Source organism: Podarcis gaigeae (assembly GCF_964106915.1).
Source record: "Podarcis gaigeae genome assembly, chromosome: 10".
Classification (NCBI taxonomy): domain Eukaryota; kingdom Metazoa; phylum Chordata; class Lepidosauria; order Squamata; family Lacertidae; genus Podarcis; species Podarcis gaigeae.
This window is the reverse complement of record NC_139686.1, coordinates 36182484-36253506: the sequence shown is the minus strand read 5'-3', so window position 1 is coordinate 36253506 and position 71023 is coordinate 36182484. Positions and strand designations below refer to the sequence as shown.

Below are 71023 nucleotides of genomic sequence, written 5' to 3'. Positions count from 1 at the left end.
GCTCCCACCTGAAGAGCCACAAAGATAAGTTCACCTCTCCCCAACACATACCTGGACAGCAGAATGATGATGCATTTTTAGAAGCCATTTCTCAGATTTACAAACCGTAGCTTTACAAACAAACAAACAAATAAGGGGGGAACCCACAAGGTAAGAATCAGGCCAAAGCAATTAAAGATGTACTGTTCAGCAAGCTTCTAGTTTATGTTCTCTTTAAAGCTCTACAGTGGATTATTTCACTAATATCTGGTTTCACTTACAGCGATACAAAACAAGCTTTAATTGCATGCACCTCAGTAGAGAAAGGAAGCGTCAACTGATCCAGAAATCCTCATTCTCACAGTAATCGGGTAACTGCCTTTGGAAATGGTACAATTTCTGCTGGCCAGGCTTCAGTTTTCACCTGAGAGGGGAAAGGCCTTTTGCAAGCAGTTTTTTAAACACACTTGAGTGACCTTCTGTGTATGCGGGTTTAATACTCTGTCCTTTAAGTTGTCAATTTGCTTTCCACTCAAGATATTGAGACTGCGGAGCCTTGAGACAAAATTTCCCAACAGTCACTGCTGTGGCCTTTATCTCTGACCTAAGGTGCTTTCCAGATGGCATGGCTGACCCTACCATTAGGCAGAGTGAGGCAATTGCCTTAGGTAGCAGCAGGGGCAGACATGCCACCTCCCCAAAGGCAGGAATGGGGGGCATCAGGCTTTGGGAAGGTGGTACAAGGCTCTGGCAGAATCCTAGAGCCCCCTACCTCCTTCCCAAAGGTGGGCAAGTGCTAACTAGGGTTTGGGAAGTAGGTGGGAAGGTGGCCCTTTGCCCCTTGTGCCTTGCCCCCCCCCCCTGTGCTGCCCTAAATCCACCTCCGGTAGCAGAAGGAGGGTGGGGCAGCAGGGGCAGCCTCCCACCCCTAGCTATTCCCCTCTGTTGGAGATGAGAGCTGGATGTGTGCCACAGACCTCTTCTGGCCTCATTTCTGATTGAGGAGCAGCCATAGCTCAGTACCTCTGGTTAAGAACTTAATTTGTTCTGGAGGTCCATTCTTAACCTGAAACTGTTCATAACCTGAAGCACCACTTTAGCTAATGGGGGCCTTGCGCTGCTACCGCGCCGCCAGAGCACGATTTCTGTTCTCCTCCTGAAGCAAAGTTCTTAACCTGAGATACTATTTCTGGGTTAGCGGAGTCTGTAACCTGAAACATCTGTAACCTGAAGCGTATGTAAGCCGAGTTACCACTGTGTTTCATGCACTTAACTTGCAGGGGGTCTGTGGTTCCATCCTTGGCATCTTCAGACAATGGAACTCAGGTAGCAAGTGATGTGAAACACACAGTAAAGAAGCTGCCTTATAGGAGTCAATCCATCAGTCCCTCTAACTCAGTATTGTCGACACTGACTGGCAGCAGCTCCCTAGAATTTCAGACAAGGGACAGTCCCAGCCCTACTTGGAATTGCTGAACATTGAACTTGGGACCTTCTGCATACTAAGCAGATACTATCCCACTAAGCTATGGCTCTTCATCATTAGAGTCTGAGGCTGCAGCTGACAGGAACAGGGCACTGGGGGTGAAGCTAGCTTGTGTGGCCTCCCTCTGTGCATTCTTGGCAAACATCTGAACAGAGCTAGAAACGCATTCCAAAGTATAGCGGAGATTATTTGAACACATATCTTCTGCATTCTGGTGTCCTTGTTTTCAGAGCAGAAGGAGTGTGCTGGGGGAACCCAGCTAGATGGGCGGGGTATATATTATTATTATTATTATTATTATTATTATTATTATTATTATTAATTTTATTTTTTTCAATTGGGGTTTAAACCACTTGTTACATTAAGTGAGTGAAATCAATTAACATGTGACAGCACCCCTGATTTTTGCATTTCAATACATTAGTTGCTTCCATGCAATTAACTTGCTATGTGAGAACATGATGATTCTCTGTCCTTCACTCATCTTTGCTGGTCCAAGCTGGTCCCCCAAAGAAATATGCAGCTAACCACTCTTGTTTCAGCTGCAACCCTTTGAGTTCAGTGAGGTTGTCTGGTATAATTGAGATGGGAGTTTGGTCCAAATAATCTCCATTCTACTATCACGGGCTTCAACATACTCAGCATTGCAACAGGATCTGCTCAAAGGGCAGAGTGCATGGAGTGCAAATTTTGTCCCTGCCAGATAAGCAGTCGTGAAATCAAGCCACCGCTTACTCAACAACTGTGAGAACAGTAGGAGAAAGCAGCTTAGGAAACTCTAGCCTTTCCTGCGATGATAACAGGGAACAGGTAATTCTCATTCTGCAAATGTGACTTTAGGGGCTCCAATAGTGGAACCTCAGTTTTCAATCGTCTCGGTAGTTGAACGTTTCAGCTTTCAAATGCTGAAAACCCAGAAGTAACTGCTCTGGTTTTCGAACGATTTTCAGAAGCCGAACGTGCAAAACAGCTTCCATATTGAGTTTCCCTATTGCAGTGGTGTCCAAACTTTTTTCAAAGAGGACCAGATTTGATGAAGTGAACATGCGTGAGAGCCGGCCTATACATAAATCCGGCACTGGGTCAAGAAAGCAGCTGCCCCTCTGCCATCGCCATCGCTGCAGCATCAACATCCCGAATGTGTACTGTAGTATTTATTTATTTAGCCACGCCCCCCGGCCAACCAGATTGTTCAACCCAAGGAGTGATGCAGCCGGGGACTCCCTAATGGCGCAGGGGCTAGCCGCGCCCCCTGCGCAGAGGGGAGAACTCATGACGAGCCCGCAAAAAGGAAATGGCTTTGGTGGGCAGGCACTCGGGGGCTGCAAGAGATTGCTTTTTCAAAATTGCCTGGGGGGCTATTTGAAACCAGCCCGGGGCCACAACTGGCCCCCTGGCTGGACTTTGGACATGCCTGCCCTATTGTCTTGAGGCTTCCGTACTGAGTTTTCGGTTTTCCAACATTTCAGAAAGCAAACTATCTACTGGAACAGATTACGTTTGAAAACCGAGGTTCAACTGTATTTCTCAAAGGAGATAATTTTTTTTTTTTAGCCTTGGATACACTACATGCAGAAGATCTAAAGGCATTTTCACAAGTGTCATTCATAAGTATCCACAATGCACAAAAGCAGCAGGGACTGCAGGTAAACCGAGAGGAATCCCATCCCCTGCAATTCTAAGGTGTATCGTTAACTGAGAGCCTCATGTCCCTTTAACAATGTTTCATCAATTAACTATTGCAAGAGTTGTGCCATATTGCTCCACAGGGACAAAAGTAAATGTAACCCATGTGTAATTGCTGCAAGAAAACTTGCACCTTCATTGTCTTAGTAGAAAACCAAATTGAACAGGGAGTAGGAGGTAGAGCAGTAACCAAAGGCACCTGAAGGCTGCAATCCTACACTCACAACCCTGGGACGATATTTGAGTAGACCCATGCAGGATTGAACTAGAAACCACAATTAGTATGCTGGCACATACTGAGGAGCATATAATGGATTGAATGTTATTTATTTCATTGGTAATGCTGGTTACTTTTAATTATTGATCATTTATTACGTTTCTATCGTGTCTTCAACCACAAAACTCAAGGTGACACACATGGTATTCCCAGGTGGTCTCCCATCCAGAAATTGACCAAAGCCAGGTTACAGCAAGGTACTTACTCATGTTATCTTCAGGCAATATATATATACTCAATTCAGGCATCCCAGTTGTTGGTGAGTGCTTGTGCTTGAGGCAAGGTTCGTGCTAAGGTTCTGGGAGGAGAAAGTCTTGGCACATGCTCACGTTCCTGTGTCTCCTCAGAAGAACCATTTTATATTTATGAATTTGTTTCTTAATACATGTATATCCCACCTATCCCTCAAGGAGCCTGATGTAGCAATAGCATGTGTGGTTCTCTCCCCCTTATGTTCTCCTCATAAGTGAGGAGGCAGGTTGTGCTGAGAGTCACCCAGTGAGCTTTGTGGCAGAATGAGGATTTGAACCCTGATCTTCCATGCCCTGGTTAGACATGCTAACCACATACCGCTCATTGGTTTTGCAAACGCTTTGTAAAGTGCTTCTCTGTAGCACAAACCACCCCTTCTCCATTTCCTATCAAGGGAGTCCACCTGAGAGTGCCATTATTATATACCTTTAGGCACCAGGCCAAAACTTTCCTTTATGACCAGGCCTTTGGCCTTTAACTGTCTGAGACATTTTAGAAGTGGGTGGGGTGTTTTTAATAATGTGTTTCTCTTTCCTCTTGGTTTTAATATATCTGACTGGGGTTTATTGTCTGTTTGGTTCTAAGTTGCTTTGGGTGGCCCCGGGCAAGATAAAGTGAATGAGAAATTCAATTTAAAAAAAAAAATCAAATAAATAAATGTGCCAGGGCTGAGGTGTTTTGGTCACAGGCTGTAAGAGTGTGGAATGACTGCTGTTGCACACATATCCCATTTGTGGGCTTCCTACAGGCATCTGCTTGGCCACTGTGAGAACAGGTTGCTGGACTAGATAAACCTATGGCCTGATCCAACAAGGTTTCTGTGATGTTAATGTGGCATTTGCGCTGTTTCTCTGCCCATGACTCTACCCTGTCAGTTTTTCTGCTGGCAGGGTGTTCCAGCAGTATATTTGGTTTAAAGGCACCACCAGGGGTGCAGTGTGTGTGTGTGTGTGTGTGTGTGTGTGTGTGTGTGTGTGTGTGTAAACTATTGTTGTGTATTCTAACATCAGAATAATCTACAAGCAAAACATCCAGTTCTTTGCAATGAAAACCCACCTCAGGGGAAACTGAACACCACTCAGCACAGGCAGAGTCTTGTTTTAAAGGCATATTGTCTCTGGAATGTATTCCTACAAGACCTTGCCCTGGAAAAACAACAGGTTTGAAGCAGAAAATCTTGTTCTTGCAAAGACAAATGCTTAACATGGTGATGATAGCCATGCTGTGAGGTGCTGGCATCTCGTAGAGATAGTGTCTACCAATAACACTTTTTTGGGGGTGAGGGGGAATAACACCTCAGGGTGTTTTGACAAGCAAACACAGCTCAGGGGATAGGGTTACACCCCTGTTTTCCATAAACAGTCCCATTCCAGATGGGGAGACAGACTTATTTATTTTTTAGAAATAGAAAGAGATGTGGACAGTCCTAATCATGCTGCAGTATAAACATTAAACATAATTTGGTCTCAACAAAGAAGAAGGCTGAATAGTATTTTAATGTTTTCCAGGATGGAAAAAAAGAGTGAATAAGATTCAGCACCATGATGTTTCTACTACATGCCCTTTCTGCACACTAGGATTTCTGTAGTCCATTCCTATCTTCTTAATGCTTGTCACACCATCACTTCCGTAGCCAGAAGCAGATTCCATATCTGATCAGGTATTGGTTGTGAAAGTGGGAAGCTGCTACCTGATACGTTGAATGAATTCTGTGTTTTACCATCATGGTGTAGTTTTCAGATGAAAGTGACCATAACTGTTTCGTACAATGATGCAGAATAATTACATAACAGGGAAGTTTGGTAAATTGTCTCTATTTCTAATTTATTATATTAAAACTAATGGCTTGGAAACCCAGCCAGATGGGTGGGGTATAAATTATTATTATTATTATTATTATTATGCTTGGGAGTAGACACATTTTAATTTATGTGTCTTGCCAATGGGCTGCAGCATACACTGTTACTTAGCTTTAATGTAATTGGAAAAAATACATTTAGCATGCAAAGGAAACTTATGGTAAACATAAGTGTGACAAAAAATAGACAAGAATATGTGAAACGCACAATAAGCATAAAATGGCTGTGTGAAATTGATTTGTTGATCTCTGTTACTTGATGGATTCTAAACCAGCAGAAACAGTCCTGAGAATATTAAATATAGTTCTCTTTGCAAGAAACTGCTTTCATTTTCTCTCTCTCTCATTACAACTTTAACTTTGCAGGCAGGGGTCTAGTGAACTGATGCTGATTCTAAACACTTGGCACAGAATTTATGAGTCCTTGAAAATGAGCCGGACTCCCAAGTGGTATGTTTCAGAGTGAAGTGCCACAAACCAACTGTACTTGAGACCTAAAATTGACAGCAAACTTCAGCTTCAGTTTTGACACACCAGAAGCAAACATTTTCCTATGAAAGTCCATGTTTTTAGAATTAAACTCATTGCCTTCTATGATCTGCCACATTTTTGCTGCCATTCAACAAGTATTGCATAGGTAATCTTGTAAAGAGGGCTTAAGACATGCACCTGTGGATTCAATCCTAATGACATTTAACAAGGAGTTAACTCCACGATATTCAGTAGGACTTACTTTTGGGTAGGCAAGCTTAGGATTGCAGCATCTGTTAACTCGTAAGGCATAAAATGAACATTTTGTGTGTACTGTATTCTGAATTGATTATTGCTTGGAATCCAGGCACTGGATAAATTTCAAGAATAGCATATGACAGAAATGCAAGGTCAAAGGCAGAAAAGGTGCCACGGAGATGTTACTGCATATCCAAAACATGGACTGTTTATTATACAGAAGTTGCACCACATTCTATTTTACATCACTTGGAGTATGGACAAACAGCCTGGGATCTAGTTTCTGTCACTGGAGAACATTTACATGTACATTCATCACTGTCAGGACAGGAGATGACTGGACGCTACAACCTCATGGCAGTCATACATACATAATGAAAGTTAGGGTACCAGGATTTCAAACCAGGACGACCCAGGACAACCCATATATATATATATACATACATACATATATATATATATGCCCTACAGGTTAGGTTTCCAGTACACTTGAAGAAGCAAGCTAATCTATCTGCACATTAAAACTTTTAACAAATGCAACAACTTCGCTTATCCTTAGCTCTCTCTTGCACACAAATATGCAACGAATTGCTTGGCTAAGAGCCAAAAAAGCATGGTTGCTTCTTGTTTTGAAATGACAGCAAAATTAGATTTGCAGCATAAGTCTTGGCTCCAGTACAAATGTGCCTAGGAGAACCATCCATGGGGGTGGGGAGAGAGAGAACCATAAGAGAGATGCTAACATCTGTCATGGAGCACTGAAAACAGTAGTATTTGTCTTCAGTTTGTAAAAGTTATTGCCATTGCATGCATCTGAAACATGCCCAGAGAGGGACTTTCCCAGGTTCCTAGAAGAATGCAGGGAGCTGTAATAGGAGAGACAAAAGGAACTGCTGCTTTTTAGGATCTTCCCTCCAGACAGTTATCCTTTTTATCTGCTACTTTCATCATTCCTACTTGCTCCTGCTAGCCAAAACAGACATTCTGGACAAGCCTCAGATATAGGAATGATTTCCAAAGACGCCTTTGGCTGGTGTGGCATTATTACTCCGGTGCCAGGAAGGGCAATGTGATCATATAACGGGAAATGCAATATAAAAAGTTAAAACAGAAAGGTAGAGGTAAACTCAGTCTTCATAGGACATTCCTGCACACACTTCAGTGGGGACCTCCATTTATGACCACTGTCTGAGCAGATCATATTCTGAAAGTTTTGCTCTGATTAATTCTGTAGGGATGTGGGTCAGGATGTAAGAGTAATCAGACATCCCTTTTGTTTGGTTACTATTTATCTTGTGTTGCAACTCAAACACAGAATATTCCATTTCTATTAATCACATAGGCTACCTCCAATAGAGCTAGTTAATAGTGCATTAATAAACTGTATTTAGTTATGCTGCTTCTCTTTCATGGATCACTACCTTGCCATGGTGAAGGGGCTTGAATAACTCAGAGACACTATGAGCTATGCCGTGCAGGGCCACCCAAGATGGACAGGTCATAGTGGAGAGTTTTGACCAAATGTGATCCACCTGGAGCAGGAACCGGCAAGCCACTCCAGTATCCCTGCCAAGAAAACTCCATGGACAAAGGCAACAGGTATATAAAAGTTATGACACTGGAAGATGAGCCCCTCAGGTCGGAAAGCGTCCAACATGCTACTGAGGAAGAGCGGAGGACAAGTACAAGTAGATCCAGAGCTGATGAAGCGGATGGGCCAAAGCCGAAAGGACACTCAGTTGCGGATATGCCTGGAAGCGAAAGGAAAGTCCAATGCTGTAAAGAAAAATATTGCATAGGAACCTGGAATGTAAGAACCATGAACCTGGATAAGTTGGATGTGGTCAAAAATGAGATGGCAAGAATAAATATTGACATCCTGGGCATCAGTGAACTAAAATGGACGGGAATGGGCGAATTCAGTTTGGATGACCATCATATCTACTACTGTGGGCAAGAATCCCGTAAAAGAAATGGAGTGGCCCTCATAGTCAACAAAAGAGTGGTGAAAGCTGTACTGGGATGCAATCTCAAAAATGATAGAATGATCTCAATACGAATCCAAGGCAGACCTTTTAACATCACAGTAATCCAAGTTTATGCACCAACCACTGGTGCTGAAGAAACTGAAATTGACCAATTCTATGAAGACTTACAACACCTTATAGAAATGACACCAAAGAAGGATGTTCTTCTCATTATAGGGGATTGGAATGCTAAAGTAGGGAGTCAAGAGATAAAAGGAACAACTGGCAAGTTTGGCCTTGGAATTCAAAACGAAGCAGGGCAAAGGCTAATAGAGTTCTGCCAAGAGAACAAGCTGGTCATCACAAACACTCTTTTCCAACAACACAAGAGACGACTCTACACATGGACATCACCAGATGGGCAGCATCAAAACCAGATTGATTATATTCTCTGCAGCCAAAGATGGAGAAGCTCTATACAGTCAGCAAAAACAAGACCTGGAGCTGACTGTGGCTCAGATCATCAGCTTCTTATAGCAAAATTCAAGCTTAAACTGAAGAAAGTAGGAAAAACCACTGGGCCGGTAAGATACAATCTAAGTCAAATCCCTTATGAATATAAGGTGGAAGTGAGGAACAGGTTTAAGGATTTAGATTTGGTGGACAGAGTGCCTGAAGAACTATGGATGGAGGCTCGTAACATTATACAGGAGGCAGCAACTAAAACCATCCCAGTGAAAAGGAAATGCAAGAAAGCAAAGTGGCTGTCCAACGAGGCCTTACAAATAGCGGGAGAGAGAAGGCAAGCAAAATGTGAGGGAGATAGTGAAAGATACAGGAAATGGAATGCAGAATTCCAAAAAATAGCAAGAAGAGACAAGAAGGCCTTCTTAAACGAGCAATGCAAAGAAATAGAGGAAAACAATAGAATGGGAAAAACCAGACATCTGTTCAAGAAAATTGGAGATATGAAAGGAACATTTCGTACAAAGATTACCATAATAAAAGACAAAAGTGGAAAGGACCTAACAGAAGCAGAAGACATCAAGAAGAGGTGGCAAGAATACACAGAGGAGTTATACCAGAAAGAAATGGATGTCTCGTACACCCCAGGTAGTGTGGTTGCTGACCTTGAGCCAGACATCCTGGAGAGTGAAGTCAAATGGGCCTTAGAAAGCACTGCTAATAACAAGGCCAGTGGAAGTGATGATATTCCAGCTGAACTATTTAAAATTTTAAACGATGATGCTGTCAAGGTGCTACACTCAATATGCCAGCAAATTTGGAAAATGCAGCAGTGGCCAGAGGATTGGAGAAGATCAGTCTACATCCCAATCCCTAAGAAGGGCAGTGCCAAAGAATGCTCCAACTACCGCACAATTGCACTTATTTCACATGCTAGCAAGGTTATGCTTAAAATTCTACAAGGCAGGCTTAAGCAGTATGTGGACCAAGAACTCCCAGAAGTGCAAGCTGGATTTCGAAGGGGCAGAGGAACCAGAGACCAAATTGCAAACATGCGCTGGATTATGGAGAAAGCTAGAGAGTTCCAGAAAGACATCTACTTCTGCTTCATTGACTATGCAAAAGCCTTTGACTGTGTCGACCACAGCAAACTATGGCAAGTTCTTAAAGAAATGGGAGTGCCTGATCACCTCATCTGTCTCCTGAGAAATCTCTATGTGGGACAAGAAGCTAGTTAGAACTGGATATGGAACAACTGATTGGTTCAAAATTGGGAAAGGAGTACGACAAGGCTGTATATTGTCTCCCTGGTTATTTAACTTACTGTACATGCAGAATTCATCATGCGAAAGGCTGGGCTGGATGAATCCCAAGCCGGAATTAAGATCGCTGAAAGAAATATCAACAACCTCAGATATGCAGATGACACAACCTTGATGGCAGAAAGTGAGGAGGAATTAAAGAACCTTTTAATGAGGGTGAAAGAGGAGAGCGCAAAATATGGTCTGAAGCTCAACATCAAAAAAACGAAGATCATAGCCACTGGTCCTATCACCTCCTGGCAAATAGAAGGGGAAGAAATGGAGGCAGTGAGAGATTTTACTTTTTTGGGCTCCATGATAACTGCAGATGGAGACAGCAGTCACGAAATTAAAAGACGCCTGCTCCTTGGCAGAAAGGCGATGGCAAACCTAGACAGCATCTTAAAAAGCAGAGACATCACCTTTCCAACAAAGGTCCGTATAGTTAAAGCCATGGTTTTCCCAGTAGTGATGTATGGAAGGGAGAGCTGGACCATCAAGAAGGCTGATCGCTGAAGAATTGATGCTTTTGAATTATGGTGCTGGAGGAGACTCTTGAGAGTACCATGGGCTGCAAGAAGATCAAACGTATCCATTCTTAAGGAAATCAGCCCTGAGTGCTCACTGGAAGGACAGATCGTGAAGTTGAGGCTCCAATACTTTGGCCACCTCATGAGGAGAGAAGACTCCCTGGAAAAGACCCTGATGTTGGGAAAGATGGAGGGCACAAGGAGAAGGGGACGACAGAGGACGAGATGGTTGGACAGTGTTCTCAAAGCTACAAACATGAGCCTGACCAAACTGGAAGGCAGTGGAAGACAGGAGTGCCTGGCATGCTCTGGTCCATGGGGTCATGAAGAGTCGGACACGACTAAACGACTAAACAACAACAAGTTATGCTGCTTATTCCATCAGTGATGCAGCAATAACGTGAAATACATGCTAAACACCATGGGCTGTATGTAATGCTAGCCCTCAGAGCAGGCCTATTAATATTAAAGGACATGACTTAGATCTATTAATTTCAATTCTGAGTAAAACTTATTTGGAGACAACCTTGTATTTCTTTAGGTGACCACTTAAGATAAGGCAAGATTTTTTAAAAAAAGAAATACATCTGTAAATGTTTAATCTTCGTATCTTCAGACTCTATTGGGGTGGGGGGAAAGGCAGCCTGTTGATAGTACACTCAGATAAATGTTGCTTCACTTGTAATCTTAGCTAAAACTTGCAGGCTATCGATATTTGTTTTGACCATAAAGGCTTTTGAACCCTCATGACATCATAATTCCAGTATGGAAATACTGGGCTATGTGTATTACTTCAAAATATAATGGAACCATGTCCAGAATTTATCAGGCATTTATTGGGAGAACCCAAGGGCTAAGTGTACTTTTGCACTCCACTGCTGCTGTGTTCCATGTGAAGTTCAGGGTTGGTATATTAATGCGAGATCTTTGGTAGGAGTCCCCATATCCTAGTTTTGCTTGACTGCAACGGTCCAGAATTTCACATTGCAGTTCAGCCTTGAAATTTTCAACTATTTTGCATCACCAGCTCAGAAACCAGTCTAGTACACTGCGGGTGTAGCACTAATATTCAGGGGGATACTCCCAGCGCCTGGGCACCTGTTTTCTCCCTCTTGCTCAACTGACACAATGAGGCACTCGGAGTACCGAGTGGATCTAAGGAAATGGAGGCCACTCATATTCCTTGGAGTTTCCATTCATTGAGAAACTGAAGGATCCGATATGGGAGATGCGCACCACTCTGTAATCCTATACCTAAAGGAAGAGCCCTCCTGAGAGGTGCCTGTACACAGCTCGGGCGGCTGCCATCTGGAGTGAACTGGATCGAGCCTTGTCCGTGCGCACTCCCTAAACTATGAAATTCTTGTCAATGCTTGCGCGAGTTTAAACTAGTCATCACTACAAATATGGCATGTTGGGGGGGGGCAACTCTCACTGAAAAGAAAGGGAGGCGCTTTTCCCGCTTCCAAATTGCAAATTGCAGGAGATTCTAGCTATTGCGCGAGGGAAGTAAGGCAGCCAGCCGCCCCGGGACCAGCTAGGCCCTCCTCCTTTCACGTCAGGCTGAGGGGATCGGGGCCGAGGAGGCTGCCTCGCCTTAGGGCACCCCCCTCCCCCCCAAGATCAGCCCATGGAGCCTCCTCGCTTCGCCCCGCCCCTCCCTCGCCAAGCCCTCCTCCGAGGCGGGCCCTGCGCCTGCGTAGTGAGCGGCGGAGGCCGGGCCGCTGCGGGCGGGTGGAGGAATGCGCGTTACAGTTAAATAGTGGGTACAGCGGCCGCAGAAGCGGCGAGTGGCGGCGCTTCAGGGGGCCGGATGAGGGCGGCTGACTGAGGCGGGCGGGGCGCGAAGAGATAGCGCAGCGCTTCTTCCAGCAGCTCCGGGACAGAGGCGCCGGCGGGAAGGCGGCAGCGGGCCAGCAGCGGAGCGTCTCCATGGCGCGGCGTGGACTCCTCCTGGGCGGCCGCGGCACCGGCAGCGCCTCCGCTCCTCGCGGCGCTCGGTCCCCCTGAGAGGAAAAGCGCGTCGTCGTCTCCTCCTCCTCCCTCGCTCGCTCGCTCCCTCCCTCCCTTGACGACGGGACTCACTCTCGCCCCGCCGCCGCCGCCCCTCGGAGCGGGCCGGAGAACGAAGCGGGAGAGCGCCGGGGCCTCAGCCGTCGCCGCGACTGGAATAGGCGCAGTGCCGGGGATCGGAGGAAGAGGCGGCGGCGGCATTATTATTTCTGCCTCTATGATGAAGTTCAAGCCCAACCAGACGCGGACCTACGACCGGGAGGGCTTCAAGAAGCGGGCGGCGTGCTTGTGCTTCCGCAGCGAGCGGGAGGACGAGGTGAGGGCGGTTGGGGGGGTTGGGGTCGGGCCGCGTCTCCCTCTCCCGGCGGCGGCGGCGGTGATGGTGCCGCGCCCAGTTTCCGCCTCCCTCGCTGCCCACCCCGCCATCCCTTCCTTCCCGCTGACTGGGACCCCCTTTGTGTGCGGAGCTTTGCGGAGCAGGCCGGGCTTGTCGCCCTCTCGCGATCCTCGAGGGTTCCTGCCCGCTTTCCACGTCCCTTCTCCGGGGCTGGGCTTTGGCGCGGGATGCGTGGTCGCCAGGGCGCAGAGACCCACTTTTCTTTCCACCCCCCCCCCCTGAGGCAGGCCTAGTCGGAGGGCCCGAGGAGGGGGCCGAGCCCGCTTCTGTAAGGCAAGGGAGATGGGGCGACCCAAGGTCGGGTTATTTAGGTGACTTGGTTGTGGCTGGAACGTGGGGGGAGTGGAGCTGAAACTGCCGCCGGTCTTAAAACGTGGTGTGCTTTTGTGTGTGTGTGTGTGTGTGAGAGAGAGAGAGAGAGAGAGAGAGAGAGAGAGAGAGAGAGAGGAGGGAGGGGGATAAAGCCGGCTGTACTTTTAGCCCGCCAGTGGCTACTTAACAGAAATGAAAGGGTTGCACACTGTGCCTTGAGCATTGCGCATCTTTAATACATTTGACACTAGCCGGACAGATCTGGCTGCCTCCGAAAACAGCATGGCTTGAGTTCAATGACCTCTTCTGCCACAGCGGGGAGATCGAGTTGCTTTTGTGACTGTCAGTTTTTACAGACACCCCCCCTCCGCCCCCGCGCACACACAGAGCAGAGCAGACAGGTAGGCGGCACTAGTTCCTATTTATGCAACAACAATCTGCATAACCAGCTCCTGTACATGACTTTTCTTTTCTTTTTTTACTCTATCTCTTTGTGATGCGTTCAGAGTAAATAGCTAATATCTGAGTAGTTGTCTACTGTTCAGTTGCTACCCAGGGAGCTCAGACATAGTGATGTGGTTTTGAAGCATGTTTATAATGGCTCATTAGGGGTGACCACTTGAATAAAAGAGGGGATGGTGCACACACACACCATTTGAATGGCAATGCCCATCAACTTTGGGGGGGTCCCCTCGAATATTGGGGGGCCTTGGCCCCTAGGAGTTGGCTGCTATGTGGGTGATATTTAATACTGGACATGCTCAGAGTAGCCCCACTGAAATCAGTGCATTTAAGTTACAACGGGTCTACTCTGATTGTGACTGATTGGATATCTCCCAGCGTGCTTGGATGAATGTGTGTTTCAAACCTGTTTGTAAGGCAAACAGCATGTATAAATCAGACATGCAGTTTCACTTTTGCAACAGGCTAAATGTGCATATTTCTGCATACAGTATAATAGAATCTAGTAAGACTGAATAGGCTTTGAAATGCCACACTACCTCTGGTTTCAAATATATGGATATTGGGATGGATATACATATGCATGAACAGTGATTTCTACTGTAGTTGTTATAGAGGTCTGCACTGAAAAACAAGGCTCACCCCCCTTGAAATCTACTTTTGCTACCTTCTAGCCATATATAGTTTTATAACAGCATTACATTTTGCTGTTTTTCTTGCACTTCAAAGTAAGATAGCAAATGTGACTATGCATTAATGTAGCAGATGGTAAGTTAAAGGCAGTCAAGATTTTTTTTATATTTTGGGGACATATCAAGCCATTACTAAGTCTTCTAGAGCCTCTTTAAATAATTTTTCAAATAACCTGTTGTCACTGCCTGGCTGTGCTGCTTCCTTTCTGTGTTGCTGTCCATAAGGATATGTGAGAGAACTGAAAATATAAGACGAAGGATACACTCCTGTATATACATAATTGGGGTTAGTTACCATTTAGCTCGGTGATCTGTTTGAATAAGAATTGGGCTGCAGGTTAGTGTAGCTTTTCAGCTGCTTTTTCTCCAGTTTCTTGAAAGGGAGATTATGGTCTCATTTATCATTTTAAATTGGGCTGTTCACATAAAATGTAAGCAGCAGATTTTTAAAAGCCAAGTATTATACTGTGGACCTTTATTGGGAAGTACAGAATATTATTGTTCTATCCTTTGATTATATCATTTACCAGAAAAAAATATTAAACATGCCCGAGAAGTACCAAGAGCCATTTGCCATCTTGAGAGGCAGTGTAGTTGTAGGGAGAAACTGTGAAGCATTCCTGACTTCATAATACAGTCTCTACAGATCTACCTTTGCCAACACTAGTACACAATGGTTCTGTCACACAACCTAGAGGCAGTTCTGCCAAAAGTAGGCTTGGCTGTATCAGCTGTTAGGAAAAAGCTTTCCATATTCTGTGATGCAATTATACAATTCCCTGGTACAGTTGGATCTTGCTTCTGGAAGTATATGCTAGATGGGAAGTACAACTGAGACATAGCATGATTAAAGCTGAAGTGGGTGGGGACTGCTAACATAGGGCAAAAAACCCAACCAAACAAAATGCATTTCAACCAGAAATATTGTGCCCCTGGTAACCAGAAATATTGCCTAGGCACAACTACTACTTTTAGCTATTTTGTCTAAAAAGTTATTTTTGTGTAAACTTCTGTAGAGCAGTCTAAGCAAGTACGAATAGTTTCTGTAATTGTATTGTTTGAAACTTTACATTGCTGTGCTGGGCTACTAACAATGTAATTGAATGAGTCCAAATTTAAAGCAAAAGTACTGCTTTAAGTCTGTTGGCACACCTGAATTGTTTTGCTAAATATTGCCAGTATAAGCTTCCAATAGGCTTCTTGCACAGTATTGGGGCTGTAGAGGGAGCTCCAGCTATACTAAAAAGTGAGATACTCAGCATCTTTTAATTGTTATTTTAGGTTTAAGTAACATATATTCAAAGAATGAGAAAGTAACTGTATTGTGGCAACTACTTGTCCGTAATGTTTAGCAGCTTTGGGTGAGTGGCTTGAGAGATCCACTGCTCAAAATTCCACAAACACATATGGACAAAAACTGTCCATTTTTGTGTGTGAACTAGTTGACCTCTTGTGTGTACTGGGGTCCTCCAGTGGTGGAGATAAAACTTAATTCATCAGAGTTTCAGCAATAGCAGTAGGTAATTTATGTCTCTTAGTATTATCTTGAAACAATCCTGGCTTATTCCTCTTTTTGCATTCTCAATAGGATATTGTGTTTCAGAAAATTCTGCAAAGAATTTCTGTTCAGAATTCTTGTAAAGACTCTTGGGTACAGTTTTGGTGTTTGCAAAGCAAGGAGTTTTACTAGTCATCATGAAAGCACAGAGATTGCAGGTGTTTCGGTAAAATGAAACTAAGTGTTCTGTTAACAAAGGACAAGATTTGCAGTAATCCTGTCTTTTACAAGTGCCTGTTACGTGTTCATTTCTGTGTAACAGTTTATGCTTATATACTAGCATGCCGTTATACTGTCAGTTGGTAGAGACTGTGACTTTCAATTAGCCTCTGCAGGGTTTTAATTGCTTCCAGTAATGAAGAGAGAGTTGGCATCTTGGTACATTTAATACAATTCAAATAGCTTTTTTCTTCTTGAAGTGGGGCTTTTCTGGTCTGTAAGTTCTCTTGATGAAAGTTAGTCCTCGCACAGAAGTTGTAATGGCTAAAAATCTATTTCCTATATAATAAAAAATGCTTAATATAGAAAAAGGAGTACTCACAACTTAACTCTCAGCTGAAATGGGACAAAACCATGTGGTAAGCTGGCAGCCTCTGGGGTTCTTCCTTCATATTTCAAGTTACAACATAGTACTCTTTATTGTCCAGAGGGAGAATGGTGCTGAAAAATTGCCTTTTTCATTCCTGTCTACAAACATATGAGAGCCAACATTGGTAAAAGCAGTGTAAATGACCTTTCTGCACTGTCCTTGCCTTGGCTGAAAAAATGGAACATTTTGACAGTGGATACATGCAACTCAAAATAGTTTCTTAACATTTAGCTTACAAAGGTGAGTCTGTCAGTCACACAGTCCACTTTGGTTCAAGACCAGTCAGGTGGACTCTGGCTCAAGTGAATACCTAATGACTTGCACACTGAAACGGGTGAAAAAATGTGTTTTGTGGGGGAGTAACCCTGCAGTCAGTCAGTTGCTTTGGCATCCTTGTTATAGTTACTGAAACCTCTCCAGCAACATTTAGTAGCTGCAGAAAGAACAACTTGTTGGTCTGTCAGCTGCCCAGCAAAGTTAAGAGGGACTGCACTGTTCATAAGAGAGACCTGAACAGCCTTAAGCTACCAACGCTATTAGCTGTCTCTTTTCTAATTTCCTTCTTTAACGTCTTCCTTCACTTTAGGACTTTTTCTTGTTAGAAGTGAGCATGATCAGTGCAGACCTGCTAAACGTCAATAAACTAAAGACATGATTTTTGCCCTGGAGTAGTCACACTTTGTTTACTTATTTTTATGGGAAGTATACATTGTGCCATCAAATCACTGTTCTTTAGAAAGGGTAAAACAGTTGCTCCAACTTCTTTCACACAAAGGTGAGCTTTGTGTGTCAAAAGGCTTGCCTGCACATCTTCATAATTCTGCCAGCACCATTTTATTGGTATGTTCTTAATATTTAATTTAGTCTAGAATGCCATTTTTTCTCACACACCATATGTGTATGTGTATAAATAAATAAATGTGCAGTAGAACATGTGATAGTGTTTAAATACTGAGCAAGGAAATGACTCTTCCAAGACATTATCAGGCATGGGTGATGCTGCTTAGAATTTGCCTGGCTGGACAAGTTGGCTGCTCAAGAGAGAATGAAGCAAGGAATGGTTTGAGCACTCCAGAACTTTGGAGGAACATATTGTGGGATCTGCTGCTGGAAGTTGCCTCCCATTTTAAAACAATCTTGACAGTTGTGCAAGGAGTAGATTATATATTTTATGTTTTTGCTCTGTTGTGAGTTGTCTTGGGGGATTTTCATAGCCAAATGTGAGGTTGAAATGCCTAAATAAACTAAAAAGCACTTTAGCACCCAAACAGAAATGTGCTTTCTCTTAGCTGTTGTCAGGGAACTGCCATCGGAGGGACAGGTGGTGGAGAGGCTCCAGGAGAATAGGAGAGACTCTACAGCAGAAGAAGGAACCAGTAGGGGGAGAGCAGGAGTTCCAGCGGAAAGGGAATCGGGGGAGAGGCTCTGGGATACTTCTAGTGAGAACAGTGAGGAGGTAACAAGACCCCCTTTAGCAACCCCCACCCCTCGCCAGAAGCTGTCACGCAGAGAGTCCAGGAGGCGCATGTCCGTCAAACAACTTTTATGTTGGAGTAAGTTCCGTAGACACCCACTGTCGGATTCTACCAGCGACTGACGGAGTCATGCTTTGGGAGGCTCCGTTAGTGCCTAGGTTTGGGTGACCAGCCAAACCCCAGAGGGATCAAGCTTTTACACACAAGCAGCTCATTATCCCATCATAGCTGTGTTATGCTTTCTAGTGTGAATGGAACACACCACTTTTTATGTGCAGACATCCTGCTTCCACCCTGAGGTGTGGGAAAGTGTTCTTTGATGTAATCTGCATGCAGAATTGCCATGTTTGATCAGCACTAGGAACGATCAGTTTGGAAGAACCCAGTGCTGTGGCTGCTGTTTGCTCCCAAGCAATAGCAAACAGGTTTCTTGACATTTTCATTAAGCCTTGAAAGAAATCTGGAGTTTTGATAAAAGCATTGGGCGCATCTGCCAAGGTTGTTTGTTGATGCACAAGGTAGAATACAATAGATTGGTATCTGTGAGTATGGCAAAAGAATGCAGGTGGACAGGAATAGCGCTGTTCAATGCATCAGTACACATAGCACTATTCCTACTTTATTTCCTCTGGGCATACCTTCTTGCTTGTAAATCTAAGACTGGGGTGAGGAATTAGATCTGGATGGAGGGTCCAGATTTGACCCATCTTCTCTGAGGCATTTGACAGGTGGGCAGGGCACTGACCTGTCAACCCCTTGAGTCATATGATGTCAGGTGAATCAAAATTCAAACAGCAGCTCCAAAGGAAGATTTTTCTTTCACAGCCCTGGCTTGAATTCAAGCTGGGATTGCAAGCAAATACCTTCTAGGTGGGTGGAAATACTGGCTTTTATTGTCAAACACAGGCTTATCCCATAGATTACATAAGAGAGAACAGATCTCCACACCTGACATCCGGTGACTGACAGGTCAGCAAATGGCCTCTCATGCTTTATTCAGAGGTCTGGTGGGCCACAAGTCAGAGAGTCTCCATCACTGTTCTAAGAACCAGTGATGGCACTTCGATGAGTTGGAAAATGTCTATAATAGGTCTCAGCACTATAAATAAATGTCATGGTGAATGCGAATAGCCTTTGTGGAAATTTGTTGTGATTGGACCATACTTTTCTGGAGGGTAATCTTCCTAACTGTATTGATTTGTAGGAAAGCAAGACTATTGAGAGACTCCCAAATTATCCTGGATCAATCATGTTTATTTCTCCTATATAAGAAAGTAAGGGGGATTATTCAGTTCTAACATCATTATGAATCTTGTATTTTTTTAAAAAAAATGAGTATATGATAGCATGGTATATTTATCTTGTAGAATTTGATCTGTATCTAATGAATCCGACATGTGTTCTGGAACACTTTGGATTACATTCAGTTTATTTAATATAAATACTTCGGTTGTAAACACATGCATTTTCTTCACTAATGCTAGGGTCCGTAATTCAAAACACTGTCATGTTATGATATGTCATGGCTCTGAATCTTATGTAATGGTACAAAGCCATGTATTTAAGCTCCAGACAGGACAAACAATGACTCCTTCCTCCCTGCACTAGTAACTGGGATCTCTGTTCAGGCCTGTGATCAATGTAAATGCTGATTGAAACAATTTCACTAAGCCGAGTGTTTTGAAACAGAAGAATAATGGTGTTCATAATTTTTGGTGGTTGCTCACATGACTATGGAAAACACTTAGTTCCTTCACTGAAAGGAAATTTGTATCCTCAGTTCATAGCTAGAGCACAAAACATTCAAGATACCTAAAAACACACACAGCTAAAAACAGCTAAATTCTATCTAAAATTCTGAAATACTGTAGTATGTAAGGCAAATGCATTTGAGTCACTGGGTTCTTCCACATTTCTACTTGTTCTGCTGCTTTCCCCCAGGAAAACAGCAATTGGGTTTTCTGCAGATTGCCTTTTGTCCGCTTTAGTGCTAAAGGGTAGGTTTTCTGGGTGAAAGCGGCAGGCCAAAGCAGAACTACCCAGACCTGTGCCTAGAAAACACAGGGCAAGTGAAAGTGTGAAAGAGCCCTTAGCTTTTCCATAAAAATTAAATCCAATTTAATATGCTTTCCGTCTTCCTTGTGGCGGCTACATTAGAAAGTGCAGCAGAATGCCTCTCCTATTTATTTCTTGGCTTGGCTTTCCAACCAATATAAACTTCATAAGACTAAAGTATGGAATCTAAACAATTAGTTGCTTTGAATTGTAAGAATCCAAGAAGCCTGTACAGATTTGTATTTGCTTTGTTGAATCACAGTCTAGCTTCCTTGTGTTTAATGTTTTAATATAATAGGAAAGGTAATGGTTCTGCATCTAAACCCTTGCATTTTACTGTAGAATGTGTGGCTGAAACTGCCCTCAGCACTAAGATGGAAGCAATCCTTTGTGGGCTGCTAGTGAGGCTGGTCATGACACACTTTTTCTTAAAAAAAAAGTAACCCACTGAGTTCAGTTGAAAGCACAAGAATGTGCACAAAAGTGCACATGGAAAGTATTAGGTTTCTTCAACCTGTGTGCGCATTAACACACTGGTGCATACACAGATTTTCATGTCCAGAATGGGCTTTGGACTTCCACTGTAGACACAGAGGAATTGGGTATCTAATGCAGTCTGTATTGGCCTGAATAAGTTGTCATCTTGATCTGGGTTTCTCCAAGAACATTATCTTGATGTTCTGAATTGGGTTCTGCTTCCATTGTTACTGTCCTTCTACTTATTAAAACATTTGCAGTCATCATCATCATCATCATCATCATAATAATAATAATTTATTATTTGTACCCCGCCCATCTGGCTGGGTTTCCCCAGCCACTCTGGGCGGCTTCCATAGAAACCAGAAAACACTAAAATATCATACATTTAAAAACTTCCCTGAACAGGGCTGCCTTAAGATGTCTTCTGAATGTCAGGTAGTTGTTTATCGTTTTGACATCTGATGGGAGGGCGTTCCACAGGGCGGGCGCCACTACCGAAAAGGCCCTCTGCCTGGTTCCCTGTAGCTTTGCTTCTCGCAATGAGGGAACCGCCAGAAGGCCCTCGGCACTGGACCTCAGCGTCCGGGCAGAACGATGGGGGTGGAGACGCTCCTTCAGGTATACTGGGCCGAGGCCGTTTAGGGCTTTAAAGGTCAACACCAACACTTTGAATTGTGCTCGGAAACGTACTGGGAGCCAATGTAGGTCTTTAAAGACCGGTGTTATGTGGTCTCGGCGGCCGCCCCCAGTCACCAGTCTAGCTGCCGCATTCTGGATTAGCTGTAGTTTCCGAGTCACCTTCAAAGGTAGCCCCACGTAGAGCGCATTGCAGTAGTCCAAGCAGGAGATAACTAGAGCCTGCACCACTCTGGCGAGACAGTCCGCAGGCAGGTAGGGTTTCAGCCTGCGTACCAGGTGGAGTTGGTAGACAGCTGCCCTGGATACAGAATTGACCTGCGCCTCCATAGACAGCTGTGAGTCCAAAATGACTCCCAGGCTATGCACCTGGTCCTTCAGGGGCACAGTTACCCTATTCAGGACCAGGGAGTCCTCCACACCAGCCCGCCCCCTGTCCCCCAAAAACAGTACTTCTGTCTTGTCAGGATTCAGCTTCAATCCATTAGCCGCCATCCATCCTCCAACCGCCTCCAGGCACTCACACAGGACCTTCACCGCCTTCACTGGTTCTGATTTGAAAGAGAGGTAGAGCTGGGTATCATCTGCATATTGATGGACACCCAGTCCAAATCCCCTGATGATTTCTCCCAGCGGCTTCATATAGATGTTAAAAAGCATGGGGGAGAGGACGGAACCCTGAGGTACCCCACAAGTGAGGGCCCAAGGGTCTGAACACTCATCCCCCACCACCACTTTCTGAACACGGCCCAGGAGGAAGGAGCGAAACCACTGTATAACAGTGCCCCCAGCTCCCAACCCCTCTAGACGGTCCAGAAGGATGTTATGGTCGATTGTATCAAAGGCCGCTGAGAGATCCAGCAGAACTAGGAAACAACTCTCACCTTTGTCCCTAGCTCGCCGGAGATCATCAACCAGTGCGACCAAGGCAGTTTCAGTCCCGTGATGAGGCCTGAACCCCGATTGGAAGGGATCCAAATGGTCCGCATCCTCCGGGCATGCCTGGAGTTGTTCAGCAACCACACGCTCAATCACCTTGCCCAAGAATGGAAGATTTGAGACTGGGCGATAGTTGGCCATACTGGCCGGGTCTAAAGATGGTTTTTTAAGAAGCGCTTTAATGACCGCCTCTTTCAGCGGATCTGGGAATGTTCCCTCACAGAGGGAAGCATTCACCACCCTGCAGAGCCCTTCGCCCAGCCCTTCCCGGCTTGCTTTTATTAGCCAGGATGGGCAAGGATCAAGGAGACAGGTGGTTGGTTTCATGCGTCCAAGCAGCCTGTCCACATCCTCGGGGGTAACTGATTGAAATTGATTCCATGCAACTTGACCAGACAGGGCTCTAGCACTCTCCCGCCCCAGCCCTGCTCCCACGGTGGTGTCTAGCTCCTTCCGAATATGAGCGATTTTATCTGCAAAAAACTTTGCAAAATCGTTGCAGGAGATCTTGGGGTCTTTACAAGGCCCCGGTGGTAAAAGTGGTTCCGTTAAAATGCGGACCACCTGAAAGAGTCTCCTGCTACTATTTTCTGCAGATGCAATAGAGGCGGTGAAGAAAGTCTTCTTCGCCGTCGCTATCGCCACTTGGTAGGCTCGACGTTGAGCTCTAACCTGTGTCCGGTCAGATTCGGAGTGAGTTTTCTGCCACTGACGCTCTAGCCGTCTCACCGATTGTTTCATCGCCCTCAGCTCCGAAGAAAACCACAGGGCTGTCCGGGCTCCATGCAATTGGAGAGGGCGCTTCGGAGCCAGGTAGTCAATAGCCCTGGTTAACTCCGCATTCCAGCGGGCCACCAGGTCAGCTGAAAGGCCATCAACATGGGATAAAGCATCCCCTACCACTCTCTGGAAACCATTTGGATCCATTAAGTGGCGGGGGCGGACCATCCGAATTGGTCCCACCTCCCTGCAGAGGGGAAGGGTCGCGGAGAAGTCCAGTTGCACCAGGAAGTGATCTGACCATGGCACTTCTTTGGTTTCACTTTTACTTAGTGTCAGATCACCCACGTCACTAGAGGTGAATACCAGGTCTAAGGCATGTCCATGACTATGAGTTGGGCCCAACCTATTCAGGGACAGCCCCATGGAGGCCATGCTTTCCACGAAGTCCCAAGCGGCCCCTTGTAGGGTCGTGTCGGCATGGATGTTAAAATCCCCTAGGACAACCAAGCTAGGTGTCTCCAGGAGAACATCCGCCACGACCTGAAGCAGCTCGGACAGGGAATCCTTGGTGCAGCGGGGAGGTCGGTACACCAAAAGGAATCCTGTACTGCCCCTATTGCCCAACTTCCAGAACATGCACTCAGAAAACTGGGTCTTCCCAGTAGGACGCCTGATGCAAACTAATGACTTCCTAAAAATCACTGCAACCCCCCCTCCCCGCCCACATGACCTGGGTTGCTGTGCATAAGAGAAACCCGGTGGGCAAGCGGCAGCAAGGACAGGCCCATCTGCTTCCTCCAACCAGGTCTCTTTCACACATGCCAGGTCAAATCCTCCATCCACAATCAGGTCGTGGATGGCAGTGGTTTTATTCATCATTGACCTGGCATTACACAGCAACACCTTCAGGTCATGTGGGTTTCCCCTGTTGATTCCAGTATCCATCCGGTCAAGGCCAGACCCGGAGGCAGGGATAGTCTTCAAACAACGACTAAACCTGCCTCCTCGGTAATGACATGGTCTGGTCTTAGCGTAACTCCGCCTCCTGCCCATGATCACCGAGATCGGATGTCCCAGTGCTTCCGCCCCTGTGGAACTTGTCCCAGCCATCGTGTTGGCTGGGGCCCCACTCCCAGGCAGCCCTGATCCCGCCTCTTAAAAACAAAATACAAACTATACAGAACCAATAAAACAACAGAAAACAAAAACAGAACAATTATACTAAAATTAATCCCCAACCAAATATCCATCCCACCCACCCCCAACAGAGGAAAAAAGAAAAAAGAAATGCCTGAAATGCTTTGAATAGACAGCTATTTTATTTTTTGGATAACTTAATTGGGTCATATTTTATTAAAACTGACAGTCTTGCAGTAAGTTGACTGTGAACCAAATATGGAAACATCCAGGAAAGCATACTCAAAACTTGACATATTATCTGACTTTAATATGTATATAAAAGTTTGATGCAAGGGAAGGAGTGCAGAATTCTTGAACTTTATAGCCTGTCACCCAAGCTTGGATCTGTTAATATATATTTGATATTGTTGGCTCCCTTGAGTACCATTTGGTGGACATCTTAAACATTTTGTTAACTTCACAAAATATCAGTCTGGTTTCATGAAGTCTCACTGAGTTTTAATTCACACAGTCATAAGAAAATCTTTTTCTTTGCAGGTTCTTTTAGTAAGTAGCAGCCGGTACCCAGATCAGTGGATTGTTCCAGGTGGAGGAATGGAACCAGAAGAGGAACCTGGTGGAGCTGCTGTCAGAGAAGTCTATGAAGAGGTAAAGAATTTAGAACTCTCAGCTTGAAATGCTGTATGGATATGCATTCTCTGAATTTTAACAGATGACTCATTTAAGCAAACTTAACTGAGAGCCACATAGACAAGGGCTACTCCCCTCCTAGGACAGGCATGTGGCAGACCTGTTATAAATGACAATAGCCATCCGCATGGCTGTTCTTGTGTTCATGAGATGCTGGCTATAAAGATAATAGCTTACTGAAAGAATTGAATTGTTCCTAATTTAAATGAAACACTTTCCAACAGATGCCTATCAGCTGGGTCTGCCAAACACTTGAGACCACACAGGACTCTTCTGCTTTATTGCATGGTTAGAGTTGTTTTCCGGGCTACAGTTTCTTCTAATCTTGATAATTCCACAGCCATCAGACATTTGTGAGTTGGTACAGGAGAGGCAGCCCTTAAGTTGTGGAATTCCCTCCCGACAGAGGAGGGACACCTTCATTATATGTGTCTGACACCTTCCTTACATAGTTCCTGTTGTTTGCTTGAAGAGGCCCCTCTTCACTCTGGCCTTTGAGTTAGATATTTATAGGACTCACCCTATTCTTGTGCCTGTAATTTATTTTAAACTGTTCTTAAAAATGTATTTCTAAATTGCTGTGAACCTCCTTGTAATTTCATGGCAGGTAGTGAATCAAATAAATAAACTGAAATTTCCAGGATGTGCTACTTAAGAAGCACTTATCACAGAATGAAATATTATTTGTTTGAATGTATGGATAATCTTAGAAGTTTTAAATCTCAGCTAGGAAATAGTTTACAGTATGTTCTGAGCACCTCTAAGAGATGTTTGAGGCCCAATCCGGAAAGAGAGGAGCGCTAAATCATCTGCATTCATCAAGATGCAGATATTTCTGTTCCTAATTACCAGAGTGGGGGAGTTTGCATTGGCTAAATATAGCCCCAAATCATTAATATAAAAGTTTTTTAAAAGTGGGAACCAGAATGGAACTAGCTACATTATTTAAGTATGCTAAATTCCTACACACTTTTTGCTTTATTACTCACATGCTTCCTAACTGTAAACTCAGTAAAAGAAAGAAAAGCAGATGCTCTATTAGAAGCTTCTCAAATTTAGTTGTGTGTCTGAAAAAAATTGATAATCAGAAAAATGTGCTCCCTGCTCCTTAGCTTTCAGGAAAACTAAAGAGACTCTGGCTAGGGCACAGATTTAATAGATCATGAAACCATTATTGGACATGCTAGTAAATTAAACATTGGTTTCGAATATTGTAATGAATCTGTAAGAACGATTGCATGTGGGGAAAATATCTGATTATCTTTATTCCTTGCAGGCTGGAGTAAAGGGAAAACTAGGCAGATTGCTGGGAATATTTGAGGTGAGCTGTTTAAAAATATATATTCTGTGATGTACATGCTGTGAAATGTAGTTTGCATTTCTAATACGGAAGGGGTGGAATCTTGGAAAACAGGTATTTTAATTAAGGGCTGATAATTTGAATACCTTCTACACTTCATATATAAATAAGTCAGGTTTGGGAATAGAAAAATATTGACATTCACGTACAAAATATTTATAAGTAGGGAAGATATTAAAAGAAGCTGATTCAGTAAATTGTGCTGGGGACACTATCCAGTACCTGCATAATGGGTGAAAATATAGTAGAATAAGAATTGTCTCTAGGATCCCATTTTTGCTGGCCTGCAAAGTGACTGACCTAATGAATGCAACAAAGATTTGAAAGGAAATGTGATTAGGATTGGGGTGTTTGTATAGTTCTAGTTTTCAAGCAGTGAACAGAGAATGTTAGTTTAACTCCTGGATGGATGCTGTAATCCGCAATTCCTAATGAAATATATGCAGATCGAAAAAGTGGAGCCCTGTTTCTAACATCACAGTTCATGATGATGATGATCACGATGATTTTGTACCCCCACTTCATCTGACTGGGTTGCCCCAGCCACTGTGGATGGCTTCCAACAGAATATACAAAAACACAACAGAACATCACATATTAAAAGCTTCCTGGTGCAGGGCTGCCTTCAGATGTCTATGAAAGGTCATAGAATTATCTCTTTGACATCTGATGGGAGGGTGTTCCACAGGGTGGGGCTACTGAGAAGGCCCTCTGCCTGGTTCCTGGTAACTTCACTTTCCACAATGAGAGAGCTACCAGAATGGCTTCTTCAGAGTCCAGGCTGAACAATGGGGGCATAGATGCTTCTTCACGTATACAGGTCTGAAGCCATTTAGGACTTTAAAGGTCAATACCAACACTTCGAATTGTGCTCAAAAACGTACTGGGAGCCAATGTAGATGTTTTAGGACTGGTGTTGTGGTCCCGGTGGCTGCTCCCAGTCACCAGTCTAGCAACCACATTCTGGGTTAATTGTAGTTTCTGAGTCACCTTCAAAGGTAGAGTGTATTGCAGTAATCCAAATAGGAAATAACCAGACCATGTCTCACTCTGCTTCCCTGGACACAGAATTGACCTGCGCCTCCGTGGACAGCTTTGAGTCCAAAATGACCCCCAGGTTGTGTACCTGGTCCTTCAGGGGCACAGTTACCCCATTCAGGACCAGGGAGTCCCCCAGAAACAGTACTTCCATCTTGTCAGGATTCAAGCTCAATCTGTTAACTGCCATCCATCCTCCAACTGTCTCCAGACACTCACACATGCCTCAACTGGCTCCAATTTAAATGAGAGGTAAAGCTTTGCCAAGAGAACTCATAGCTGCCTCTTAGAAGACTGACATGTTTCTGTACTGCTACCAACAGTATACATTTGCTTTTCACTTGTTTTTCCATTGACTTTTTTTAAAAAACAGTTCTAATTTACATTCCCCCCCCCATTTAAACTATTGAATTTGTATGTGTACCATTGTATTTTTAAATGACCTTGTTGCAGTGTTTGAATTTTAGGCACCTTGAGGGCTATATTATAGTGGAAAGATAGTATATAAGTGATTCTAAGTAAATAGCTATCTAATGTTGCAAGTGTGAATTAATATGTCTGTTCTCTCTTCTTCCTACTGAAGCAGAATCAAGACCGGAAACATAGGACTTATGTTTATGTTCTTACAGTGACTGAAATCCTGGAAGACTGGGAGGATTCGGTTAATATAGGCAAGACATTTTCAACCCTGCATGTGCTAAGTGTGTAATGCAGTATCAGAACCATGCTATTTTTGGATAGCTTTCAAAAACTGGTGTTCAAGAAGCATGATGCTGCAAGTTATTAAAGTTAGAGGTGTACTAAAAAGGTTCAAAGGATAACTCAAGAGCAGCCAGCACCATTTTATTTTATCACTAATTAGCCACTGCTCTAATAGCATTAATAAAATAATTTATGGAAGTAGATAAATTTTGTGTTTGATTCCAGTTTGACACTCCATGGCATGCTGTTTTTATGGATACTTTAAACTACTAATTGGTTGAAAGAACTTGGGATAATGAGTAATATTCAGAATGCCATATACTTCTAATGAATCAGAACAGGTAGATAAAAAGTAGATAAAAAGCAGGCTATTTGCTTGTTGGCAAGGGAACAGATGGACAAACTAACTCTCATGTTAATTTGCACATAATTAACATAATACATTAATAAAAGTAGACACCAGCCTGTTAGTCTCACAGTGAACCATTCAGCCAACTGTGGTAATTAGAAGCCTTTATTTATAGCTCCAAATGTTCATGATCCTTATTCAGCACCTAACATCATAAGACCAACTTAGGAATTTTATGAACACAGTTGAAGATCTTGGCTGTCTGTAGTTAATACCCTTGTTTTTCACAATTCTGCTTGCCGCTACTAAGTGCCCTTAAATAGTGGGTGGATCTCTGGGGGACTCTTTAGAATGTTTCAGCCACATTTGCCCACTTCATTTTAAAGTTGACAGATTGTAAGGTTCAAAATGTCCACTATTTGAAACATTTATTCTTTTCATGTTGTAGGAAGGAAAAGAGAGTGGTTTAAAGTTGAAGATGCAATCAAGGTCCTTCAGTGTCACAAGCCAGTACATGCAGAGTACTTGGAAAAATTGAAACTGGGATGTTCACCAACCAATGGAAATTCTGTGGTTTCTTCCCATCCTGATAACAACTCTCTATATGTTACTCCTGCACAGACTTCTGGGTTGCCCTCAACTGTAAGATAAAATTCAGATACTTTTTTGTTCACCATCACAAGGGGAGATGTGTTAGTGGTCATGTGCTATGTGTATAGTCATTTAAATTGAGTGTGTGAACACTTTATGTTCAGACATATACATTCTTTTTTTTTTAAGCAATGTTTAATATTTCAACAAACCAAAGCCATACAGGGAATTCTTAAAGATGCCTTAAATGGTCCTCTTTGTGGCTTTTTAAAACCTGATTAAAAAAAACCAACAGGAGTGAATTTGTAATTTGGCATTTGAGTCTGGCTTAATTTTGTTAAATTTCCTAAAAATCAAAAAATGCTATTTTGGGGAAACTGTTTTTAATTTAGTCATCCTTATTTCCCTACTTCAGTACAAAATTTGTTGGACAAGTTAAAAGGCAGCAGAAACCAACAAAGAAGTGCCTTCTATGTCAAGAAGTGTCCTCCCCAAATATTTCACTTACAAATCCTAACCAGAGTAGTGCCAGCTTGTCTGCCTCTGCCAATCCTTCACACTGCTCTTGCTTACAATTATTAGCCAAACAGGCAGATTCGAGAAAAATGCTAACATGCCAACCCCTTAACCTGCTTGCTCTCCTCTTGCCAAAGTCAGCCTTGGCTTTCTTTGCTATTCCAGCAGGTGTTGATTCACTACTGGGGACCATCCCAGCTTCTTCCAGCCAGTTTCCAAAACACATGATTTGGATCACTATTGGGAAGATAACTGTCCTGAGCTTTAAGGAAAAAAAGCAGACTAAATGGGGTTCTAATCCTGTTTTAATGCTTGCAACTAAAATATGGCTATAGAGATTCTCTAAATTATATGAAGTCTAATTTCAGAAATCTCTAAAAGCATTTACTGTACGCTGAACTTTCCCTTGATCCCTCAAGTCATTACTGTGGTTGAGGTAAAGAACTACCTCTATTATGAAACTGTCTCTTCTCATTCTTTCTATGTAACATAAACCCACTGTAAATAATCCAACTGGTGTATAGTGTAAAGTGGAAAGAAAAGGTAATGTAAATACTCTGTTGCTCACACCAGTAGGTTACTACCTAGGACTTCTGTGTCTTAATAGCTATGTAACCAGCAGAATCTTTAATAGCTCACTCACTGAATCTTTGCCTAGTGAGTTCCTGCTCATCACATAACAGATAAAGGCACAGGAATCCTGTCTGAGAAAAAGGTGGCAAACTTACACGCTAACTTCCAATACATTGGGTAAAAATGCTGCTATAAATTAACCCACGTGCTGTTACAGTTTTTAAGGAAAATATTGGTGCCATATGCTTTCCTTCTAGAAGCATGTGGGAATCACACATAGTGCCATAGAAATGCATTTAAGCAAGGAACATCAGTAAGAGGTTTGGTTGTGAGTGTTGCTTCAAGAGCCATAAGTAAGTACTATTAACTGGAGATGGACTTGCAACATCTTGCTCAGGTTAGAACTTCCAGGAGTTACTGGCTTCAGAGAATCTGAGTGGAGCTGTAGATGTCATCAGTTTTGTGCTTGAAGAGCCTTACTTTCCATATTCTGATTCAGATGGTCAAAAGAACATTCATAGTAGACTGGTGGCAGACCCATCAATGTGAAACTTTGTACACTAATCGGATTAAGGAAATGGCTAGTTAACAAGTATGCATTTTTCCTGATTCCTAAGTCAGCACTTCAACCCCACACTCTTATTCAGTTATCACTAACCACATGATGATAATAATATGAGAAATGTCTCTTGTTCATCACAGTGATGGAAGTAAGAGCAATTTTAATTAGTTTTTGGTTACTATAACTGCTTTCATCTCAACTTTTGCTTTTGGAACATAAAACCAAGCCAAGCATAGAGAAGCTACATATTGGTAATGCATGAATACTTTGGTTTCTAACATTTATGTGTTATGTAAAAATGTACAGTTGTCAGTGCTAACCAAATCAAAGGTGATGGCTTATAAATACTCCAGGCTGCTGTGCCACATACAGTTTTAAATATATTGGTGTACAGATCTCTTCTGCCTATGCAACTTCAGATAAGGCCCCTTATTCATACTGACTTCTAAAGTCTGTCTTGCAGCATAACACTGGAATGACAAGAGGTCCACTGTATTATTTAGCTGCCATTGTTGCATTTTCACTTATAGACAAGTGAACACAGAAACATTGTCTATTTCTGTCATTTGGAAGAATAGACCGGACAGCATGAATGTGTCAAATAACAGCTAAGACCTCTTCTGTCAAGATTAAACCATAGTCAAATAACTCCAGTAAGGGGTTCAGGGTTGACATTAAAATGCTGAGGGATTAGTATATAGTGAAGCATTCTTGTGGAACTAGGCCAGTGTTCCCCCTAAGTGACCTTTGAACCTGTAGCTGGCTTCACAAGGCAGGGAAATAAAAGTTGACTAGGACCAGATTCCACAGGGCAGTCCATGTCTTCAGTATCTTAAGACATGGTTTGCAAAGTCAGAAGGTCATTACCAGAGAAGTATAGGCAGGTCTTGACTTAATACAGTGGGAGTTTGTTACAGTGAATAGTTAATTGGGAACATGCCATACCAACATTGCAAGAGTATTTATGTAGGTTATAGAGGCTATTAAAAGTAAAAATACCATCCTGAGTGCTTATTGCAGACTAACCAGGGCTACTGTCAAAATGTTGGAACAAATGCTCAACATGCTTCTGAGAAGTAAAACGTTTGAAGGAAAACTACAAGTTAAGTTGTAAACATTTTGAGCTGTGTGCATGGCTTTCTTTTAAAGATTGATGTAAGAATTTTGACTTTTTATATCTGAAATGATCCTCCAAAATAAAAAAAAATTGAAACACAATCTGCGAAGACTGTAGCTTCTTTATGTAGCAATAAAATTCAGATTTAAGTATTGGGAACAGTGGTCTCCAACTCAACATGTGTTTGAGAGTGGCTCATTCAAATCAAGTGTATTGCAAAGTCTGTAGTAGAAAACAGTGTTGGAAAACTTATAAAACATGAGTGACTTTTACCTCCTTCTGTGGCCTGGAAGTTTTTCTGTGCTTGTAGTTGAGGGCAGGGACCATATCTTAGTGGTACACAACATGCTTTGCACCCCAAGAACCCCATGGCGTTCAGTGGGATTTACTTTCAGATAAACTTATACAGAATTGCTGCCTATTGCCTGTATGCCCAAGCTACTCAAGAAGAAACGCTCTTGCTTGCCTCCCATGTCCCTGACTGTTGTTTCATTTTGTGGATGTGTCCACAAACTTGAGAATTTTGCTTACAAATATTGCTTCGTGGTTAGGCTCACTTCCTGCTTCTCACACCCATTTCTGACATCAGCTACATGCTATAAACTCACAAGTGACCTGCAGTGATGTCATGTGGAAATGCTATACTTGTTCTTGTACCTGAAGGGGCAGTTATTTCAGGCCCCCATCTCTTTGCTCCTGGTCTACTTTAACCCTACCCGCTGCACTTGCTGGGTATGAGGCTATCCCTTTCAGAACAATGAACACTCCACTAGGGGGAGAAGGGCTCGATCTTCATTGAAATGGCAAACTTCTACCTGGGGTTTGAGCAATTTAGTAACTTCTCCCCACCTCCTGCTCTCGCTTGTTCTCTGCTCTGCTTCCTCTGACATGTTAGGATGCACAACAGCATGTTGTTGTCTATCCCAAGTGCGTCTGTTCAGTGATCCAGCCAGTGTGGAAGCAAAGCCTTGTATAAGTCTGGACCACACTTTACCTTGTAGCACTATGCATGGCTCACAGAGAATGCCTCCCCACACTCCTGATACATTACCTCACTCGGCTAAATCTGCAGTTAGGAGATTTAAAGAACAAGGACTGCTTAGCAGCTCTGAACAAGCATGTTATCCAGTAAAGGGGAGGGGTTAATAACAAATATGTTTAAACCACGGCATGGATGCCCACCCCACATACTCCTCTCAAGGACATTTCCACATCTCCCAATTAATACATTCAGCATTCCACTGAACTTTTCCCCTCTTGTGTGAAAGGAAACAATGGAGAAAAGCAAGTATCTACAACCGCACAGCAGAAGTGTGCTTGGCCTCTTATGTGAGCCTGTAACTTTCCCTCACTAGGCAATGAGTTGAGTTACTCTACAATTTTAATCTCCCACAGGTACTGGGAGTCCACTGAGACAATAAGGTGAGTGTATATTTGTGTTTTAATTTATAAACAATTTCTATATACTCATGTCACTCCTAAACTTAAGACATTTGACCAGCAACGTTGCTGTTAAATGGAATAGTTTCACAATCTAGTCACAATACCAGAAAATAGAGCTTCTGTTCTTCTGGATAGGGTTGTACTAAACCTGAAGGACCAAGGGGTGATCCTGGCTCAAGCTTTGCCAGTAGAGACTGAGGTGGCCAACTTCAGTTGGTATGTCAGCTGTGACCCTATCTGAACAGCTACCCATGCTTTGGTAACCGTCAAAATTAAATGACTATTATACTTGAGCTTCAGCTTTAAAAATAATCAGGAAACTTACAAAGTTTAGAACACAGCTGTGAAAGATTGCGAAGACTGAGCAGTATGCACATTAACCATTGTGCAAGAGCACTAGCTCTGGGTTTATTTGCAAGTCCAAGTTTTGACTTTTAAAAAACCTTTTACATTATAGCTTGCAACCTGGTAGGGCTAATCTGCTGCTCTCCACTTATTACTTGACTCCAACTTCCATTGCCTGTATCCTGCATAGTCAATAGGGACTCCCAAGATCTAGTAGGCTCTCCATTTTCCTGAATCTTAATGCACCAAACAAATCCTTTCTTAAGAGACCTTCTGTACTCCCAACACATGACGTGCAGCAGATGGCTATAGGGAAAGAGGTACTTTCCCATCATGCCAACTTTGGAATGCTGTCCCCCCCCCCCCCAAAGCCTCAGCTGGCACCCACTCTGGTGGATTTCTGTTACAAAGCAAAAAACTTTGTGGGGTCTCAGGATTTGTTATTGTTCAGCTTAAATTTATGTACTTTTTTGAGGTAACTTTAATTTTGTACTTCTAGCTTGCATTTCTGTATTTGTACTTAGGTGCACTTGATTTTAAACTTTGCTGATGGCACAATAGAAGTATCCTAAACAAAATAGGGAAACATTTTTGGGCCACTAAAACTTTAATATGAACCAGTGTGCTTTCTGAAAAGGATAGGACTTCTTTCTTGTCACATGGAAAGTTTTTCTCGCGAGGGGAGAGGTTATTTGGTAACTTGCTTTTTTCTCATTGTACAAATATGCTTGAAAATTTACTGTGCGAATACCAATCTTTAAAATGAGAAGCTCACTGTATAATGAATAATCACTCTTCCTTTTATTCAGTGTCATAACATTACAGTCAGAAGATGTTAAACAGAACCTATCAGGCATTTAAAAAATAATCCTGAACATAGGAGGAATGTACATTACACTCAGATATACATGATTTCTAACCGTATTAGACCTGAAGATTTTACAGTAACCATAATTTGCTGGGCATATGCTTCATTTAAAAGCATAACATCCACATTATTTTAGGCCATAATTACACTTGATATTCAGTATGTTTACTCTTGTAAAACTACCCATGCAAAGCATGGATTTATTTGTCACTGGGGTCTTCCTTCTTTCAAGAACACACACAAGAACTATATTTTTATCAGCTAAAGGAAAAAGAGTTATCGTGAACATGATTTTGATTTAAGCCAAGGCTGCATACATCAGTACACATGCCAGATAACTGGCCTGAATATTTATTAGCACCAAGATTAATATGAAACACCTGTACTGTAATTCAGTAAAGGAACCCCATCTTTCTACCTAGCCCTATCATAAAGCAAACATACGTAAATAATTCTACTTGGTTTATTAGTATCATACAGTGGGACAATTCCAACCAGCTGAGATGTACCAAACAAGATGACCTATTTATTGTTGATAGTCTTTTTAGAACTCCTTTACAGATAAAAGTTGTTAGTTCAATCAAACACAGATACAAGTACCTTCAGTGACTCTTTAGCCACATTCCTTGACCTTTTTTTAAGGGATAAAAGTCTAGTTCTTAATGTTTACACTTCATTAGGAGAAAGATTCAGGTGGAAAATGGAAATTCAAAACCAACCCTTGTAGTTACTTTAATTACTGCTTTCAACATTTAGAGCCAGAACACAGAGGGGCTTTTTGGATATTTTACTCCTTAACTGCAGTCCTAAAGGAATGCCTAAACTCCCAAGTTTTGGCACAAGAGCTGTTTTTCAATGCACACATGGAAAAAATATAGTATGTCTAGTTTACAAATGCATATACATCTGCTTTGCACCAACTCCGTATTTTAAACTTAGTAAGATTTCAACACAAGGTGTTTCAACACAGTTCCATGGGCAACTGAGGAGAAATCCTCAAGTTTGAGTGTACACACCTCTCTAGTGCACAGCATAGATTCAACAGTTATTTGTACACATTTAAAGACATTTACCACATATGCAGGGCTGGAAAGGACAGAGTCCAAAGTTAAGCGCCTCCCATGCCCATTTATTTCAATAGGAGAAATATAGCATGTGTTCAAAGCTACAATCCTATGTGCACTCATGCAGAATTGAATTCAGTGGGATTTACAGCAAATAAAAATATTTAGGATTAAGCTGTAACCCATTGAAATTTGTATAGCTCTTGCTAAATTATGCCCTATGTTTGAACATTAATTAACATTCCAACCGTATAGTTGCCATATGTACTTGACTTCAGCTACTGTGTACCATTTTTAACAGGTTTTATGGTACTTTTTCCATTGGTTTTATTCCAGAATGTGACATACAGAGAGCCAGAGCTTACGCTGTCTGGTCTTTTTAAAAATAATATCATGGTAGCAGCATTTTAAAGCCATTTGCTATGCAGGTATTAAAGTTTCCTTCTTTAAAAAACTACTACAGCTGCAAACATAAGCATTTTTTTCAATATAACTTTTATTAAACTGAGTGGGACTTGTTTTTGAGTAGTCAGAGATTATACCACTATGCATGTGGTTATGTTCATACTAGTCATTGACATATGAGAACTTAAACGCTCGGCAAGTGTTAGAGAAAAATAACACAATCAGTTCTCTACTATGGCAGACAGTGGTGCTATTCATTGGTAGTTGACAAGGACTAGCTAGAAGCCCAGAAACAATCTAAAAAAGAATTTCAACTAGAAACAATTTTTGAGATGGTCTCTCTCTCCTGTTGAAGCAGATTATCAGCCTTTTATCATGCTATAATGCAGTCAACTCTGACAATACCATCACTAAAAGCATTTTTGTCTGTTGAAAATGTGATTTTAATAGATATTCTTTATCTTACATAAGAGCACAATACATACACCACATTCTATAGAAACCCCAGATGATGCTAGAATAGGTATGATGGGCAGAAAATTATGGACCTCAATACTGTTTTCCCCCCACCCCCCAAACTGCAAGACAGACATTACCCATGCCAAGCTGGCATTACACTGGCCACATGGAAAGCAGAGATATCAGAAAGGTGGTCAAGGCAAAGAAGTAGGGTAAGAAAAGAAAAGAAATTTTAAGAAATACAGAAGGTAGAAGTTGGGATCAAAATATGCTCCCATGAGTTATTTACATTTTTGCGTGATATCTTAAGAAATAAGAAGTTTCCATCTTCAAATGAAGAAATGGGTCAAGAAAGTAGTAGCTTAAAGACTGCAGGTACAGCCAGAGCTAAGAAGCCTAATTGTAAATACCTTAGCAACCAATTGACCTGCACTGTTAACATCTCATTTTATGCAGAGGATTTATTTATTTATTTTTAAGATCCAAGTTATTTTAAAATGTATTCTGATACTGGATAATACGTAGCACAAGACAGACAAGGTACACATACACCCAAAATTACTGTTTGTTTTGCTAGCTTCCTGCTTCAGTGGTACTTAATTTTGCAAGTACAAACACATTAATGATGCATCTAACCGACTCTGATAACAATTACATTTATCAGAGGCTTTTTAAAAACAAAAGAAATATTATGAACACTAATGTGGCATGGCCTATGAATACAGGTCGAGAGGGGGGAATCCAATATTTCACTACAGCTGTTAGGTTGATGAAAATCAAAGTGTTCTAATCTGGCTTCATTAAAAAAAAATGATTGTCACAATTGAAAAGTGAACAAAAGAACACAGCAAAACAAACTGTACAAAGGCAAAGTAGAATAACAAAATATTTTACTAAAACATAAGATTTACAGAAGATTTTTCAGACAAGCCATACAAAATGGTCACAAGCTTTTTTTTCTTTTCTTGAAGGGAGGGTTTTTACACTTGACAGCAGAATCACAATATTATTAGTGATGGATGTTTAATGTTCCCATTTTTGTTCAAACAGCCAAGCTTGTCCATCTACAGCGTCTAAGTTAGACTTGGCTAGAGGGCATATTCTAGAGTATAACTGGTTAGCTGCTTTAACCGATACAATTAGCATCACCATAAAAAAGGGAGGAAGAGCCCACACAATTAGAACAAAAATCCCTGCAGCTAACCCTGACTACTTTCATTCACAGTGCTTACACTTAACTCATGATGGGGAAAACTTATTAAAAGCAGAGATGTGCTACTGCTTTTAAACAATTTCACAAACAATCCCGATGATACTTCTAGCCTCTGCTCATGCGGAACAGGAGTGAATTAGGACAAGACACAGATTTGCTAGTATGCATTTAAATCACCAAAGAACTGATGTCTGGGTTTTATTCTGTAATGTTTTCTAAGACTGTGTCCATTAAATGCAAACCAAAAAAAAAAAAAAACAAAAAAAAAAAAAAGGAAGAGGTCTTGGCAGAACAGGAAAAAGTGATGCACACTGATTCAGAGCACATTTTAAATATTATTCATGGCATATAGCCTAGTCCATGCTCTGGCTGAAAAGAGAAAAGAAATATGTATTAGACAACAAAGCATCTAACTTCAGAATTCTCTACTCCCTCCCACCTTTCTTGCCCAAAACTCATTAGAATACTGGCTATTCCTGAGGACTACATATAATAAAATGAATCAAGTGCCAAATGTTCCACAGCTTTGCACCCTCATCTTTATAAAGCTATAGAGCCATTTACAAATTCACATCAATAATGTGACACAACCAACATATGGTACATTGGTTGTGTGACTCTTACGCACATCAGATGCAAAGGCAGTACCCGCTTACAAGAGACAACTTATCAACCAGTAGGTTTCTCACTTGATAGTTTCCACACATAAATCTATGTACACACTCATACAAGAAAGCTGAAAAAGTCAACTAGAGGTCAGACTTGGCCATAAGCCCATGATGACGCCCGCACTCATAGACTAGAAAGTAGGCTTCCAAGACTGCACAAGTTACATGGCCAAGATGTGACCTTTGAAATGCAAACAGCAGCTTTGGAGAGGGAAGTTTCCTTGGCACTGTACAGGAAGCGAAACTGTTAAACCTCCCCTGTGCCTTCTCCCTTTGCGAAGTCTCCCCATGGCAATTTTTTCACAGAACAAAAACTATGTGCACAAATTGCATGCACATCATTAACAATGCTTCTCTTTTGTCCCCAAGACTTAAAAGGCCGGACGTATTTTATATTTATGGTATTTGAGTTATTGTATGTATGACTTGGAGTGATTCTTACAAAGATTTATTTTAGGCATCTGCATTTGAGACTAAAAGGTGGACAAGAATTTTATACATAGCTCAATTTTCTTTAGTCTAGAGTAAGGGCACACTACCTGTTTCTATGGCTTGGGCTTCATTGGTCTTCCACTGCTCAGCTACATCATTTGCTAGTGGATCATCTGGGTTGGGAGCACTTAACAAAGCCTGGATTGATAGCAGAACTGTACGGATCTGCAGAGCTGGAGACCATTTGTCTGAGGAAGCAAGTTAGAGAGTACTAAAGCAACATTTCAAATACAAAACACCCCCCCTTAAAAGATAACTGAAATATGAAATCATCTTTCAACTATTTTAATAATCTGAAAAATGCATGGAAGAGAAAGATATGTCATGCTTATCATGGCTCCAAAATACTTACCTTTCAAAATATCTAAACATATTCTTCCCAATTTGTCTACGTTAGGATGATAAATTTTGGTCATGAAACGTACTTTCGGAGCTGCCATTGGATATTCTTCTGGAAGGAATAGTTCAAGTTTAAATGTCCCACCCTCAAAGGGAGAATCCTGTGGGCCTGCAATGACCACATGAAAATAACGCGCGTTGCTTTCATCTGGCTCCGCTTTTATTCCAGGAACAGGTTCTGCCAGCAAGCGCTGGGTTTCCTGAAAGAGAGAGAAAACCAAAGTGGAACACACACACGTACTATTCCTCTAAGAGGGCAGCTATCCATGGACAATGGAAGTATACAAGTTGTTGTCCTCCCAGTACCCTTTACCAAACCCTCAGAATATTAACTTCCCATCTGGTGAATCTAACTTTTCAGACATCAATAAATCAAGAAGTCTGAAGAAGCAGGCACACTGTATTAACCCAGCACCAAGAACTGCAAACACTTCCCCTTCCTATATTCCATTATGTAAGCAAACAGGTCCAGCTATCACTTAGTAAATTTAGTTTCATATTGCTATATTTAGATGAGGTTGAAGTGCAGTATCATTCTATCGTTTGTGATGTCTCTATCAGCAGGAATAATAAATAACCAGGAAAGATCACACAGCAGTTCACAACATAAAAATACAAAATGAAAACACAAAATACATAATAAAACAAAAACACAACCCATAACCCCACTTCCAAATGTTTTGCCTGGCGCCGAAAGATATACAAATCATAGAACTGTGGAGTTGGAAAGGACCCAAGGCAGGGTTCAAAATGAACAAGGGGCCAGGTGCATTTTACACCTAAAGGTTCTCCATTTGCAAGCACCTCAAAAAGTCTGAGTGCCATTTTTTGTGACTGGCTGACACTCAAGGATTACTGAAATGTATGTGCTTTGAAGCCTTGAAGTATAAGGAGCAGAGTGCTTTGAAAACTGAAGTATGGTACCAATATTTATATTGCAAACACCAAATTAAACATGTATTAACAATTTCTGCTAAAAATGTGTCACTTATGTGAATTGTGTATTAGTTCCTGCTTATCAAAATAATAAAAAGTGTTGTCACCCCCAAGTGTCAACTAGACATTCTGTTTTGGCACCCACAGCCCAGGTCTCAGAAGCCATTTGGCTCCTAGCTTTTCTATCTCAATTTCTAACATTACCCCAAGGGTAATCTAGTCCAGCCCCCTGCAATGCAGGCAAAATAGCCTCACATGATGATTGCAGGGTCTGGATCCATTTATATGGGGAGAGGTGGTCCTGAGCTGTTTAAGGCTTTATAGATCAAAACCAACACTTTGAACTGGGCCCGGCAACTAATCAACAGAATTTAGGCTATCCCTGTCCAGACAGGAGCACAGCTAGGCCACCAGCTGAAGCTGATGGAAGGCACTCCATGCCACTGAGGCCACCTGAACCTCAAGCAAAGGATCCAGGAGTACCCCCAAGCTACATACCCAGGCCTTCAGAGGGAGTGTAACCAACCCCATCAAGAGCAGGCAACATCCCATCCATCTGGTCTAGGGAAGCACCCACTAACAGTGCCTCAGTCTTGTCTGGATTGAGCTTCAGTTTGTTGGCTGTCATCCAGTCCATTACCGAGACAAGACAACAGTCCAGCACATCCACTGCTACACCTGCACTAAGGAGGAGTAGATCTGTGTGTCATCAGCACGTTGCTGACAACATACACCAAAACTCCAGATAATCTTGCTCTGCAGCAATTTCATGCCACTACAAATCAGTTCACTACAAGATGCAATATAGTAATGATAGTGTTGATAACAGTGAGATTGTGTTTGGCTGCATTACTAAACAAGTAACCTTGGATTGGTATCAAAAAATACAGAATATCTTCAGCTATTTGGTGCAGAATTGTGATCTGGGAATCTGCCAAGCACATCACTCCTGCAATGTTTAGACAACGTGGTCTGAATTCTCTTGCTTCCTCCATCTTCTGAATCAAGGGACATGAATGTCTGAAAACTACCCACACAAAAGCAAGGCACATTAATTGTGGAAAACCTGTTTCAATTCATATAAACCTTTTTCTGATGTCCATGAAGTTTAAAATGAAACTTCAGTATTTCAGGCTATGAATTATTTTTCAGGAAATGGTTTTGTCTAGAGAAATAAGCTTTTCCTGAAGGGGAGAGGAGGGGAAGGGGAACTCATTCACTGATGGATGGACACTGTTAAATGTCAGGCATTGACTATTACTTCTATAAAGAATCAGGGTGCAAGTCTGAACAGCAGCACAATCTACGATAAATATGTTTACTCAAAATAAGTCTCACTATGTTCTATGGGGCTCATTCCCTAATGAGTTTAGGACTGCAGATTCAGTATAGCAGAAGTGTTCATTATTTTTAGAATACCCAGATCCATTGCTATTTCTTAAGTTACATCAACAGGATATTTGCTTCCCAGGCCTGTCTCAAAGAGTCCTCAAACAGTTTCAGACAGTTCTTGTCTACTCAGAGATAAGTCCTATTGACTTCAATGGAGCTTATGCTCAGATACAGTAAGTGTGCATTAGTTTGCACCCTGAGACTAAGAAGTAAAAACTTATTTTTTTGTTTTGTTACAGTTTACAGTATTAACAACAAAAGCTAAGATATACTTAAGATACTGTGAGTTGCAATAACTTGTAGCTCCATATCTGACACTGAGTCTCGGACTCAAAAGAGCTGCTTTTCATCATAGCACTTGTGCCAGGCCTAGTGGATCTGTGTCTTATATCTGAACAGTGACTCTCACACAGGTCATGAACTGTTTTGGAAAGTCCCCTTGGTTTCACAAGCAGTTTTCCTTGTGGCAAGGAGACTGATATTGATGGAATGAAGTCTATAGTTCCCTTTGACTCATGGAACTAGTGTCACAGTTATTTGGACGCTGGCCTACATATTTTCCCAGCTATTATCTGAATAATGCATTTATCAGGCTAAAAATAAATATTCAATTAACTGTCATAAATAATGTATACCAAACTGTACTCAAGCCATTCATATTCTTAAAGCAGTGAAGTTTAATTTTAACAAAGTATTTAATATATTCCAATCCCAAGAAAAAAAATGGAGAAAATGCTTTTCTTCATGTACCTCCTAAACTCTCACACGATCCATGTGCCTTCTTTTACTGTCTTCATTAGTGAGAGCCTTTTCTCTCTCTCCCTTCCTTCCAATCACTGATTTCAATGACTTTTTCCATAAAAGCCTTTCCTGACTCACTTTAAGCTCTACATTTTCATCATCCTCTTCCTTCTCTCACTGGTCCGTCCTCATGTCCTCTCCTATCAGATTCAGATTGCAAAGCCCCCTAGGTGCAGACTGTACAACTTGGTGTTCCACAGCACCAAGCAGTTTGTTGATGCCAACAACCAATGTTAGAGGTGTAGGAAGAACAAGAATGAAGACACTTTTCAATTTCCTGCTGGAGCATTCTCTCAGCTTTGCTCACTGCCTTTATGACATCTGATGCCTTCTTTCCACACCTCTTTGTAACTTTTAAAGGAACCAGAGCTATTATTAGATCTCAGCCAGTAGTCAAAAATCATTTAAAGAGATTGAGATTACCAGACACCTGTCATACATGAGTAAAGACAGTTGCAGATCCTATTTCCTGATCATCTGTTCAGTTGCTCAGTCATTAGCCCATTTTACTTCTCCTTGCCACTTCAATCTGAGTCACAAGCCCCACACCTAAATTGTTTCCTCCCAACTCATTTGAGAGATAGTCTTTCCCTCCCACAACGCTGATACTTATATCTGAGACCTAGTCATATTTATTTTGGCATATCTGATTTACAGAATATGTCTCAACATTTTTAGAGTTAAACAAACAAACCAAACTACCCTTCCAAATTGGCACTTCACAAGAAAAGAAACTTTTGCTACTTTCATGCTGCATAAATAGGTTTAAATTGCAGCACGTAGTGAAAGAACAATGTTGGGTAAACTGATGCCAGTTTAGGAGCTATTCAATTTTCTTGCTTGCTGGGCAGGATGGCTGTAAGTCTGCTTTCCTAATTGCGTGGGTCTGTTCTAGAGTTCTGACACAGTCTTCACACTTCAAATTGCAATCCTGCTGCAGGACACACTGGAGTAAATAGGCACAGTAACATTTAGGCTAAAAAGACCAGTGAGACAGCATGTCTGCAGTCATCTTTCTAGATATACTCTACAAAGGCCCCAGAAATGTTGTGATAGGTAGGCTATTATTATTGCAACTGAGGTACAGCGTATCCAAATCTTACATACTGTTATAAAAGTTACTTGAAGAACTCAGGAGAGGTATTGGAAGAACAGCAAGGTGTTTCTATGTATGGTTTTAATGCCTTCAAATAAATTATAGAGTAGCAGTCCAGCTTGGCTCTATTATCACTGAAATCAAATGTGTTAAAAATACTACTGATACTGAAACCCTACAAGTTCCAGGTCAGTGATCTGTGCCAGTGCTGGCAATTGCTCCAATACAAACTCACTGTACTCATGGCAAAGAAGCCCAAACCTGCTTAGTACACAGTGGAGTGACGCAGCCACGGTCATAAGGCCATTCAGTCCCAGAAGATCTGGGATCAAACAAAGAGAGCAGCATAACTTTACTAGAAACATCTGTGTGTTGTCACTACAAAGGCAGAATAAGAGTTTGGATTTGATATCCCGCTTTATAACTACCCGAAGGAGTCCCAAAGCGGCTAACATTCTCCTTTCCCTTCCTCCCCCAAAACAAACACTCTGTGAGGTGAGTGGGGCTGAGAGACTTCAGCGAAGTGTGACTGGCCCAAGGTCACCCAGCAGCTGCATGTGGAGGAGCGGGGACGCAAACCCGGTTCCCCAGATTATGAATCTACCACTCTTAACCACTACACCACACTGGCACCCACCACTAAACTGACTAGCTACATAAGACTTGTCACTGAAATGCTAGTTTAGTGGTTTTGAACTATGTACAAACTAATATATGGGTAAGGGGACCCCTGACCATTAGGTCCAGTCGTGACCGACTCGGGTTGCAGCGCTCATCTCGCTTTACTGGCTGAGGGAGCAGGCGCACAGCTTCCAGGTCATGTGGCCAGCATGACTAAGCCGCTTGTGGTGAACCAGAGCAGCACATGGAATGCCGTTTACCTTCCCGCCAGAGTGGTACCTATTTATCTATTTGCACTTTGATGTGCTTTTGAACTGCTAGGTTGGCAGGAGCAGGGACTGAGCAATGGGAGCTCACCCCATCGCGGGGATTCGAACCACTGACTTTCCAATCGGCAAGCCGTAAGCTCAGTGGTTTAGACCACAGCGGCACCTGCGTCCCTACAAACTAATATACAGAAGGCCAAAAGAAAAACTATTCTCAAATAGATTAATATGCTACAGTTTAGTACTGACAAGGATAACAAAAGCTTCTGCCTGGTGTGGCCTGTACAATCAGTGTTAGAAACTGGGATAGAAAAGCTAGGAGCCAAATGGCTTCTGGGACCTGGGTTGTGGGCTTTACAGGCCGAGGGAGCTGGCGTTTGTCCGCTTCCACAGACAGTTTTTCCAGGTCATGTGGCCAGAATGACTAAGCCGCTTAGTCATGTTTCATTAGGTGTTTACAATAAAAATATTGGTACCATACTTCAGTTTTTAAAACATTCTACTCTTTATTGTTAAATTCCTTAACATAACATATACTGTACTTTGAAGCTTCAAAGCACATATATTTCAGTAATCCTTGAGTGTCGGCCAGGCATAAAAAATTGCACTCTGACTTTTTGAGGTGCTCACAAATGGAGAACCTTTCGGCGCAATATGCGCCTGGCACCCTGCTAATTTTGAACCCTGTGTACAATTCTATATTTTTCTATTGTGTCCTACCTTTCAAACAGATAATGCACATCACAAGAACTCAGCTTCACACATACCCCAATTAACCAGGGTCCACAAACTTTGGCTTGGCTTACTAGCCAGCCATTGCTTGTTGCTGCCCTCATGCGTCATTTCTGTGCCTCAGAGCAAAAGGAGGGAAGGAGAGAGAGAAAAAAGAAAGGACCTAAGTTTGTTTAGTTTACAATGGAGTTTCTGCCTTTTGTAATAATGATGATGAGGAGAAAATACCCAATCCCCCTCTCCTACATTCTCCGCAATACACAGAAGGAAAGGCACTTGCTACTAAAATGAGGTGTTCGGATGAAGGGGCTGAGTTGGTCCAGGATCCATTGGATCCTCAGTGGGTCTCATTGACAACATCAGGCACGATAGTTCTGCCCCCCACTCAATCTTCTGTGGTGGCTACAACGAACAGTAGTGCTGTGTGGCCCTGCTGCTCAGCAAAGCCTGTGGGAGTTGGGATTGTGCCTCAAGTCCTTTCGAGAGAGTGCGTTTTTAAAAACTATTTTTTGACTAGAAAGCCTTTTAACAAAAATTAGTGCATATATTGAGTCATTGCTCCATGTTGGATGGGTATTTTGAATTGCAACTACTATTGACTATTGAGATGGTTAATCAAGGGCTCCATAAATCCCCTTTTGGGGGCTTCCCATGGGGAGGGGATTCCACTGGCAGCTCTCCTTACATTCAGCTGACAGAAGGGGGAGTTTGAGTGCTAAGACTGATGCAAGATCCTGAGGGTGGGGGTTGAACTGCTCTGCCTATTTGCCACTTTCAAAATTATTTGGGGATAGCTGGGAAACTATTTGTCTCTTACTAACATTTCAGATTCCTGTAAATTTTCCAACATTGTTTTTGTAACAAGACTTAGGTTTTGCATTTATTTTGTGATTCCATACATGAGCAACGCAAGTATACAATCCATTCAGAAATTAAGAGTTCAAGTTTTATATAAGTTTCGTTTTAGGTTAGAAATCACTTTCTAGGAAATATCAGCTTTCAGTTTCAATTTTTGATAGGCTTGAAATCAATGCCTGGTGAGATCTCCTATCAAGTGGAAAAGCTAAGGTCTTTCATGGTTAGTTGCACAGTTTCAGTAACTTGTGTAGCTCTTTGTTTCTCCATGTAACAAGGAGTAGAACTGAATCTGAGCTGCATCCCTTTTCACACTTGAGAGTGTATCCCACTGAACTCAGTGTGAGTGAACTCAATATTTCCAAGTCAAATGGGTATGTAGAATAAAAATAAGGTAAATACACAATGAATTTACTCATACTATAGTGAACATTTCTCTCAGCATACTGACTGTAGAACATTACATGTTTTTCCTTCAATAAAACAGAGGTAAATCAATGGCAGGTTTCCCATTAATACCCTAAGAGGCCTGCTGGATCAGACATATAGTCCATCTAGTTCAGCATCCCGTTTCTGACAGTGGTCAAACAGATGCCTCTGCAAAGCTCACAAGCAGAACATGTCCACAAAAGTCCTCTCACTGTTGCTCATTTAACTACTTAATCCTAAACATGTTTACTCCATGTTCCACAGACCTCAGTGGGACCTAACCCCCTGCTTAAGTACAATTTAGGGTTGCAAGTTGGCTGGAGCTTTCAACAGTATACATTTAGCAGCAATTCTATGCACAACTAAGAACAGAGTACAATGTCTCAATCATACAAATCTTTTCCACAGCAACACTTACTGGAATCCAAACTGATTGAAAACACAGCCTTGTAACTTTTTCAGAGCACTGTTAAAATCATGTAACCCGTAATCTGAAAACTCAGAATTACATATCAAGGGTGCACTGCTGAAAGTGTAGCAGTGATAGTATCAACACACAAAGGGTGTTAGTTCTGGAAGCTCTTTATTTTAAATCAGATACTTCCTGTTTTTAACTTTTAAGCTACATGTGAAAAGAAAAATCGATACAATTTCATGACCATTTTTTGTGCTCCATAATACGCCAAACATGATAGCACCCAAAAACTCAAGAGAAGTATGTGCATATGTGTTTTATCTGGCAGCATGAAATCAAAACATTCTGGGCCACATCCAGTGTTTTTCACACCACAGAAATGACTGGACCTAACTAACCTAGGTCTATTCATTTTATTTATTACATTTATATCCCACCTTTCTTCCAAGGTGTTCAAATGTGCACAGTTCAGCCCTCTCCCAATTTCATCCTGACAACTACCTTGAGAGGCAGGTTAGGCGGAGAGACAGACTAGCCCATGGCCACCCAGTGAGTTGGGGACTAGAGCTCCTGTCTCCCAGGTCCAATATTTTAGCTACTATATACCACGTTGGCGCCAATGGGCCTACTCTGATTCAACGGATGCAACCCTCTCCCTTTAAAAAAAAAATATTTTTTAAAGGCAATGCAACAAAACCTAGCTCGCATTTGGGGAGGGGAGAGAGCCTTGGCTAAGCCCATTCACTTTTGGGAATCACCACCGTACTGGCCAACCCTCGTGAGAAGGTGAGCCAGCAGCGGACTCTGCTGCTGCCTGAGAGCCGACGCGAGGCTTAGGCAAAGCTGCGCCTGCCATGCGGGTGTCGTGCGCCGCTTCCCACCAGCTTGCCTGGGACACTGCCAGGTCTCGCCCGCCTAGTTCGTGCGAGCGAGAGAGAGAGCCCGCCCCGGCCGCCTCCCTTGGCCCTGCCGCAGCTCAGCAGAGGCAGGGGCGCCGGCTGCAGCGGCGGAGAGGGCGGGGACCAGCGCCGTGACTCGCGCGGCTCAGAATCCAGGCCCGGAAGGTGGCGGGGGGGGGGGCGCCTTCCATCCGCCCTGCTTGCGGCTCCCATTCATTCCCGGCAGGCAGATGCTCGCAAAGCGCTGCCGCCCCTGAGGCGCGCCCCGGCTGGTCCCTCCCGCGAACGGCGATGGCTGTTGTCGCCACCAGGCCGGCCTCGCCCCCCGCGCCCTGCAGCGGCGGGGGAAGGAAGGAGGGCGAAGTCGCCGCCTGCCTGCCTGCCTGCCCCGCTCACCGGAAGCGCCGCGCTGCCCTCAGCGCTTTCCTCGGGGCTCCGGCGGCCCCGGGCCTGGGCGCGAGGCCCGGCGAGGCCTGCGCGCAGCTTGAGGGCCGAGCGGGGCAAGGGGGTGGGGACAGGCCGGAGGAGGAAGGGGAGCGGGTACCTTGATGATCCTGCGGGGCAGCCCGGCCATCTTGTCTTATTGGGATTCAGGCTCCGCTGGGTCTCGGCTCCGCTCGGGGCTTACGCACTACCGGAAGGAGCTCTGCGCTTCACTTCCCGTGACGTCACCGGCAGCGCCTAGCGAGGCATGCTGGGAAGTGTAGTCCCGGCGCCAGGAGGCGCGAGCAGGTTTGTCCTGGCCGCACCTTCCGAATTAACACAGGTGCCTCGTGTCAGGAGCTTCCGTGGAAGGCAGAGCGCCCTTCGTCAGAGACACACGAAGCGTTAGCAATAGAAGAATGTTGATTTACACATTGCCGCGCCAAGAACCTGAGTTCTGTGAGAATTTTTTTTACTGTCTTCCCTTATTTTATGTATTTTATCCTGCTTCTGTTACTCATGGAAAATGCATTGAGCTGAGCAAGACGATGACTATATCGTAGATCGCCTCACACTTTCAAATCCGTCTTCGCGGCCTTAAGAAGTAGAACTTTGCCTTCTTTTAAAGTGAAAACTAAGGTTTGCAGGATGCTAAATTTGGCAATATGGAGCAAACGCCACACGCTCTAGCTGCTCCTAGCAGCTAGGAATGTCTTATAAAGAGAAAGAAATAGCCAGAACTCAGATCACCAAGTAAAAAGAAGGCAACTAAAATGTAAGTACAAAACAAAAAAAAATCCTTCCAGTAGCACCTTAAAGACCAACTAAGTTAGTTCTTGGTATGAGCTTTCGTGTGCATGCACACTTCTTCAGATACCAAGAAGTGTGAAGAAGTGTGCATGCACACGAAAGCTCATACCAAGAACTAACTTAGTTGGTCTTTAAGGTGCTACTGGAAGGATTTTTTTGTTTTGTTTTGACTATGGCAGACCAACACGGCTACCTATCTGTAACTGGAAAAAATGTAAGTAGGCAGGGACAATGATTAGTAAGGTCCATACATTGGCGTAGCGTGGGGGTGCAGGGGGGGGGCCGGCCGCATCGGGCGCAACATCTGGGGGTTAGGGTTAGGGGCGCAAATCCACGGGTTAGGGGGTGCAAATCCACGGGTTAGGGGGTGCAAATTACTTGCCTTGCCCCGGGTGCTGACAACCCACGCTACGCCACTGGGTCCATAGACTTATGATCTCATCTGCGTGTCTATGTTCAGATCGGGGCATGATTCATTTGATGCAGACTGCTGCAGTTTACTCCAAAAGGAGGAACAAACCAAGATCTCCCCCCATGACCTAATGACCTATGTTATATGCAATTACATGCTTCTAGCTTCGACCCAGAGCACACTACAAGCTACAGTCCTACGCATGCTTACTTGAGAATAAATTGAACTCAGAGGGACTGTTAATGACATCAGGCTATTTGACTTTTATTGGCAGACTGTGGGCTTTTTTGTTTTCAGATTTTCTACTGTCATGGCTTTTTAATTAGGTCATAAGGAGAATGCTGTGGCATCCATTTTCAAAATATGTAAGAGGGTTACAGCATTTTATATATCCTCTCAACATCAGCTGACTACCACCTATGTAAAGTAACAGAATTATACAGAGATCATTTTAGTCTTCAATCAATGTATGAACAGACCTCACAATAAAACTTCTGCATCAGTTAACACACAAAAATGGAAGATACAAAATTCTTGAATATCTCTTCTAACAGGTAGGAAAACATGGTTACATTTGTTTAGGTAAGATTTGTACTCATATATTCATAGATCTCAACTACAAAAACTACAGTTTCTGTAGCAATCTTATTTGCATCGGGGAGAGGGGAAACGTGCAATGTTCAAATGATTAAATTATATATCGGATTAATCAGCTCTTTCTGGATATCTCAATGTTAGTTACAAAATAATAAGGCATGTCATACTGTTTCAATTCCTTCTGAACCACAGGGACAGAGTAGGATATCGCTATCTCCTATCCAAAAGAGCTGAAAGTGTCACATTGAAACGTGCAAGAGTGGAATTTTGAAACATTTGGTTTGTTTACAGAGGTAGGGTAAAAGCCAAATGACAAAGGTGAGCTGGACTTATTGGCTACTGAAAGCAAATATTGAAAGTCTGTATCGTTGATACACTGACTAACACAAGATCTAGCCTTGGCAAAACCATGTGAAAAATGCTGTGATTGAGAGAAAACTAGAACGCCAATTTAGCAATTTAGCATCTTCACCCTTAAACTTACATACTGATCTAAACAAAACCAACAATACAAAAGAGTTGGTACTGGGTGATGCAGGACACATATTAGCAGCTGAAAGAACATGCATATAGTTAGTGTGAGAGACAGCTACAAGTCCTTCATTCAGCTACAGTATACCCAAATACAAATTAAAGGAAATAAAGAACTCCATGCAGCTAGGGTGCCCAGATGAAAAAGAGGGCAGGGTTCCTGCACTTATGTGCAGAAGAGGTGATTTTAGTAGCTTTAGCTTGCATGACAACAAGTTACAACTCCTGAAATTCCCCCTTCTGCATACGGTAACTTTGAAAGGTGCAAGCTTCCTGTTCTCTTTTCTATCTCTTCCTTGATGGTGTGCCAGAGGAAGAGGAGAGAGGAGGAGTGTGTGAACTGAAGGTTTGTTGCAGCTCATTCCTGTCAAGTTAAACAGTGGTCTCAATTCAGTGTGCAAATTTGTGTTCTGGATTTCTTACAGTAGTTATATTCAAAAAACAGCCCAATTCACCCTATGCATTAATTTGATATCTGAATCAAGTCTATATAAAACTTAAGCCAGGTGACGTTCAAAACAATAGTAGTAAATTAATGATAACACAATTTTGCTACTTTCTTCAGTACCTCTGGGGAAGTGTTTTAGCTCAATGATAGAGCATCTGTTTTGCATACACAAGGTACCAGGTTCAATCCCTAGATAGGGCTGAAACCCTGGAGAGCCACTTAATATCAGTGCAGGCAATACTAAGCTAGATTAAGCTAGATGAACCAATAGCTTGACTATATAAGGCAGTTTTCTATGTTCCACAGTAGATCAGGAATGATAATTAAGTACAAAAGTTGACTAGACTTTTTCTCCTTGAGTAGTTGTGTGAAGGACGAAATTTCAGCAAGTGCAGTCTTTTCTCAACTTTGCTTGACATGCAACGCCACTAGAAAACCCCACTTCTACACAAGAACAGTACAGTTCTAGTAAAGGCACTGCAATCCTGTCCTCTTTTGTACCTGTGTCAAAATGAAACTTCTCTTTGTATATGTTACTGTTGGGCATCCACACAAACATAATGTTACCTCTCATTTTGCCTTTTGCCACCCTGCTAGTACTATTTTGGCCTAAACTCTAGCTTATGAAGGCTTTGCCATGAATTCTGAACTAAAGGTTTCTAATTGCTTTCCGCATTGTTTTTACGTTTTCCCAAGTTTACGTAATCATAATCTAACTACTTGTAAGTGTGAAGCTGTCACAGAGAGAGAGGGAGGGAGGAAGAGAAATTCATTCCTAGAAGCAGATTCCTTTTAGATCTTCAACTGCAGTTAGCCCTGTAACTCAACTCCTTGCCCTTCAGTCACAAGCAGTGAAATTATATGCCAATCCCCTTTCCAAATTATCCTTGCTTCAACTTTGCTTCCTGCAAAGACTTTTTAAAGATACCAGCAACATTCCAACTCAAGTGCGTAGCATTTGAAACTCTATTCATAGCCAAGAGCTACGCCAAAAATGAATCTGAGAATATTCTAGGTTATTTTTTTAGAGCTGTCATGTTTGCATGAGCAGTTTGTTATACCATAGCAGCAAAAAGTCAGATTTGCTGAATTAATTCTGCTTCATATTGATTAAAGGGAAAGAGCTCTGCCTTTGATTCTATCTAATCACATATGCACATTTCTGCTACCATGCCTGTATAATCCACAGCACTCTTCATAACTGACTGAGTTGAATTCACAAAAATAGTGGCGAAAGTTGTATATGTTGCCACCTGCAGTGCTCCTCAGCCTTTATTTAACAGCTGCCTGGCATGCAGAAATTTGTTAGACAAAGCATTTATCAACGTTTCAACCCCACACTAGGAACACATGAAGCTGCCTTAAACTGAGTCATAGACTATTGGCCATCTATTGCAGACACTGGCTGGCAGCAGCTCTCCAGGGGTGCAGACAGACATCCTTCTACCTGCAAATGCCAGGCTTAAATGAGGCACATTTTGCATGCAAAGCAAATCTTCTCTCAAAGAGGGTAGTTGCCTTACACTGAGTTAGACCAAGCTCAGTATTGCCAACACTGACTGGTAGCAGCTGCCCAGCCCAGGCTTTCAGACAGGAATCTTTCCAAGCCCTACCTGAGGTGTTGAACCCGAGATTCCCCCACCTGATGCATAAAAGCAGGTGCTTTTATGGTGAACTGTGCTCCTTCCCCAGAGCAGGGAAAGTCTCGCCTGCTAAAGTTAGGGTGAAACAGTTGGCTGGAAGAGAAATGCCCCTGTACCACCTCTTTCTAACTCTATGTATCAGTGTGGGTGGAAAGTTTCTATGCTCCTAAAAAAAAACAAAAAAAAAAACAGCAAAACCAGCAAGAGTCTTGTGACAAATTAAAGACTAACGTGCTCTGTTGTTTTTGCTGCAACCCACTGTCTGAAATTAAAAACATGCAGTCTTAAAAACCTCAGCTGCTTTTTCATTGGGCAGCCTTCGGAGGGCCCTTGCCAGGACTACATTCCCCAGTGTGCTTTGGTGCTTAGGAGAGCAGCTCCCGGACGTTGCCTCGCGAGTTCCTTTTTGCCGTAAAGGAAGAAGCGGACGGTTCCTGCGAGACCGGCGGGCTCCGTCGCTGCTGGGTTGACTCGTCCGGGTAAGCGGCTTCGTTCCTCCCTTCACCTTTTCCGAGTTCGCCTCCTGGCCGCCTTGCCCTGGAAAGTGGGAGAGGCAGCCGGGGAGCAACGAGAACCTGACCTGTCGGTTTGGCGCTTGGGAATCCTCTTCTTGCTCCTGCCGGGGAAATCAGCGCCGAAAGCGAAAAGCCCCTATCCTAATCCTTTCCTGCGGTTGGGGCGCGATGAGGAGGCGAAGGGAAGCAAAAGCGCTTCGCCACGTGCAGAATGCCCCGGTCGGGTCATTAGGCGCGCTTGTTCACTTCTGCCTCCTCCGAGCAGCGATTTCACTGCGAGAGCAAGGCGCCCCCGTGGCTGAGCTGTTGTCAATGATGCCGCCGCACCCTGCCTTAAAACAGATCCGAGAACTTCTAGCGTTGGGCATTAGTGTTCTGACGACCGGTCGAATCATCCGGGTTCGTTTCTGCAGTGCGGCAAATACTTATTGGCTGGCTTGGATGGTTAGTTGCCGCTCTGGAGAGACCTTGGATCTGCATCTGAAAGCACACACACGCGTGTACAGAAGCGAGCCTGAGGCGAATCAAGGCAGGCATGGGATATACGGTATACTGTTCTTGCTCGCTGCTAGGGGTGTAACCAGTGGAATTCAGTGTAAAGAACGTTGCCCGCATTCCCTATACAGTGTGTGGCTTTGACAGCCTTGCACATGAATCCATGAAGGTTACTCGCTGCAACAAAAGTTGAGTGGCTCTTTGCTTAAATTACAGATAGGTAGCCGTGTTGGTCTGCCATAGTCAAAACAAAAAAATTCCTTCCAGTAGCACCTTAAAGACCAACTAAGTTAGTTCTTGGTATGAGCTTTCGTGTGCATGCCAAGAACTAACTTAGTTGGTCTTTAAGGTGCTACTGGAAGGAATTTCTTTGTTTAAAGTCTCTGTTGAAGGTTAATAAGCACGAAACAGCGTTGGTTGCTCTTTGGACTCTGTGGTAGTAGAAACCCTCTCCAGGACCACTTCCCGCCTCTCTCTGAATAAAGGACCCCTTCAGAGGGAGGCTTGGCTTGGGCCCACACTACATAGAAACCTGTTGCATCATTGCTAGCTCCTTCCTTACAGCAGCAAATGCTGTTTAAACAGTATTTGGTTGTAGCTGCAAAAGTGGTGGTGCTACTCCATATCTGGTAGGAGGCTCCTGATAGTAGGGGGTCACAGTGGTGGAGGTGGCAGCAGCCACAGACAGCCCTCCAAAGCAGCAGATGGGAGTGGAATCTGCCACCTGAGCCAGACCTGCCCATCATAGCTGATACCATCTTGCTGCTGAAGAAGGGTCTGGGAAGGAGAAAAATCTCTTCTGAAAAATATCTTGCTGAACCTGAGTGAACAGCATTCTGTCAACCAGCTGCTAATTGGGGCCAAGTTGTTCAAGAGTGTGGTGGCAGGCTAGCTCTAAACAGTCCTGCAAGCTAGGTGTGGTGTTTTTTGTTTTTTTTTGTGTGTGTGTGTGTGTGTGTGCATCATCCTGATCTCTCCTTTTGGTTCCAAGCTAGATCGGGTTTATTTGTGGAAGGAGGTATCTGGAACCCTTTGATTATTGTACTGCTGTTTGCTGTTTTTATGTTGTATTTTTAATTGTTTTAAGGCTGCAATCCTGTACCCACTTACCCAGGAATCAGCTTCATTGAAATCAGTGAGATTAACTTCTGAAAAGATGTACAGACTTGCAGAAAAGCAGGATAAAAAGTGTTTAAAAATAAATTATATGAGGAAAGAACTGTTCTCACATGGCTCAGGCAGTTCATGATAACATTGTTTGGTAATGCTGTGACTGAGCCATGGAGCACTCGCATTGTCTTGTGGGGCTCAAAGCTGAGGTAAACTTCCTGGGTGGTATTCATGATTTATGTTCAGTAAATCCAGTGGGTCTGCTCTGAGTTGCACTTGGTTGACTACTACACCACTGCCTCCAGAGTCTGTACAACTGGTATAATGAAATTTTAGAGGAGGGGAGGGAAGCTTTTTTTTAGGCAACCCATTGGTTGTCTCATGAAAGTGGTTGGTGGACTCTAGGACACAAAATGGGTGGAGCAGAGAAATTAAGGTGACTCTTACCTTTGTAACAATTGACAGCATTCCAGCCATACATCAGAGTTTTCTGCATACACCACAGACACGCAGTCAAGGATGCATTTTAGCCAACCAAAAGCACTTGGGGGGGGGGGAGCAAAGCAGAGGCAGCAATAGGTATCGCTGGGGAAGAGTTCTGAGGGCCAGGAAGAGAGTCCTGCCAAGCCACATTGTTCTCCTGGGCCTGAGGTTCCCCACACCTGTCATAGGGAAATAGCAAGGCAAAGATAGAGAAGACTTTGCATAATGAAAAATTAAACAGTGAAAGCCTGGAAGCTATTGAAATGTGTACAAGGTGACTTGCAAATTGTGAATCTAATACGTTTTGACTAATCTCCTGACAAACCACTGATTCCCAAACAGTGACGGACTGAACTGCGCAGATTTTCTTTAAACATCACTGTGACGTGACAGCTGTTTTGCCTGCTACTATGGCCATGGCATCACGAAGGGCTGTGTTGTCGAGGACTGCATGGGCGCGTTTGGCCGCTTTCACCAAGCAAGTTCTGTCTCCTAGTAAGTGTGCATGGATTCTCTTTTAACTCTAATGGAGTGGGATCTTGCTTTGCACACACAGAAGGTGGCTGCTGCTGCTGCTGCCATCACCATGGAGCTAAGCAGCTTGTGGTTCTAGATGGGAAAAGAGTTTGCGTCTCCACTCAAGAGGAGCATGACTGAGCCAGCTCTGCTGCAGCAAAGGCAGTTCAACAGCACTCTGGTGGTACAAGAAGAGACGCTTCTTTCTTTTCCCATTCAAGCCTTGTTGCCCGAGTCTGTGTCCAGGGAGCCTGGAGAAATGCGCTGCTGGCTGACAGACATGCAAGAAGGAAGACTATATGCCCAATCACTCTGTTGGAGGGGAGGAGCAATAACCGGGAAAACCTGCAATGGCATAGTAGCCTTACATGGATGGAAAAGTAGAGCCCTCCCCTTTATTCCTGCCCACCTCTCCCAGAGTATTTGGCATAGAGCTGCCTTCACCAACCTGGTGCCCTCCAGCTGGTGGTAGACTGCAACTCCCATCAGTGCAAGCTGCATAGCTGTACACTGCTGGTGCTGATGGGAGTCATAGTTCAGCAGCATCAGGAGGGCGCCAGGTTAGGGAATACTGTCATAGAATTTGGACCGTGTGCTGCTGCAGAATGGCGTACACACCCAGCTTCCCAAAGGGTGTGTGTGTTTGCCCAGCCTTACCTAATTTGGGTGGGTTCCATCTTTTCTCCTCTCACTCCCCACCATTTTTTAATGGAGGCTGCTTCTAAAGTGACACCAGTTGGAGAACAGAGGCAGAGGAAGTGGCAAAGCAGCACTGGACTTTCTTTTCTTATCCGCAACGTATTGAGTGGCAATTCTGCCATGTGGCACCTGAAGCTGGGGAAGGGTCTCCCTTGCATTGAACAGCCTGCAGGAGGGGCAGGGGGAGGGAAGAATACTTGGCTATCAATCAAGAAAGGTAGGACAGAGCTGTGTAGCTCTTCTGTTATACCATATGTATCTATAGGGTTATGTAGTGTCATACTGCTTTTTTTCAAAGCAGTCTGACACCTGTAAATATTGTGCAGTGCCAGTGAGGGACATTGCTTGGGGAGAGGCTTTGAAAAGTGAGATAACTTAACACAGACATCCCCAAACTCAGCCCTCCAGATGTTTTGGGGACTACAACTCCCATCATCCCTAGCTAAGAGAACCAGTGGTCAAGGATGATGGGAATTGTAGTCCCAAAACATCTAGAGGGCCGAGTTTGGGGATGCCTGACTTAACATGTCTTCACATTGATTTATGTTCCAATCCCTAGTTTAGTACTGTGAGTTGTTACAATGACCACTTTATGCTCAGCAGTGTTCAAAGGAAACCCGCATTGTGCTGTTTTCTGTTTCCGGTGTTTTACTTGGCTCTTATATTTTCAGATGCATCTGTATTTTGTGCTTGTCCCAAATCTACATATTCAGCTCTTCCCGATGACTATAACTGGTATGTATTAAGCCATTCAGATTTAACTCAAAAGTTCATTTCACAAGTGTGTGAAAAGACACCAGGATGTCAGTTGCTATATTAGAAGTAGCACAATTGCCAGTCCACTCTTACTGCTAGAATAATTTATGAATTTTAGAATCTCTTTTCATTTCTCATTAAAAGAAAATACCATATTTTAGTGGAGTTGGGCTTTTGTAGAGCTATGAAGACTTGCTGAAAATGTATTAGACTCTGGAGAGATGCTGCCGGCCAGATTCTAGAAGACTGAGGTATAAGGTATATTGGTATAAGGCAGCTTCCTATGCACTGTTCCTATGCACTGCTTTCACAGTAATCACTTTTGTCTTGCATCAGGCTAAACATCTCATTAGGATATCAGTTTAGTTAGGCTTGCTGTCAAGGAACTTGGCTTCAACAGCCCTAGTTTAGGTATTTAGTATTGTTCTACCTTGCCCACAGATTTTTTGAATATAAATGAAGGTCTCTATGCTCTTTGTCTAATAAACTCACTAATTTGGATGTTTATGAGTGTGGTCAGTAGCTCCATAAAAATGCTGCTGTGAGAGAAAAACTGATATTGAAGTCAGACATTTCATTAGGATTGTTTGGACAACACGTACCGTTAGTGCATATTCTGGTTGCAAAGAACTGGGGAGGAAACCCAAACAGTGCTTACTCACTGTGGAAAGACTGATGCCAAAGTGCATGCCAAAGGTTACATACTTCAAAGGACTATACTACAGGAAAACAAGTGCTCTGCCTTACTGGACAGCTAAACAGCATTTTTGGTCTATTAGAACATCTTTAAATCATATAAATAAATTTAGATCAATTTAAATATTGTATAAAAATATTTTCTTGAGGTCTAGCCTCTATTCTGGATTTTTAAAATTATTATTTCATTTAATTATGCAAACCTTTTAGTTAAAACAAGAAGGAAAAAAGCCTTGTCCAATTTCATCTCTTTCTTTTTTAGCAAAGTGGAACTTGCTGTGACATCGGATGGAAAAACTATTGTTTGCTATCACCCTTCAGTGGACATTCCATATGAGCACACAAGAGTATGTGAATCTGCAAAAAAATATCTTCCTGATTTTATCAGGCGAACATAGCTCATCTTTGGGTACCCTTCCAGTTTTCTTCTTGGTGGTTATCCTTTACTATGAACGTGATTTAAAAATAGGCTTGTGCTCAAAACTTAAGCTTGGCACACTTAACATAGCTTACATTTTCAGCTTGATCACCAAGAAGTTCAGATCTGTGGCAATATATACAAGTTCAGCGGAACACCCTAGTCTTCAGCCCTTTTCAAGACTGCATGCATCATTTCACCTTGCTGTTATTTCCCAAAGTAATCCAGATATCTAGATTATGTTCATCTTTAAATTCTGTTCCATTAAGCGAAGCACTATTTCAGTAGCTGTTCTCCCAGAGCCAGCAGAAAAGAGGCTGCAGTCTACATTTCATGGATAATTAGAAGCCAGAAATGCACAAGTAGTAGTGAGAATGAGCTCTTGCAAGTAGTTTAGTTCCAGCAGAAGTTGCTTGGATCAAAAGAGGGGGAGGTTATTCCCATATAAGGTTCAGAACAGTGGCAGGCAAAAAAGCTAGAGAAAAATAGGAATGATAAATTTGTTTGGAGTGAAGAGTATTCGCTTTTGTTCTGCAGCATAATGGCCAGGATTCAGCATGCTGTAATCTTTGGGTGGGGTGGGGTTTTAAACGATGTATACAGCAAAATGGCAAATTACATTCAGCCTAAAACTAGCAATACCTGCACATTTCATAACTGTAAGGCAATAAATATATATGTTTATGGCTTTTCTTTGGGGGGGTGTATTTTTTTTAGTTTGCTAATTGGGGCAGTTTTCCTTTGACAGCCCATTCCACAACTAGATCCACTGGATTATAGAGAAGAAACACATGATCAAATCCTGAAATCTAGATTGGATGGAAAGGACTTCAAGAACCAGCAAGGTCCTATGATTGAGGAACTTAGTAAAATGTTTTACACAACAAAGCACCGCTGGTACCCTGTGGGACAGTAAGTATTGTGTGGGAGGGTGACGAGTACTGCAGAACCTGGATTGGGTTGGATCCAGACTTTGCCTTCCACAGATGGAAAGGCCCCTTCATCCACAGAAGGGTTTTCCTGCTAGCAGAGGGGAGGAAGGCAACATTTGTTGATTCCCTCCTCCCCCAGCAGCCTCCAGTTCATTCCTCCATGTTTTCAGAGGTTCCCTCAACCCTCCAGAATAGTTGGGGCAAAGCTATTTTGGGTAAGATACCAGGATTTTCATCTGCTCTGATTTTAGCTCCTACCTAAATGGCTATACCAATAATAAAGTACCTTAGAGAGAAATATATATCCAGATGCATATGAGAAGACTTGTGCTTATCCAATACCTAAGTGAGCTAGGAAACATGGCGCTTGAATTCCTGGAATGGTTTGTTATGTTGAGAATTAATGATAATAATTTAACTCATCTGGTCCTACCAGTAAGATTTTTATTTTATTTTTTGTATAAACAATGTAATTCATGCAGGCATGAATACTGATCCAGTTTTATGTTTGGCAGTCATCTATAGCCCTACCAACAAGAAAACAAACTTGCTTTTTAAAAAAAATGCAGGAATTCCTTTATTTTGTATTTTTTAACATACCTTTATTTATACTTATTCAAAGATATAGAAAACTTCATACCCATTCGAAGTATCACAATGAACAGTAGATGGTGAAAACAAGGCTTTCCACTAAGATAACATGTCTATAAAAGTTTACCACATAAAATATAAGATTACAAGCATTAACATAGCTGGAGCAGAGTTTCTTAGCTGCCAGAGCAAATTTGGCTACCAGATGAGTATATTATAGATATTTATCAGCTATGAGTTCAACTGTCACTTCCTGGAGCGGATCAGCATGGGAACCGGTTAAGAATAGACGATAAAACATTTCCATTGGACTTTGTATATAAGGAGCAAATCAACAGATATCCTTGACCTGATTACATCCATAAATGTGTTTCCGTTCCATATGGGGTATTCCAAAGTATCCCCCCCTCTAAGTATATCGAGGGCATCTGCTGGAACCTTATTTTGACAAAAGGCCCCAATAGTATTTTCCACAACTATTCAGGGTCTTGGGGTAATGGGGCCTTGAATAAAAAGGTAAAGGGACCCCTGACCATTAGGTCCAGTCGTGACCGACTCTGGGGTTGCGGGGCTCATCTCGCTTTATTGGCCGAGGGAGCTGGCGTACAGCTTCTGGGTCATGTGGCCAGCATGACTAAGCCATTTCTGGTGAACCAGAGCAGCGCACAGAAACGCTGTTTACCTTCCCGCTGGAGCGGTACCTATTTATCTACTTGCACTTTGACGTGCTTTCGAACTGCTAGGTTGGCAGGAGCAGGGACCAAGCAACGGGAACTCACCCCATCGCGGGGATTCGAACCACCAACCTTCTGATTGGCAAGTCCTAGGCTCTGTGGTTTAACCCACAGCGCCACCCGCATCCCTGGGGCCTTGAATAGTTGTCCTTAATTTGAGGACACCAAATAGACTCATCTGAAACCTTGGAGAGCTGCCGCCAGTAATTGTGGATGTTACTGAGCTGGATGGACCAGGTAGTAAACAGATTTCCTATTTTCCTGTGCTACGCACATCACCTAGAATTGTGTGTCGCAGTCTCTGGCCATATAGTCCTGCAGTTCAGCCACTGTGGATGTAGTTTAGCATAGACGCAGAAGTCTTGATCAAGCTCTTTTTTAGCACAGTTAGCAAGAGAGACACAATCTGATGCTGTGCTGAGTATAGGATCGGATATAGGACTCCTAGGGAACTTTCCTCCTTTGTGTGCTGCTGGAAGTTGGATTTGCCCACAAACCAAAAAAGTACAGGGTATTTTTGCACTACAGAAGACTTGATTTTTATTTTTATTTTGTATTGGGCAGACAAATATACAAGGTATAATAAATGTAATGTCAAAACACAATGTCAACATGACAATCACTGGTCTCTTAAAACGGAGTATTCAAATGACTGAACGTATGACAAAATACATTTTAATGTGTTTTTTCTCTTTTTTTTCTTCAAGGTACCACACTAGACGCAAGAAAACCAATACCCCTAAAGACAGATGAACACCATGTTTGTCACCTTGTCGTTGCTGTCGGGGCAAGCGACTACTTAAGTGGATGAGATTGCTTTGAAAGTGTATATATATGTTAGGTTGTCATTAAAAGTACTTTTCTAACTCAAACTTGCTTTGTGCCTTCGCCCATTCCTGTGTGCTGGTTTGCTGTGCATAATTTCAGAGCACAAGGACTGAACTAACAGCTCGCTGTTCCTACTAGGGCAGACCTTGGAAAACAAGGCCAATGCTGCAGCTGAAATGAGTGTTAAACAGGGGGTTGAAATCCAAGGCAACTTTGTGATGAGACTTGTGATGAGCAGAGGGAGCCCAGAGATCAAGAAGGAAATGCATAGCCAACAGAACTGGATGCCTCAGACTTCTAGGAGACTGACACTAAATAAGTGAAACATGATGACCACGAAGACTTACGTGAAGAAACATTAAGCCTCTAGCGCCAGTCATGATGGCAAGTAATGCCTGTGTGGAACATTCATGCTATGCCTACTACTGGAATTAACCAGCTCTAGTAAAGCTGTGTTCCAGAAATAATTTACTGAATGTTATTGATTAGCAGTTTTCCCAGCTAAACAATGTGGATTGAAGAATTTGGCCTACATCCAATGCTGTAGCTCTGCTCACGCAACAGAATTTCCTCTCTTCCAGCCCCCCACATGCACAGAAATCAGCGCTGAAAGAGCAGGTGGGGGGGGCTGGGGAGGAAACAGAGGTCCTGTTTTGCGAGCAGAACTTCACTCACACAGCAGTAAGATACAACCCTTGAGACAGTTTTAGCTCTTAAGTCTTTGCACTCCCAGTTTGGCTTACAAAAATAACTAGTTATTAAAAAAACCAGTGTGGAACTTCAGGTCTTTGCTTACTGATTTAAATATTTTATTAGTCAAAAAACTATCATTTACTAAGTGGTGTAGAGAGTAAAGCAGAAGATTGTTCTTGCTCATTGTGTAATAGAATACACAATGAAAAAGGGATTGAGGGGAGAAAGCAATTTCAAGTATCAATTCTTAATTATCTAATCTCAGCAGTACTTGACTGGACAGTTAAGTCCAGACGCAAATGACTCTGGGGTTGCGGCGCTCATCTCGCTTTACACGCTGAGGGAGCTGACGTTTGTCCGCAGACAGTTTTTCTGGGCCATGTGGCCAGCATGACTAAGCCACTTCTGGTGAAACCAGAGCAGCGCACGGAAACGCCATTTACCTTCCCGCTGGAGCAGTACCTATTTATATACTTGCACTTTGATGTGCTTTCGAACTGCTAGGTTGGCAGGAGCTGGGACCGAACAACGGGAGCTCACCCCGTCGCGGGGATTCGAACCGGCGACCTTCCGATCAGCAAGCCCCAAGCCTCTGTGGTTTACACCATAGTGCCACTCGCGTCCCAGTCTTGACTAATAATGGGAAAGTAATTATCATGTTTTGCAAGATATTTGTTCATATGTTGTAGGCACGGAATGCCCAGATTTCCTGCATAATTGGAACGTTGCATAAGAACATGAATGATTTGGCTTGGAACATCTTACAAGACTTAAAGGTAAAGGGATCCCTGACCATTAGGTCCAGTTGCGGACGACTCTGGGGTTGCAGCATTCATCTCGCTTTATTGGCTGAGGGACCCGGTGTACAGCTTCTGGCGAACCAGAGCAGCGCATGGAAACAACCATTTACCTTCCCACTGGAGCAGTACCTATTTATCTACTTGCACTTTGACATACTTTCAAACTGCTAGGCTGGCAGGAGCAGGGACAGAGCAATGGGAGCTCATCCCATCCCAGGAATCTGAACCGCCGACCTTCTGATTGGCAAGGCCTAGGCTCTGTGGTTTAACCCACAGCGCCACCCATGTCCCTAGACTTAAGTTTCCCCAAAGCATCAACTCAGCTTAACGTTGGGGAAATTAAATGGAGCTCTCAGGTGCTCTTGTACCATTTCTGCTTAAACTTGTAGCCATCTTCTTCAAAGTATGGGAACAGCAACTCCTCTGATGGTACAGATTATGTCCCAGAGAGCCTCTTCACAGAAAGGTGTTGAAGACATGATCTAGAAAAATATCTCAATCCATTTCGGAGGGATCTGTCTAGGGCAGCTGGAAACATTACAAATATTTGGGGGGTGGGAAACGTAAGAGAATGTATACCATTAATATGCACTGTCAAAGAGTCAGCTCTCACTGATTAAAACCAGCATGTCACCGGCTGCCCAGGTGCCTATGGAGATGGGAAGAATTGAAGCAACATTTGCTCCAAGCTCTGACTTTGGGTGGGTTGGAGAGGAAAGTCATGTCCTCAGAAAGTATTAATCTTGGAAGCAGAAAACCAAGTGCATAAATGCATGCAAAACTTGAGTTCCCCAAGTATGTGAAAGGTAGACTAAGACTAAACTGTACCTCATCACTTCAATTAAAGGGAGTTGGTGACTCAGATCTGAAAAGTAAAGGAAAGATATATGGTTCCATGGTATCAATAGTAAGGTTGATCAATCACAGTAAGTAAAATATATAAAAAGAGAAAAGGTACAGAAAGCAGCTACTAAAATAGCAACATTAAACCAGAGGAAATGGTTTTGTACCCTTTTGGAAGAAAAAAAGAGTCAAGTTACCCAGAGCACTAAAATTACGAAAGACAAAATATGTTATTTCAGTTAAGTGTTTGGAAAGGAAAGGAATATTAAAATGGAAGCAGATCAATGTCATGATAGTGGCATTTTCTTTTTGGTTTTACAAATGAATCTATTCTGTAACCACTCCTAATTATAGATGTTACCATTACACATTGCAATTTCAACCAGCAGAGGGCACTCCTAGACAAGACCTCAGCTTTAATTCCCTATAATTTAACTACATACTGTGGTACCTTGGTTCTCAAACTTAATCCATTCCGGAAGTCCGTTCCAAAACCAAAGCATTCCAAAACCAAGGCGCACTTTCCCACAGAAAGTAATGCAAAATGGATTAATCCGTTCCAGACTTTTTAAAACAACCCCTAAAACAGCAATTTAACATTAATTTTACTTTCTAATGGGACCATTGATCCATAAAATGAAGACAATAAATATACTGTACTATAAAATAAATAAGACAATATCATAGATGATAAACATTAAAATTATTTTTTTTTCTTACCTGCACTGATGATAGTCATTGTTTGGGTGGGGGGCTTTTATCCATTTCCGCAGTCACACAATCAGTAGCTGACCTGGGTTCCACATTCCCCAAAACGAAGGCACTAGGCAGTCCCCGAAAAGTCCCCAAAATGAAGGAGCAAGGCAGAGAAAGGCAAAAGACAGACTCCCAAAAACAAAGGAACAAGGCAGATTCCCAAAATTTTCCACTCACCCCCTCCCATTGAGTGGGTAGGCTTACCTGGCAAGGTGCCACCCCCCCTTGCTACCAGCTGGGAGTGGGGTGAGGGCCGGCAAAGGGCTGGTGCTTTGTTTTCTTACCTGGAGTTCATCACTGGACTTCGCTGTTGTTTAGGTAAGTGTTCCTCGTGGGGATTTGGGGTTGTGGTGCAGCCTGCTAGGCCTCCCATAGTGGGCGCCTTTTTCCCCCCGGCAGTGGAAGCCGAATCAGGGCACGTTCAGCTTCCGAAAAGTTTGATAACCAGAACACCTATTTCCGGTTTTGGAGTGTTCGGGTTCCAAGTTGTTCATGAACTAAGCTGTTCGAGAACCGAAGTACCAGTATACTAGAATGCGGGGCGGGGGTAGAGAGAGAAGTAAAATGAAGACTTGAAGACATTATCAACAATTTGAGGAAAATTTGAAACGTGAGTGGGGTACACCAGGAAAGTTAAGCAGTTTGTAAGGAACTATAATACTGGATCGTTTTACACTTTTCTGAATGATTAGGCCCAAGGGTACCTAAGTGCAACTATGTGTTTGTGTTGATTCTCTGAAAGGAAGGGGAAGAACTGAACAGCTCCCCTCTCTTCGTTTGCAAGTCAAGAGTGGCAGGAGGTGATGCAAAGATAAAAATAGGGCACATGTTAATACTCTTATTATTTACAGAAGTTCAATTTAACAAGCAAGATGAATCCAAAGACATTTACAAGCTGCTTTAAAGTAACTTTGAAGTGGCCAAGAACATACGTGTAATGCTATACATGTTAACTTGACAATAAGCCCAATTGTATTACATTAGATTTGCTCCTGAGTAGACACATAGGATTGTGCTGTCAATGAGCTAGGCCTCTCTTTTCCAGAGTGCATCAAAGTGACACCAGATTCTGCAGTGACGGAGTATCATTTGCCACTTGTATACAATACTCATAAATCCTGAGAAGCCGTGTATGGCTACAAATACAAAATGGGCAACTAGAAACTTAAAGAGCTTCAGTAAAAGGAAACTAAAAGAAGCTGAAAGACACGGCTATGCTAATAAGCCACCACAAGGTACTGTAGTCCCTTACAGCCATGCAAATGGAAATAAATCAAAACTGGTCTTGCCATTGTTATTTGCTGTAGAGCACTAGCAATGTACATTTATATTAAGCTTCCTTGGGATGAGCTTGTGGTATTTATGTGCCTTTTTCAGCTAGAAAAAGCATAATTCAGTGAGTTGAGAGTGCTTGCTTATGAAAAATGTGAACCCTGAGAGTTGGTGAAAGTGTTTCTAACTGGTACAAAACCAGTCTTGAACATTTCAATCCAGCAATATGTTTATTTACTGACAGCAGGAAATATTTCAGCCCACAGCAGAAAGACAGATTTTGTGGCTGTTCTTATTTCAGTTATGAACAGAAGAGGGCTCCAAGCTCTGCACTAATTGGATACGGAAAGTGCATGAGTGTTGAGATGCTTCAGTCAACAGTACCAAACATCTCCATGAGTGTATTGGCTACAGCGGAGGCAGGCAGATCATTATGGTCTGCCCCAGGAACATTCCCTGCACACACAGCAAAACACTTTGTTGGGGTTTGCAAAAGTCCCTGCTCTCTGGCTACTGCAGATAGAAGCAGGCCTACCACCCCTATGATTTGCACATGTACTCAGTTATGCTGATATTTCCAGTTAATGTGAGGCTCTATGTGTACAGTATTCTCACTCCCTTAGCTTACTACAGTAGTGTTTTCATTCTTCACTTCAAACAGATCTTAACTTTTGAATATGTGGAAGAAGCCTTTCTGACACAGAGAATTGCTCACTTCCCCCCAAAGCTGTAAGGATCAAATGAAATGCAATGGCAGCAGTTAAATGTGCTTAAAACACCCAATCATTTAGAAACTACAAAAAGGGGTGAGTGGAAGATTTTTAAAACAAGCTGACAAAAGGAGTGCAAACCTCTTCCCAATCAACTGCAACTTACCTTGCCCATTTCTATCTATCTATCTATCTATCTATCTATCTATCTATCTAATCATCTCCTCAAATGAGCTGTGCCTGTATTCTCCAGCAGTGGGAAAGCAGCTTGGGGAGTGACTGAGCAAGATGATGGCTGGAGAAGAAAGAGTTAAGCATCTCTCTTGAATCTCTTGGTGGTATTCAACTATATTTTTTCAGTGGTGGTGCAGTGGTTAGAGAGTTGGACTAGAACCTGGGAGACCAGGGTCCAATTCCCCACTTTTGGGCATGAAGCTCATTATGTGACCTTGGGCCAGTCACCATCTCTCAGCCTAGCCTACCTCACAGGATTGTTGTGAGGATTAAATGAGGGGCATGATAACTATGTAAGCCACTTTGAGCCCCATGGAGAAAAAGGTGGGATATAAATGCACCAAAAACATTGGTGCATTTGACTTAATTAAGACAGGTTCATTAATTTCAATGGGTATACTGTTGAGTAGAACTTAATTCAATACCACCCTCTGATTCCAGGCTCCCTCTGCTGCTTTTCATTATACAAAAACCAGAGAGAGAGGCTACTGTAGTATAACAGCTTGAACCTTTTCACTGCCTTGTTCATATATTTGGGGAAACTGCTTGCTCATTCGCTGTTGCTTTCATGAATAAGCTAATGATAGAATATCTAAAACAAAGTTATATTTCAGATAGTAGTTTGCTACTTAACCACAAAGGTAGCACTTATGTAACCCCTGGGCATGGACTAAGTGCTTGGATTTTATATTTGAAGTTTTAATGTGCAGTATTAATAATGAACAGCAATCCATCGCACACACAAAAAGCAGAAATGCAGTCTCACTGGTATAGGTCTTTCAAGATTTTAGGGATACTTAAATGATGTTTGCATTGTGTTACACTAACATGGGAATACGTTGGGGGTGGGTGCCTGTAATCTAATTGCACATGCGTTGAAAGCATCCGTGAATACAGATTGTATTTCTTTTCTGAAAAACACAAGACCACAAACCAATCCCAGGTACCACAGAGGTAAAGTACACGCTTTGCATTCTCATTGTCCCAGGGTCCCTTGGCTTTGCCTGCTATTTGTGTGGGGCAGGGCTAAAAGGCTGAAATTCAATGCATACTTATTTGGGAATAAGTTCCACCGACTCAGTGGGTCTTCTGAGTAAATATGATAAAATGACACAATCACCGATGGTAGTTCCTTAGTTTTCTATAAATTCAGTTGTCCTTACCAAAATGTTGGTTTCACTCTCTCATTTTAGTTAGGTTAAATGAATTAGATAGCAACAAGCAGTCCTTCTTCATTCACCAGATTGCAGTCAGGAGTACAAAGGCCTCAACAGGTTTCCCTCACAATTTTATTATCTTAATTGCATCTAAAATGCTTTGCAGCCATCAGCAAGCTTAAACCTGATATTCCTGTTTCCCCATCTAGAGGCTAGATTGTTTGTTTATTGTTAAGTGGGTGGAGCAGGTGTAATAAACCTTAATCTGTTGTACATTATAATTAGCAGGTGCAGAAATTAAGAGAAAATACCACTGTCTTTTCAATTGTTTCTACAGAAGCACACTATTAGGCAGGTAACAAAATTTAATGCACATATAAATTGTTCCTGGGTAATGGACTGGATTAGAGCTAATAAACTCAATAAACTAAAACCGAAGATAGAATTTCAATGCTTTTGTTTTATTGCAAGCTTCACCTTTTGAAGAGTATGGCATAAATTCCATAAGGAACCAAACTAGTAATTTCTCTCACCTGCCTCCAACAATTCCTTGTAGGTTTCCACTTCTTCATATTCTTCAACCATATCCCAGCCCTGAGCAAAATAAAAAGGTGTGGATTCAAATTCTTGCCTAGCAGGTGTCTGGGATCACCCCAAAACGGTTGTTAAGGAAGAGGCAACTCCTCCAACTGGACCATCACCTTTAAAGACTGAGTAAGATACTGTCATCCCTAGTCTGTACTTCTGTTGTAAAATGAAAATTGTCATTAGCCATGGTTCTCAATAGACACCATGCTTTAGCCCTTGGCAACTCTATGGTGAAAGTCAATTCCATTTTATACCAGAATTGTACAAAACGGTGTTAAGAAGATACCTGCTGGGCTTCAGGTTCAACTCAGGTTATTAACCAAATCTAGTTAATATATTTTATCATCATTATAATCAAGAGCAACATTCCTGCAGCAACACTGCGTGGTTACATCAAGGAATTGCAATATAATTATTCTGATGTTATAGCATGGCTATATAACTTCAGCGTAAGCTAAGCCACATGCTGTCTCACAAACTAATTGTACCTTTGCATGGGCATGTTCACACCCAAGAACAATGTATATGTGGGGGGGCAGGGGTGGGGAACTGAGCTACAAAGAGCCCGAGGAAATAAAGGTGACTGAAAAATCAACGCAGCCAAGTATTCCTGAAGTTTATTCTTGCCAAGCATTCCCGATGTTCTAATTGGAGAAGAGCCCATCCTGTGGCAGGGCTAGAAAACAGGTCTTCCTATGCTAAGTCTGAACTGAAAGCAGGAAGGAGAGAAATACTATGTTGAAAGCCAAGTGCTAGTTTTTTCTTCCAAGACCAAAGAAAGCAGCATGGGGTAGGCAGGCAGGGATACTTCCTCCCACCCCAACATAATAGTTGACACTGGCACACAGAGCTAGACTTGCATGGGTGCCATTATGTAAAACCTGTTGGGATCCGAGTCTCAAAGTCTGTGTTGGCTCAAATGGAGGAAGGAGTGGCATGCAGCACACTTCCTGAATTCTCAGAATTACTCACTTTCTGCCTGAATTCTCAGAATTGCTGATTTCTTTAAAAACACAAAAAAACAAGTTTTCGTCAAACCATCAGATATACATAATAACCTTAAGCCAATATGTACTAAAACAAATACGAACATAAAATTTCCCCACCCCATAATATCCAATTTTTAGGCAAACATAAGATTTCAATGGCCAGTTCAAGTCTGGAAATAATTCTGGAAATAATTCCAGATATAAACAAATGCAGCCATAGTCTGGGAACCCCATCTTGCATCCGTGTGATAGATAGGCATAGAGTTAGTTAGTTGCTTTCTGTTTCACAACAAACTTGTGCGTTAAATTTGTAGTTATGAATAAAGAATTATTTTAAGGTGGGGAAACAGATTGAGAATTGCTTACTGAAGAGTATCCAGAGAGTTCAAAATACAGCAGGAAAATAAATACTACAAGCACAATGGAAACGGTAATGTTGCAGGATAAGTTTTTGTTAGGACCACAGCAGGGGAGGAACGGGTTAGACTCACACCCTGCAACTGCTATGCCTACGATGATCCCAATTATCAGTCCTTCTATTTGCATTTTTTACAATTTGCATGTTAATGCAAAGATGTATTTTTAAATATTGCATCTAGTCTGGCCTTCAGTATAAGGCAAATTCATGTGTTCAATTTAATTGGCATACTTTTTTTCAGGAAAAACAGTAAAGTTGTCATGTTATTTGTCATATTCTGCTATGCCACTTTGGTTAGAAAAAAATTCTTGCTTAAGTGAGAAAATATGTGAAGAGCCTCAGCAATACTGCAGTAAAAAAGGGTCTCAAGTACAAGAATGCATATTCTCTTTTCAGTAAAGAGTCGAAAAAAGTTTGCATTTGTGCAGTGCTTTTTTCATGGGGTACGCAGGGAAATGCATACCCCTAAACATTTTGTGAATCTAAGTTTGGCCTCGTTGAGGGGCAGTATTTCAATATGAGTAGGAAAATGAGAGTACCCCTTAACATTTTTATTTTAGAAAAAAAGCACTGCATTTATGTGTTGCTTTGTTTTCTCCCTCTCAAGGATCTCAACTCTGGTCCCCTGTAGTCCAAATTCAACACACTGTTAATTATGTAATATTGTCTTCCATTTGTCAGAAAACATATTACACCTTCCCATGACTTATTGAATGTAACCCTGTTCTCCGAATCTTCATTTTTGCAACGAGCAGGGCAAACTTCAATTTGGGGCACAAGAGGAAACCTGTTTTAAGCTTTTACTCTCATCCAGTCTGTAACTCATTGCTAGAAGGCCTTTACCAGTTTGACAGTACAATCCTAACCAAATTTATTCAGAAGAAAGCCTGAGTTCAATGTGGGCCTCTCAGGCACACCTCTTGGTACTCACCGAGGCCTCCTGACCCTAACAAATATTTAAATTGAGGTGGGGTTTGTTTGTTTGTTTGTTTGTTTGTTTGTTTGCTTGGGGGTTGGGAAATCACCTATTTTGTTTTGGATCTGTGTATATTTGTTTCAGGTACATATGTGTTTGGCTTACGGGTTTGTTTTCTTTTTATTGGCGTATGTGTGTGATTCTGAGCATTACTGTTTTTTCTTCCTCTGCCAGATGGGTATTTTGCCGTGTCTGTCTACAGTTTATTGGATTTCCAAATGTGCCCCTGGGCCCCCCCCCCAAAAAATTGAGGCCCCCTGCCCTAGCAAGTGTGGTTAAGTTTGCAGCCAGGCTTCCATCAAATCCCTCACCAGGGCCCTTGCTGCACTGGCCACACCCTTCAGAAGGTGTGGAGAGGGAGGGAATCAAACCAGTCTCTCTGTAGGTTAGAAAATGCTTGTTATCTTATCTACGTTAATAAACTGGAGCCAAGAACTCAGGTTAAAAACAAGACTGGGAGAATGGAAGGTGGAGCTTGATTCACTTTCAGTCTACAATTCTTGCGGTCACTGAGAAATGTCAGAACTGAAAGTTGTTTTCTAATCTGGAAGGGTCTAGGACAGGGTGGATAAAAAGCAGTGATTTTTTTAAAAAAATCTATTATTTTTATAAATTTATTATTCCAAAAACTAAACCTTCATCTGGTTGTAAAT

General features: G+C 42.6%; 3 protein-coding genes and 2 long non-coding RNA genes across 7 annotated transcripts in view; 3 read left to right on the top strand and 2 right to left on the bottom strand.

Moving 5' to 3' along the window:
- Window positions 1-6677, top strand: part of LOC310825392 — a 74994-nt gene extending 68317 nt beyond the window's left edge. The window contains exons 3-4 of one of the 2 annotated variants that reach the window (XR_014555258.1): window positions 5189-5340; window positions 5905-6677. This is a non-coding gene — a long non-coding RNA (uncharacterized lncRNA). Of the gene's footprint in view, window positions 1-5188; window positions 5554-5904 lie in introns of those variants that run through there. The other variant, XR_014555259.1, reaches the window with a different exon arrangement.
- A 25-nt stretch (window positions 6678-6702) lies between these two features.
- On the bottom strand, window positions 6703-12067 carry LOC310825404. The gene is made up of 3 exons (XR_014555282.1): window positions 11580-12067; window positions 10892-11540; window positions 6703-7648 (listed from the first exon to the last, which is right to left on the bottom strand). It is a non-coding gene; the product is annotated as an uncharacterized lncRNA (long non-coding RNA).
- Window positions 12068-12219: 152 nt separating this feature from the next.
- Window positions 12220-31600, top strand: NUDT4 (nudix hydrolase 4). Of its 2 annotated transcripts, none has more exons than XM_083698818.1 (5): window positions 12220-12859; window positions 24539-24649; window positions 25968-26012; window positions 27676-27760; window positions 28589-31600. In XM_083698818.1, exons 1-5 carry the CDS (start codon window positions 12761-12763, stop codon window positions 28789-28791), a joined length of 543 nt encoding a protein of 180 aa, XP_083554944.1. In that variant the 5' UTR covers window positions 12220-12760; the 3' UTR covers window positions 28792-31600. The 2 variants fall into 2 exon arrangements, with proteins under 2 accessions (XP_083554944.1, XP_083554943.1); XM_083698817.1 differs by having other exon boundaries at window positions 12229-12859; window positions 27673-27760.
- A 2466-nt stretch (window positions 31601-34066) lies between these two features.
- Window positions 34067-47999, bottom strand: UBE2N (ubiquitin conjugating enzyme E2 N). Its single transcript, XM_083698828.1, has 4 exons — window positions 47842-47999; window positions 38809-39055; window positions 38504-38644; window positions 34067-37665 (listed from the first exon to the last, which is right to left on the bottom strand). Exons 1-4 carry the CDS (start codon window positions 47869-47871, stop codon window positions 37625-37627), a joined length of 459 nt encoding a protein of 152 aa, XP_083554954.1. The 5' UTR covers window positions 47872-47999; the 3' UTR covers window positions 34067-37624.
- Window positions 48000-52519: 4520 nt separating this feature from the next.
- On the top strand, window positions 52520-60978 carry MRPL42 (mitochondrial ribosomal protein L42). Its single transcript, XM_083698829.1, has 6 exons — window positions 52520-52640; window positions 55107-55259; window positions 56651-56714; window positions 57694-57778; window positions 58598-58761; window positions 60814-60978. Exons 2-6 carry the CDS (start codon window positions 55175-55177, stop codon window positions 60857-60859), a joined length of 444 nt encoding a protein of 147 aa, XP_083554955.1. The 5' UTR covers window positions 52520-52640; window positions 55107-55174; the 3' UTR covers window positions 60860-60978.
- The last annotated feature ends 10045 nt before the right edge of the window (window positions 60979-71023 follow it).

What these genes read in the sequence shown, in the direction of transcription:
- NUDT4 (XM_083698817.1), top strand. Translation starts at nt 12,761, where the DNA reads ATGATGAAGTTCAAGCCCAACCAGACGCGGACCTACGACCGGGAGGGC. An exon ending in GCAGCGAGCGGGAGGACGAG is followed by an intron (nt 12,860 to 24,538) that starts GTGAGGGCGGTT and finishes TTTTCTTTGCAG; the next exon opens with GTTCTTTTAGTAAGTAGCAG. An exon ending in GGAGGATTCGGTTAATATAG is followed by an intron (nt 27,761 to 28,588) that starts GCAAGACATTTT and finishes TTCATGTTGTAG; the next exon opens with GAAGGAAAAGAGAGTGGTTT.
- UBE2N (XM_083698828.1), bottom strand. Translation starts at nt 47,871, where the DNA reads ATGGCCGGGCTGCCCCGCAGGATCATCAAG. An exon ending in ATGTTTAGATATTTTGAAAG is followed by an intron (nt 38,645 to 38,808) that starts GTAAGTATTTTG and finishes TTGCTTCCTCAG; the next exon opens with ACAAATGGTCTCCAGCTCTG. An exon ending in AGCCCAAGCCATAGAAACAG is followed by an intron (nt 37,666 to 38,503) that starts GTAGTGTGCCCT and finishes TTCTCTTTTCAG; the next exon opens with CCAGAGCATGGACTAGGCTA.
- MRPL42 (XM_083698829.1), top strand. Translation starts at nt 55,175, where the DNA reads ATGGCCATGGCATCACGAAGGGCTGTGTTGTCGAGGACTGCATGGGCG. An exon ending in CAAGCAAGTTCTGTCTCCTA is followed by an intron (nt 55,260 to 56,650) that starts GTAAGTGTGCAT and finishes TTATATTTTCAG; the next exon opens with ATGCATCTGTATTTTGTGCT. An exon ending in TTCCATATGAGCACACAAGA is followed by an intron (nt 57,779 to 58,597) that starts GTATGTGAATCT and finishes TTCCTTTGACAG; the next exon opens with CCCATTCCACAACTAGATCC.